Raw genomic sequence first — 72089 nt, 5'->3', positions numbered from 1 at the left:
ATTCTTGGAGGAAACAGTAAACCTGTCACCATCTTTGGTGCAAGGAAATAGATTGCCTCTTGAAGCCAAGGCTGCAGAGATTGTCTCTTTCTCCTGTGTGGCCAGCGTAAAGATGGCACTCTGTAAATAATGAGATTTTAACTTTCAGATTCCTGAATACAAGGTGTATTTTTATTTGATTCCTCTGATGTTTATTTTTGTGGATTTAAAAACTAAACACTGAGAGATGGGGTTTTTCTGGTATATAGCAACCTCAGTCACTGTCTTTATGAATCTTGGCTCCATGCAAAGAATTTGTCTCTATGGAGATACCTCTGAGTCTGTCTCAGTTTAGCTGCTAGAAAATCACTGTTATTACAATTTTTGATTGCAGCAAAGAATTTGCCTTCCTCCACCCCTGGGGATCTCCCATGTGAGTGCTGCCCAGATTGAAGCTAGTTTAGCTCCAGGGATTTGATTCTATGGCAGTGCAAATCTGGGTACGAAAGAGGAAACATATTGAATCAGTTCTTAGCTAGCTCCTGATGACAACAGGGCTCTGAAAGTTGCTGAGTGAATTATGCTCATGCTGTGCAGAGTGGATTTCCATGGGTGGGAGTGATATTGGCTTCTGCTGGGCCCAGTGGGCTTCCAAACATAATGGTCAGCATAATGGCCAGTATTATGCCAGCATTACTCCACTGGTGTAGGTGATGGAAGCAGGAAGTAGGGTCACCAGATTTCAGAGGCAAGATTCGTTTAGAGGAGGTTTGCCTTAAGAGCTTTCCATCTTGCCCAAGGTCACCCAGTGAGTTTCCATGGCTGGACAGTGTTCGGAACCCTAGTCTCCTGGAGTTCTATAGCCCACTACACCACACTGGATCACCAACAACTCACAGCATGTCTGAAATTAAACACAAGAGCCATGCCTTTCTTAGCAAGCATGCATAAAGGTACAATTTTTAAAAAAATCATCCCAAGAACTGTAATCCCAAGGACATGCACTGGGCTTTCCTTAACAGAACCGAGATTCAAACCATGGTCTCCCAGAATCCTGGTCCAACACTCAAATAGGTAGGTTTGCAACAGTGTTTCACTATACACTGTGGGAACTGCTTTAGTCTCCCAGATGTTTTTGATAGTAACTTCCCCAGTCCTTTATCACTAGCAATGCTGGGTGAGACTGAGATGATCTGCAAGCCAAAACATTTGGAAGGCCAAAGGTACCCCTCCAGTCTTCACCTAAACATATGCTGTTCAGGACTTAGTGTTTGATAAGTCTGGTACAGATTGAGCCCTATATGTTGTTTTTACCAAAAATGCCACCATCTGGGGGTACTGGATATTATGAGTGCCAAAAGTAGAAATGAATAGTTTTTGTCGGCTTTCCATTCAGGTTGTTTTCACATTATTTCTCTTTCTGCCAACACATCTGAAAAATAACCCACATTTGTGGGTGTTTAGCAGATTTTAAAATCCAATTTCTGCACTGGATTTGCCTCTGTGTGATAAATTCCATAGAGTGAATGAGAGAGAGGGAAAGGGAGGAAAATATGATGAAGGGCTGTGGTTTCCTTCCACACTGACCCCTGCTGCAATTTTTAGCACAGGAATGATCCCACCAAGATCTTCTGGGTCTCTCTGTGATCTTTGGGCAAATGCTGATTTGGGAATTTATCAGTAGGAGGACAGTAGGAAAGTCCAAAAAGGCAGCTGTGTATGGCTTTGGAGGAGAGGTATTTGAAAAATTAGTGGTAAGCAAGGGATTGAGGTAGGATCCTTGAGTCTGGTCATTTTGTAGTTGAGAAACATTTCTGCTCTCAAGCCTTAAGGAAAGGGTATAGAACATGATCATGAGGAAAATGAGCTCCAGTTCAGTTTTTTTTTTCTCTTTCTCTCTGACACAGATAAAAGAGAGAGAAAGAAGTGGGTACATTTCAGTGTTTTTGCGCATGCACAGCAAGCTCTAAAGGTCTGCTCTTGAATATACTTAAGATTATATTGTCAAGAGAAAAAGAAAGGAGTAAATTTTTAAGAGCCAGGCAGGAGGCAATCTGTTTAGTGTAGATGGCTGCATTAAACTGACTGCAGAGTAGACTGGTAGTCCTTTTTTTCTATGAGTTATTTTCCAACACATAGGATGTCACTCTCTCTTTCTGTGTGCTATATTATTCTGCACCATAACACATTAATGCTTGTTTTTATTTATTTGAGAAGATTTGATCCTGCTTCTCTCTCTCTCTCTCTCTCTCTTTTAAAAAAAGAGTGGCTAAAAACAGCTCCCAAAATCTAAAAGTGTAAAACCAGTTAATCAATAAAACACATTAACAAACTAAAAGCATCAGCGAAAAGAGTAAAAAACCCAAACTGAAGAACTGATAAATGATATCCTGTTTAAACAGGATGTTTAAACAGTTCCAGGCTTGACTCCTAGTTCTGGGGAAATACCAGGATATAAATAAAGTTAGGAATCATCATCATCATCATCACCACCACCACCACCATCATGCAATAGCAGAATCAAATGCTGATTTAAAGAGAAATTTCTTCATTTGCTAGCAAAACCCAGGTAAAGAGTAAGATGAACTAATTTCTTGGGTCAGAGAGTTCATATTGCATGTTGTCAGAGCTTGGAAACATTTGTTTTTGGACTACAAATCCCAGTCATGCTGTGCAATACTGGGCAATCATAGAATCATAGAGTTGGAAGAGACCACAGGGGTCATCCAGTCCAACTCCATTCTGCTATTCAGGATCTCACAATCAAAGCACCCCTGGCAGATGGCCATCCAGCCTCTGCTTAAAGACCTCCAAGGAAGGAGACTCATCATAGAGTTGGAAGAGACCACAGGGGCCATGGTCTTCCTCTCTTTCTACTTCCCTCCACCTTCACCAGCATTACAGAATCATAGAATCATAGAGTCTCTCTCTATTCTCCCATGAAGGAACACACAAGCAAAGCACTCCCAACAGATGGCCATCCAACCTCTGTTTATAAACCTCCAAAGAAGGAGACTCCACCACTCTCTGAGGGAGTGTGTTGCACTGACGAACAGCTCTTACTGTCAGGAAATTCTTCCTAATGTTGAGATGGAATCTCTTTTCCTGTGGTTTTAAACCAATGCTCTGTGTCCCAGACTCTGGAGCTGCAGGAGAAAAAAGCTTGCTCCATCCTCAATATGACTTTCCTTTAAATATTTAGACATGGTTATCATGTCACCTCTTAACCTTCTCTTCTGCAGGCTAAACATATCAAGCTCCCTATGCCAATCCTCATAAGGCATGGCTTCCAGACCTTTCACCATTTTAGTCACCCTTTAAACTGTAATATAGGCCCGAGACAGATGGGTGGGAAGTACCGTCCTTGGGCCAAAATTAGGGTTTGGGAGCATGCAGCAACCGTATGCTCCCAAACCCTAGTATGGAGCGGCACTGCCATCATGGTAGCCTCCAGTCCACACGGAGGCCGCCATGATGATGCAAGCATGGTGCCATGTCCGCACGTCTAGCATGCTGCGCTTGTGACATTAATGCAACACAGTGTGCTAATGGAGGACTGATGGCAGTGCCCACATGCGCCAAAAAGAACCCACTTTTAGCGTGTGGTTGGGCTGCTACAGGCTTCCTCTGGAGGGAAAATGGGCAGCTCCAGACCGCCCTTTTGAGGCAGTCTGTCCAGCCCCATATGCTTCCTAAGCTCTGGCTGTCAAAAAGAAAGCTGTCTTGCACATTTCCTCTGACGACAATGCCTCTGACGACAATGGCACAGGCATGAGGAGCACAGTGACTGATTTTAAAGAGCAAGCAGGTTCACAGGAGAAGATAGTCCTTCAAATAAATATTGGGGGGCTTTAAAGATGACAACCAGCATCTTCAATTGAATGCAGAAACAAAATGGCAGCCTGTGCAGCTGATGGAATAAAGAGCTGCAATATGAATTGATGAGAAAAAAAAGCCTTAACTAAAAATGGAGGCTGAGTTTTACAAGGGAATGAAGCAGGCAGTGTTGCCATCTCCTTCTCCTTCTTCTTCTCCTCTCACCTCCTGTTTCATGTGTTTTGCACAAAAAAGATGGAGCAGGCAGTTATGGTCATCTAAAAATCCTGAAAGAGGAATTTATCCTTAGGTCACACACAGAATTATGCCATTACATCATGTCTATGCATTGTTTAAAAATGAAGAAAATATATTTCTTGCTTTGAAAAAAATGCTTTTCCTGCTATATATATTTACCTGATAGATCAATTTATTAAAACACATGTGATTAACTGATCAAAATCCACGGCAATTGAAATAGAAAATGAGGGCCATTTCTACGAGATACATGTGCGTGTGTGTGGGGGGGAGTGTATACACACACCCATACATTTCTCGTATATATTTTTTGTTTGCTAAAAATAAAAATTAGAAAAAAGCTTCCAGAATCTATCATCTGATAACAATATGTGTGTGTGTGTGCGTGCATGTGACACACACACAAACACACACACACACACACACACACACACACACACACACACACACGTAGAAAAGGGAAGAAAGAAGAGAAAGTGGCCCAAAAAATCCCCACAGAGGTAACATAGTACGGGAAGAATTAGACAGAGAATCTTTTTCTGCTGTCACATTTAGAAGCAATATTTGTGCTTAGGTGTCCCTGAAGATGTAATGGGTTTCGGTGTGTGACATGCATGTAATTTGCCTCCTTACTATTTCTCCAGAGATTCATGGGCTGGCAGAGAAGTAAATAGTCTGTGTATGTGGGAGTCCTTTTTTGATGACAATTTTTTTATTCCCTCATCTCACAGTCTTTCCGTACGATTTACAAAGCAGTGCTTAGTTCTTTAGGAAAAGAGGTACTGGGGTTTTAGATCTGGATGTATGAGGGGACTTTGGCCTGTGCTCAAGGCTGCTTCCTTCCAGACTTGTTTCATGTCTTTCAGAGATTGCTATTATTTCTCTGGCAACTGTCATATAAACTGCATGATCCCAAGATTTGGGGTGCAACTATTGGGGGGGGGGGGACAGAAAAATGAGCTTATTGCCCTCAGATAAGAATTTCACCCACCCCATGAAATTTTCCTTTGGCTTTGAAATTTCTATCATTGCAGAGAGTGACACATTGAAAATTGTTCACACCTCACCTTTTCTGTGCTTGTTTTCCCTTGGTAATTGCCTGTCCCTTTCCATTGGATATCTAAACTGCATTTTTAAAATGCCTAACTGAAGTTTTACATTAATAGAATACTATAAATATTATGACTGAAAGAAAATTTCATTGGGGGAAGAGATTTGGGGAACAATGCTCTCATTTCCTCTTTCCCCCAACAGCAGTACTACTGCTTGGAACCATGATTACTGTGGTGAAGTTCCTTTCCTGAAAAATATATCTAATACTCCTTCTCCATTTTTTACTTAATAAAAAGAACGAAGGAAGGGGAGGGGGGTAAAAGAGAAAAAAACCTGGCAGCATCTTTAAGACTAACCGATTTTAATTTTCGCATCAACTTTCGTGTATATAAATCCCCTTGTTTGGATGCAGTACAGAGTGATAATAAATCGTCAGATATAAAGCATAAAGAGAGCCAGTATGGCATAGTGGTTTGAGTGTTGGACTATGACTCTGGAGATCAGGGTTCAGTTCCCAGCTCAGCCACATAAACCCACTGGGTGACCATGGGCAAGTCACATGCTCTCAGCCTCAGGAGAAGGCAATGACAAACCCCCTCTGAACAAACCTCACCAAGAAAACCCCATTACAGGGTTGCCTTTGGGTTGACACAAATCCAAATAGACTTGAAGGCAGCTGCTTTGAGTCCCTGTACTGGGAGGAAGGTGGGATATAAATAAATAGAATAACAAACACAGAAAGCATAAAGATACAGTTGTGGGAGACAAGATGCCATAGGATCCAGAAAGATGCAAACCATGACCCTTGCCCGAAATTTTCATAGGGCTACATAAGGTGATGTGCTTCTTATGGTAAATTTTGAACAGGCGTAGAAAAAACAGCTCTCCCCTCTTTATATCCATGATGAAGAATTTTAAATATGGACTGTTTTAATATGTGTACATCTTAATTGTCCTTTTAAATTGATGTGTGCTTCAATGCATAAGTTTTAACTGATGTTGTTTGTCTGTTAATTGTTGTTGTCCCCCACCTCAATCCATGGGAGAGGTGGGTAAAAAATAACAACAACAACAACAACATCAGAGCCATAGCAATGATTGCTGAGAACTTATCATTTAATGGATAACCACCATGTCCATTGATAGCTGGAGCAAAAATGATGCACAGGATAGTGCAAAATAGCCAACTCTCTACCCCTCCCTTTCTCTCCTGCATACTCTGCATCCTTTCCTCTCTGTGTATCCTCCCCCCCCACTCATTTTACAGTAGCTTATCCTGCTTTCCAACGCTCCCAGCTGTTTTGGCTTGTCTCAGGCAGGGGAGGCTGGTTGCTTGGATACCAGTCCTTCTGATGAGCAGTTCAATTCCCCCTAGGGATTAGTGCCGCAGCCTCTTCCATCCCTACAGTGCAGTATCACTGCTTGAGTGATGAAGACAGAAGCCAAGCACGGTTTTTCTCCTGAGCACCCATGGGGCTTTACAATTTAATAAGAGCAAAAGAAACTGCAGATTGGCCATGCTCTCCATTTCCGACAAAATCACTACTGATAGCAGGGATCATCGAGAAGAGAGATGGAGAATCTACACATCTCTTTGTTTTGAATGTGGGGAGGGGGAGGATGGGAACCAAGACAAAGCACACTTGGCACATTGTGTCAAACAGTACAATATGTGTGTGTATTACACACACACACACACACACATATGCTTGAACAAATTGCCTCAAAGATGGCTCTTTCTGATGCAACGTTTTAATGTGGGCGTAATTCCAAGAGCTGTCCCATGGAGGGGAAGACTTATATTCTGAATTATCTTGGCATGTGGGGGAATTGGCTGAAAATTCTCCAGGGTAGCAAAAAGAAAGAAACAGCATGGTGTAGTGATTTGCACAATGGACTATGGCTCTGGAGACCAGGGTTTGCATCATTGCTCAGCCATAGAAACCCACTGGGTGAGCTGGCAAGTCATACTCTCTCAGCTTCAGAGTAAGGCAAAGGAAAAACCCCTCTGAACAAGTCTTTCCAAGAAAAACGATGATAGTTTCGTGTTAGGGTAGCCAACAACTTGAAGGCACACAACAACAGCAGCAAAATCAGGCATTGCTGAATAGCTTTGCTGTACTTAATACTATTGTTCTACCATTCTCTTTTCACACATCTTGGTTAACAAATTCAAGATTAACTATGTTGGTTGTGCAGCAAAAATACAACAAAATCCAATGAACACATTATGTATTTTGTAATCCATCTTTATTAGGCCAAGCCAAAGGCTCAGAGTATATCATGCTAGCTTTCAAAACTCACTAGTTAGGAATGAACATAAGCAAGAAAGGGGTAGAATTCACCTATTTAAAGAAAGAATTTACATATATACCCATGTGCACACATTTTCTCTGAGGAATGAAAATGGAAGGGAAAAAGAACAGAGTTAGAGAAAATGAAACATTCAAAATACTGCAGCTGCTTTAGGCTGAATGAAGGCTAACAAAATGTGTGTTCTGGGAATGAAATGCATGAATAATGCAGAACTGGATTTGGACCAAGTAGTTTGTCACACTGCCCATGTCTTCTGCTTGCAGCAGCTTCTCAATATGAAACCAAGGAGAGGTGGTGGAGTGTGTGTGAAAAGTTGAATCTGTCACCTTTGGCAGATGAAACTTGATTAACAATCCAGCCGATATAGTACAGAGCATTACTCTGGTCCTGAGGCAGAGAGATAATTTCTGTGTCAGAATGCTGAGTTATGCCCATATCGCACAATCAAGCTCACGGTTTGATAGGTGAAGCATCAAACTGTGCCTTGCATGTGTGAACCAAACATTAAAGATACAGCTTCAGAGCACCTCCAACATGATACTTTTCAGTGGAGTCAATTCACACATGCAGTGGTTGGTCAGTAAGTGTTGAATAACCCTTGGATGAGAAATCAAGTGGCGTTGGTGCATGCATGAATCATCTCAGAGGGGCATCCATTGATACAATTTAGGGGAGCTGTGACAGCTTTCTCAAACTGTACTGTTTATTTGCATCACCTTGTGGTTCTTTATGAAAGAGGAAAACTACTGAGGGCCAAGATGTTACAAGATGTTAGAGAACCTTGGTCAGATCTTTAGATCACAGTGTTTTTTAGATCTGAGGAGAGAGATGGTTCAGCTCTTTCCCCAAGGCAGGTAGCTCTCTGGGGGTTGGGTGTGGTGTGTGTGTGTGTGTGTGTGTGTGTGTGTGTGTGTGTGTGTGAGGAACTCTGTTTCCCATCAGGGGTTGCACCCTCTCATTGTGACAAATCTTGTGCTGCTTTTGTTTTTGTTTCCATTTCACTACTGCTGTTTCAATTGCTGCAAAATAGTGCTATTTGGGTGATAAAAATGGGAAGAATGTACCTTGTTTACCAAAAGAAATTATACTGCTTATAGTATGATTCTGTGAACTCCCTATGTACCATGTTTCCCACTCAAATCACACTGTTTTTGTTGTGGTGTGGAATCTCATGGGGGCAAAAAGAGACAAGGGACCACATGCAGCTCATTGGCTACATGTTGTCTACCCTTATCCTATGCCATTTTCTCAGTACAAATCATACTTCTTAAATGCCATTTCTTTACTGCAGCTCTCTTCAGCTAGGTGCTGTCTAGATGTTTTGGACTGCATCACCCATCAACCACATATAACATGGTTCCTGGTGGGAGATCATAGGAGATGGTATCCAAATGTTATATTCTGATGGTATCCAAAAAATATTAAAGGGAGTAGTTTCGGAGAGGTTGTTTTAGAAAAAATATATGGCTTTGTCTCCGGTGACTGTGGGCTATTCACTGTGTATCAGTGTAAACTATCTTACATGGTTGTTGTAAGGATAATATATTATGTGACACATAACTTTCCCATGTGCACCATTTATATTAGAGCTTAGTCAACATGGATGCTTCTGAGAGGCACATTCCAGGGAGGGGTGCCTTTGTTCGAATCTAGCTTGTGCAAAAAATGCTGTTGCTTAGAGATTGATTTCCTTCCTGACTTGAAAAAATACAACTGCCATATTCTACATTGGGGATGGACTTGCTTCAGTTTAACTATTTCATTTTTACTCAAATCCCAAGACTTACCACCACAAACAACCATTTTGGAATTAAATGACAGGTGACTCTGAGTCTGAACACTTTCTTAGCCTAGAGATTTGTTTTAAGCACCAGAACTGAACTGGTGAACTCATTCTTCACAGTCCTTTCTAGAACAGTTCTTTCCTCATAATCTCAAGTTTTCTTCATTTCAGAAACCTAATTTAAATGGGAAAAAATCATTTTGTTATTGCTCTTGTTAAACAATTGGAAGTCAGAAACCCATAGCAGGAACTATTCCTGATAAATCCATTCTTTTTGTGTCCAACCAGTTGTATTGCTGGGTGATTCTTTCTGTTGATTTTAAGGGTGTTTTTTCCTTGTCTTATTTTACTCCATTTGTGTACTGGCTACTTGAATTGCTTCTGTAGCTTTTGCCTGAATGATGTTTGCAAGCCCTCCTTTTGTTTTTACTTATTCTTCTCTTTGGAGAACTGATGAGTATTGTGTCTGTCACATGTTTCCGAAACAGGAGCTTAGTAGCTATACAACTCCTATTTAGGCACAGCTGTATAAGAATATCCCAGAGAGCTTCAGAAGGTGTTAGAGGGAGCAAGGCAGCAAAGAGGTTGAATTTGTTTTCCCACCTTCTTTTAGTGTTGTATTATGACAGTGAAAAAAACAATACATAATTTTGTTGATTGGGCTGGCCGAACTTAGAGCATGTATATCAACGTATAATAGAATTTTACAAAAAGGAGGAGCTTCACATAACTAACAAACACCATGTTATAACACTTTTGTAAGGAGGGAAGGAAACAAGGAAATGGGGGAAAGTAAAGCTGGTTGATGATGGATGATAAAATTTTGACTAGGAAGGAAGGAATCTAGGAGAGACTGTTAAACTGAATGGTGCTCAAGAACAGGGAGGAGAGAGAGAGAGAGAGGCTAAAAAAAATCAGAGCTCTCTGCTAGAGGACCCATTTGCAGTAAATCAACCATCTAAATCATTCCATCCATTTGTTTTGTCTGTCTACCCCAATCTGACAGTCAAGGGCAGACTGTAAAAAGTAGAGGCATGAACATGAATGCACTTTTTAACTACAGTGTTAAATGTGGGCAGAGTGGGGAAAAAACAGTGGCACTGCAGCAGAGGCAAAAGCAGAAATACATTTTTTGTCTACTGCTCCTTGGATGGGGAGTACATAATGGCTATGTTCCATCTTGTAAATCTTCAGTCTACCAGAAACACACTAGAACCCAGCTAATAAAGGTGTTAGCCATTGCGGAAAGCAACTGTATACTCCTTTCCCACTTGGCTCAGCCCACATGAACGGAGAAAGAACAATGGGAATGTGAAACCGAACAATGGGAATGTGAAACACTATACTCTGTTTTCTTATTAAAACTTGGAAGTTATTGATCCAGCACAAATGTGACCTGTAGATGGCATGGGATGGTCAGTGGGTTAAAATGTCAGAAAAACTATAATTACTGCTATCTACTGCATAACATGCTGGTCTCTTTTTGCAATGTCCACCAACAGAGCATTTGTTTTTCTCCTATAGTGGAAGGGCGTCAGGTTAATGTTATTTCTTTTGTGGGATATGGCTGATCATTGCAATCTGGGATATGCCTGCTATAACTGCAGATTTCTGCTTTCTCTTTGCCTGCCCTCAAAGACTGTTTGTGACTGTAGATGCAGTGGTTGAGAAGCCTTCCTTCTTGAATTCTAGGTCAGAGGTAGTCAGACTTCAAGCCTGCAGGATCTGCTTTGGGTTTTGCTTGAACACAAAGGTCAGCCAACTATAACCAGACATAAAATGGTGGTTCAGGCAAGAGGGTATTTATCTAATTGTTTAATGTATGACATGATTTGTAAACAGGTATATATCTGTACTTTATTTAAAGTGTATTTCTGGCTCTCTTTTATACAACTCCATATACTTGACCACAGGCTCCCCATACTAGAGTGTTATCTAATGGGAGCACAGTGAAGCTCCCATTAAGTATTAAGGTTTTGGACTTGGTCTATCAATTCCTTCTCATATCACGTAATCATTTCCAATTTCTGTGCATATTTATGAACCAATTTTGACCAAACTTGATATTTAGGCTTAGGCTGACATCCTGAGTATTTTCCTGCATATTGCGAACTGATCAAAGCAAACTGGATTTCCCCCCCAAAATTTCTGCTTTGAGTCCATTTTGCATGAGAATTGGTGTGAAATGAATTTGAAGGCTTGTGGGTATTGTGAGTCTAAATTATGTCTCTTCCAAATCATAAGCAAAATTAGCAGCATCAGTCTGGTCAATGATGGATACATTTAAAGATCCTTATCTATACCTAGATCTATCTAAGGTCCAATACACACTGCAGAAATAATCCACCATGAGACTGCTCTAACTACCCTGGCTCAATGTTAGGGTTTTGGGAACTGTAGTTTTGTGAGACATTTAGCCTTCTCTGTTAGAGAATTCTGGTGCCACAACAACCTAGAATTCCAAGGATTCCCTAGCACTGAGCCAGGGCAGTTAAAGCAGTCTTAAACTGGATTATTTCTGCAGTGTGTTTTGGACCTAAGCCTACTTGTGAGTTACCAGAGAACAAGGATTCTAATACAACAATGAGCCTCCATCAAGGGTTCAAGGGACAGTTCCAGCTCCTCTTGGTTATTTTTGGGTGTACTTTCAACTGACTGGGGACTTTTAGTGGTGCTACAGGGCTGCAAACCTTGAAAACTTTGAAGATTCACATTCACACTGGAGGAACAACTTTCCTTTTGATTAACAACAACAACAATAATAATGATGGCAATAATAATAATAATAATAAAAATTCCTGTTGGGTGCTTCACAGAGGGGGCCAGAGGGATTAGCTCCTGGAAGGCCTAGGGTTCCCCTCACCTTTTGAACACAAAATGAACAGAGACTTGGCCAATTATATGTCGAACAACGAGGATAAAAGATGAGTAATTAACATTAGGCCAGCTATTTGAATGATTTTTTCTTTGAAATTTTGTTTGCATCTGTTATAATATTGGAAATCAGAAACCTTGGGAGATCTACTCCAAATTCTCCTGAGATCCTAGTCTTCCACACGTTAGAAAATCAGATAGGGATTAAAAGTGATCACATGTATATTTACAAGAGCATGTGCCAGAGAAAATATCCCAGCAGCAGAAAATTGCAGGAAGTCAAACAGACACAGAAACTTCTCCTTTTAGATGATTCATATTACCAGGAATTTCACCTTCTCTTTTTTAAATTGGCTGTGATTCTACGTGAATCTTTAATTAAGCATTATCTCTTTGGCATGGAGATAATGTGATAGCAAAACCTTTACTTGCTAAACCTGTGCATGTTAAAAGCAGCAGCACCAATAGAAAGATGACAATCCTGTAAACAGAGAGTCAGAATGGTGTGGTGGTTTGCGTGTTGTACTACAACTCTGGAGACCAGGGTCTGAACCCCTGTTTGACCATGGAAATCTACTGGGTGACTCCCGATCAGCTTCAGGGGAAGGCAAAGACAAAGGCAAATCCACACTGACAAAAAGTCTTGTCAAGAAAACCTCATGACAGGTTACACCATAATTGGAAATGACTTGAAGGCACACAACAACAAATCCTGTACATATGTCCAATGAGATAAAAACATGCAAAACGGTGGAAAGAACTTGCAAGGGGCTTTAGATAAATGGGAATGTACAGTGAAATCAGACAACCATAAGGCAAGATGCACACAACTGAAAAAAGTAATCATTTATTTCAGGGTTGATCTTACCATTAGGCAAAGTGAAGCACTTGCTGTAGGTGGTCAGTGCAGGGAGGTGGCAACAAGTTGGTAGAAGAGAGAACTGTGTGCTTTGGGGTCTGTCTTGCACTAAGTAAGTCTGCTGCGTGTTGCCTTTAGATGCAGTGGAAGATGCTGTTCTATCAGTCGTCCTGAAGGGAGAGTTCAGTGGACATTCCTGTCAGCTATTGTGCTTGGAATGGAAGGGGCACACTCTATTTTTCCTTCCCTTTTTTGTTTCCCCTCGAAAAGCAAGCTCTCTTGAACTAGCCCTGATTCACTGGATTCTGATATGCACAACGGAGAGTGGCAGCACAGCACAGACAATAAATTAATTGGTACTTTCAGTGAATTAATGCATTCATAGAATCAGCAAAGCAGGTGAGAAAGCAAACAAACTCTTTAAATGATTTGTTTTCTGCTATCTCATGTAGGTCTTTCTCTTGAAGGGAAGGGATTATGTCAGTGAGCATTCAAAGCCATGTCAACTGAAAATACATTGAGTTTAGTATGCTCTCTTTGCCAACCTCTCAGTTTCTCTGTTGCCCCACACCTCCTGGCAGTTGCTGCCAACAGAGATGTTTTACATACTGGGCTTGGCATGGTGTACTTTCAGTCCCATTGCCATCTCTTTGCTTGACTGCAGTCTGTGCCAAAGTCGGCTGGTATGAAGGCAGATGAGACAGCTGGTCCTCAGCATGGTCCTTTCCACTTGAGTGCTGGTTGCTTATCCCACCAAATGTATACAACAGCATTCATAGGAGATTATCGCACTGCTGAAAAAAGCATTTTACCACTGCTGAATTCAAGCTTCATTCGGGCTGTACACTGGCTCCTGACTTTGAAAAATGACCACCGAAGCAAGTTCAAGGACCTGCATTGGAACTGAGCTGTACCCAGATGATGGCTTTGGGGAGAAAAGTCATGCAATAACACCAGGGTGCAGCCCGAATGAAGCTTGAATTTGGCAGCACTCAGACGCTCTTTTCAGTAGTGTGATAATCTCCAAAGTCTTTTGTGCTAAAGACTGAAGTTGGGACAGAGAATGCTTTAATGGACTACAATGTTCAGAATCCTGAATCCAACAAGGATAGTTTTTCATGCCTGGTCCTGTCTGAAGACTGAAGCTAGTCCTAGCTTCAGGTAAAATGGATTGGGAGAACAAGAGATTAAATTATCAAGACTTACAAATGCATCCTGGGGCATTAGGTAACCACTGATGAATGAAACTACAGATAAAGGAGGAAAGAAATCCTGCAGGATGTATCTGAGACTCAACTCAACACACTCTGGGAGTATCTTGTTTGGCCAGCACCTAATAATTCTTTCAAATAAATTATTCCCAGGCATTTTTTGGGATAACGTATTAAAAAATCACTGATATGCTAGATCAGCTACTTAGGGGCTCTTCAGACCAGCCATTAAGGCTAGCCTGGGGGCAGGGTTGGGGCATTGCATCCATATGACACACACCACGACTGTGCCCCCCTCCAGGCACTGTGATGCCGCGTACCACTCCACACAGTGTAGAAATGGGAAATACGATGGCATGAACAAGTCTAATTTTAGTATTCTATGATATATATCTTTACACGTCAGCATCTTGTCTACATCCTTCATAGCTGCTTTTCCCAATCCTAGTCGTCTTCTGATATCTTGGCTGCAGTCTCTATTTTAATTAAAGATTGAGCCAAAGTATGGAAACTCTTGAACCATTTAAACATTTTCATCATTTTCTTTAAAGTTATGCATTATTTTTGTTTTCTTAATGATCAACTGTAAACTTCCTTTAACACTTTCTTCTTTGACTTTCTCCAGTAATTGTTCTAGGTCTCTGTGATTTTTTTGTTGGTAGCATTGTGATGTCTGCATCTCTTAAATTGTTGATGTTCCTTCCTCCAATTTTAATGCCTCCTTCTTCCAAGTCTAATCTAATCCTGCTTCATGTATGATATAATCAGCATACAAGTTAAACAAGGTGACAAAATGCAGCCTTATTATCATTATTATGCTTTATTTATATAGCACTGTAGATTTGCACAGCACTGTACATACAAACAATAAAATAGATACGAGTAAACCTACCCATGGTGTACAATCAAATAAATAGTAGCATAATACATATAAAGAATACATAACAATACAGGAAAGGGTTCAATAAAACAGGCAACAAATTAAAAATGTCAAATAGCAAATAATAGTCACGCAATGCCTGGGAACACTTCTCTGAACAGGATGGTCTTCAACTCAGTTTTGAAACTAGTTAAAGAAGTGATGATTCATGTTCGTGGGGGAAGGAGATTCCAGGAGCGAGGGGCAGCAAGTTGAAAGGGATGAATCTGGGATGGGGCAGAGAAAATCCTGAGCTCAGACAGCAGACCTTGACTACCAGAACAGAGGGCCCGAGTGGGAAGGTGAGGAGAAAGAAGGTCTGAGGGGCCAGCCCATGGAGGGCTTTAAAAGTCAACAACAGAAGCTTATATTGAATATGGAAAGGGAGGGGGAGCCAGTGAAGGGATGACAACAAGGGAGAGATATAGTCAGAGTGGTGGGCAGATGTAATAATGTGTGCAGCTGAATGCTGGACAGAAATTAAAGGATGGAGGTGAGAAAGAGGAAGCCCAGCCAGAAGGATGTTACAGAAACCAAATTGTGATACCACTAGGGCATGGATCAGAATCTTGGCAGTAGAGGCAGAGAGATATGGTCAGATTCCTGTATTGGGGATTGTAGTGTACATTGACTTTCCAATTTATGGGCCATTGTTTAGTTTTCCATGTTTGTTGACAGATTGTAGTTTGGAATAGAGTGGATTCTGTTTCTGTTTATATGCCTGGTAATTTATTTTGGCCCGGTGCTCTGAGTGCAGTTTCGATTTCACTTTTTAAAATTGAAAATTTATCTTTATATACTTCTTCTGTGTATTGTTTCCATTGTCTTTTTATTTTTATTTGGTCATGCAGTGTGTTCCCCTGTTGGTAATAAATCATCCCAACTCTTACTTTAAACTCTCTTTTGACTGCTTAGATCTTGTGGAAGAGATCTGTTATTTTTCCTTTTTTGTTTTCTGATCCTATTTCTCTGCATTTATTATAATAGCATTATTATCCCTGTACAGAAGTCCTTGAACAGTTGCATTCGGGGTTCTCGTTGTAATTCTGTCACTTTTAACTTTTGCTTCTTTTCTATACTTGACTGTTTGAAGATTTTCATCTGTCATCCATTGAAACTTCCCTTTCTTTTTGGTTACAGATAGTGTCCTTCTGCATTCTTCCTTGACAATGTCTCTGGCTTCATCCAAAGTAACTCTAGGTTACAAATCCATAACTGCAATACTCACTATCAGACTGTATTTTATGGGCTGTCAGTGAGCCAGTATGGTGCAATGGAGTAGGATTCTGGGAGACGATGGTATAGATCTCCTTCCAGCCGTGGAAATTCATTGGGTGATCTTAGGTAAGTCATAGCCTCAGAGAAAAGCAATGGCAAACTTCCTCTAAACTAGTGGTCCCCAAACTGTGCTCTTTAAGGGATTTGGACTTTAGCTCCCAGAATGCCAGATTATTGGCCAACATGACTGAGGCTTATGGGAACTGAAGTCCAAAATCTCTTAAAGGGCACAGTTTGGGGACCACTGCTCTAAACAAATCTTGCCCATGAAATCCTGTGATAGGTCACCATATATTGGAGTCCATGTGAAATCACATAACAACTGCTAATGGGCTGCCCACCATAGGGAAATGACAAGCAAGAGACAAAGGAGGCAGAATAAATACAGCACACCACTTCATTTGTCATTGAAAATTCTGAAGAGTTTAATCATCTCTCTGCCTATTAATTCTGCTCTTTCTTTTCAGGGGTGGGGTGGGGATGAACTCTAGGAAACGAGAATCCATGCAGATTGAACAATGGGTACCCATCATTTCTAAAGGATTGGCCCTCCCCACAATGCTTTATACACAACCTCAATTGGCCAAATGTCAATATCCAGTTGCTTTGCTTATGCTCTTCGCTTCACATGAAAGCATAATGTGATTTCAGGCGGCTATTGAGATAAAAGCTGGAGGGAAATAGGGAGAAGATACGGTTGGTTTCAAAGGTGCTCCACGTAGCCCCACCACAATCAGGATGGATTTCCCCCCCTGCACTGAACACGTGAGGGATGCTAATCTAATTCTTACTTAATTGCATCCATTAAAAAAACAACTACCCGAAACCTCCAGTCCCAGGGTTGCCATGGTAACTACACATATGAGCCAGCTGTGGTTGCTGTGGAAACCGAAAGAAAAGTGAGAGACAAAGAAATAATCCCATAGGAAAATCGGTTTAGACCAAAAATAAAATAAAATTTAAATGAAAGATCTTGTCCTGACTTTGGAGGCATTACAAAAAGTGGATCAAAATAGATGGAGGGAAACCAGTTTCCAGCCCCAACAACAACAACAATTTTTTTAAAAAAAGCTAAATTTATATCTTCATGTATAGAAATGTAGCAGTGATGAGGGGTAAATTAGATGACAGAGAGAATATTTAAGATTAGCTAATAGGTAACTAGAGTCAGTGTGGTGTAGTTGTTTGAGAATTAGACTATGACATTGGAGACCAGGATTCAATTCCCAGCTCAGATATGGAAATCCTGTGGGTGAGTCACTGTCACCCCCAGAAAACCCTGTGATATGTTTGCCTTAGGGTCACCATAAGTTGGAAACAATTTGAAGGCACACCACAACAACAATAGTTAACAAATACCACTGGGCCCAAGAAGGGCTTTTTAAACAGTTATTCTTACCCACCACATTCTTGGGGTCCAATGGTATCTTGTCTTGCTGAGCCAGGCATTAGACCCAAAATCAATCCATTTAATTGTGCTCTCTGGCAGTCTTTTGTAGTCAGGATGGTCCAGGCTTATATCCCAAAGGAGGGCTTATATCTCAAAGAATGTTACCCATAACCATAACTACAACATAGACTGGAAAGATTCCACCAAAACAGGGCAAGTCAGCAAATCAAAAGAAATGATACAAGCTACACTAGCGTTTAATATGAGGGATTTTTTTATTTATGATGTGTCTTGCAGATGGATCATGGTTCCAGGTGGTAGGTTCTAAAGTAGGTGTTAACCCATATTCAAATGGATTTGGCACAGGTTTTCTGACACTGTCATGCTACCTGACATCTTTGAAGTCTAGCATTCTGGTTCCATTATGGTAATGTGTATATACCAACACGATGTGTTAAATACTGTTAGCTTGTCTATGGCATAAGAATAGTGGGCAAGAACTCACTAAGACATATGAACAGTGTAAACAAAAAGTAGGAAATGAAGGGGGAGTTTTGTACCACCTTTGAGAATAACTGATTTATTTTAAGCATTATCTTTTGTGGATTACAGTGAACTTCCTCAGATGGATTGATGGAGTAGAATATTGAAGTCTCAGGTATAAATGTACAAGTTACACAATGATGAGGGTGTAACTACAAAACCTGTGCATCCATACGTGAGGCTTGAATATCTTAACATTCTTAACTCCATCAGTGCAACTGAGGAAGTGGATTTCTGTCTCCCCCTTTTCTTCCCTATTTTTGTAATAAAATACACTAACATGTCCATCTGATTGTTCCCTCTGTAGACAATAGGCCATGAAAATACAAAAGGTTCAGGAAGTTTGTGAGATTTATGTGTAGAAGTCCATCCATCTCATACATCTAATAAAGCAGGTTCTAGTCTAGAAAATTTGTAGATTTAGCTACAATTTTTTTTAGTGCAGTCCTGTTCTCTGTCCCACTGGTTACTGGAGGAGATTAGGACTTTGCGGTAGTGCCCTTCTGCCACCCTTTGTTGCAGGGAAGAAGGCTTCATTGTGGGCAGAAAGCTAGTGTTTGTGTGGTTCTCCTGGGAATCCAATTGTAAGACCACAAAATGGTGTTTTTCAAGAGAGGTACATTGGGCCCATAGTACCCACCGGGGTTTCATTCCAGAATCCCTCATGGATACCACAATCTGTCCCTTAATATACACTGGTGTAGTAAAATGGTATCTCCTATATAAAATGGCAAAAATCAAGGTTTGTTTGGGATTTATGCATATTTTTTAAATTTCAAGCTGTGAATAGTTGCATCTATGGATATGGGGGCGGACTGACTTTCTGATTGTTCTCAGGCTAGAATGTAAATAAAAGCTGAAATAGTAGCCCATGCTGAGATGCAGTGCACTGGCTTCCAAGCATGTAGGAACACTTGAGGATGGGTTTAGTCTTCATATTACGACACTCCCTGTTTTTTCACACATCCAGACTTTCTTCAGAGTATTTATTTTACTACTTATCTCATATCACCCAATTTCTGTCGCATCTTCGCAAAAGAAAGCACCACCTGTTGATTGCTGGGAATGGGAAAATACATTTCTTTGTTAGTAGTGCTTTTAACCCCCTCCAAGTTGCAGTGACAAATGAGAAATTGATATTGGCCATCAATATTACATTTGTGCTGATGAGCTTGCATAAAACAGTGTAAATCAGCAAGCAACTTCAATCCATTTCATTATGTATCCTCCACCTACACCACACTCCTAGCATTCACAACCTCAGATTTATAAACGAACCTTCTTTCTTTTAGCCTTTTTCTACTCTACATAACAATGAGAAGCGAACAGATTTGGTCTTTGCCAGAATCTATGCAGTATTCACAATTCATACTGAAGTCGGCAGGAGCAAACAAATAAAAGTAAAACGTGGGCTGCAGTGCCCTATTTAAGGGAATTTAATAATAATAAAAAATCCTGCTCAGGTTTACAAATCTACTGGTAGGGGAGTGGGAGGCAGCGGAGGGGAGACCTTTCTTCAGCATCCAGTTCTCTCTTACTACTTAAGAGAAAATCCAGGAGTCAGCCTTCAGGGTATAAATATTTATGCCTTTTGCATATACAGCAGATGTAACATTTCCAATTAACTGTTGATCTTTCCTTTCCTTTTTTTCTCCGTTTCTGCCTGCTGCTGCCTCAGCTCACAATACAAGGCTAAAATATGGATGGCGGTGTTGCCTGATTCGCTGAGCTCAGATGTCTCACACATTTCCACATTCCTCAAGATCAAATCACATGGTTTGAATGTTTATTTATAAGGCTTCAGCTTTCTACTCCCTCTTACTTTTTTTAAAAAAATAAGTAGGGTCTACTTTTTATGCAAAAGTTCTACTTGAAAATATTTTAATGCAAAATAAATGTGTGCTGAGGACCAGGAAACACTAGGAGAGCTAACTTGTTCTTTCTTTTCTTACAAGAGTGAACATAAGCAGCACTGGTGAGGATCAGGTAGGGTTGCCATAAGTCTGGACCTCCAAATCGGGACAAATGTAGGACAAATGTAGGGCAATACTTTCAAATGTAGGACACGTTTTATAAAAATGGAGGACATGCAAAAATATGATTTTTTAAAAAAATGTTAATATAAATGCATGTTTCTTAGGCATGATCAAAATGGAGGACATTTTGGCATTATTCCTAGACAGATGGCAGAAATGTACTTCCCTTTCTGGCCACCCCCCCTCCCCCATTCCAAAACACACACGAAGCACATTTGGGCATTTGCAAACTGACTCAAACAGCTAGCTCTTTGCATGCTAATAATAATAATAATAATAATAATGTTAGGTCCCTTTGCAAACTGACTCACACAGCTAGCTCTTTGCATGCTAATAATAATAATATTGATAATCATGGAAGGTCCCTTTGCAAACTGATTCACACTCACACAGCTAGGCCTTTGGATGATGATGATGATGATGATGATGATGATGATGATAAACGTGGAAGGTCCCTTTGCAAACTGATTCACACTCACACAGCTAGCCAAAAACGTCCCCCCCCGGCCCAGAGGCCTACTTTTGGTCCTCTCCTCTCCCTTTGGCTGCTGCTGCTGCGGCTGCCGCTTTTGTTGCTGCGGTGGGGGCTGCCCGGTGCCCTCCTTCGCCCGCCGCCTCAGTCCTTCGCCGCCCGCCGGCCCAGGAAGTAAACAGAGGAGAGCTCCTCCTCTTTAACCTGGGCGGCCAATGGGGGCAGAGAGCTGGAACAGCCCCGCCCCCTGCCAGCAGTCATAGACTCCTGAAGCAGGGGGCGGGCTGTTCCGCTATTGGCCAGCCAATAGTAGGTGCTCCTCCAGCGCACCCAGAAAAATTAAATACTGTGAATGTGGGCGCGCTGGAGCACCTACTGAACCGCGGTGGCGGCGGCGGCCAGAGGAGCAGCCACAGGCAGGCCACTACACAGTGACAGCTGCATTGGTGCGGCCAAAGACGCCGCCATAGCGGCGCAATAAAAAAGCTTGGGGGCGGGGGCAAACCCGGGGGCAGGGGCAAGCCATACCGTGACCGTGCAGACGGTCCAAAAGTGGGAAATTCCCGCCCCCCGCTGGGTTATAGCAACCCTAGGATCAGGGTGGAGCCCAAGACATTTGCTGCCTAAGGCAAAAACAATGACCATTTGCACCATGCCAAAGAAAGAGAAAATTCTTCTTCTGCGTCATCATCATTATCAGCAGCAGCAGCAGCAACCAAAAAAGGGGACACAGATTTACACACAACTACATTTGCTGATTCAGATAGATAGACATATATACATTTAGGAAAACATGTTGTTGTATGCCTTCAAACCATTGATGACTTACAGTGATGTTATCACACAATTTTCTTGGCAAGATTTATACTGAAGACGTTTGCCATTCATTTCTTCTAAGGCTGAGAGAATGTGACTTGGCCAGGGTCACCTAGTGGGTTTTTATGGCTGAACAGGGATTTAAACTATTGACTTGCAGAAAAAGTATTGTAATTTAAATGGGAATACAGTACTTTTCATCAGAGTGGAGAAACAGTGACCTGGTGACCTGTGGTCTCCTTGGTCTAATATTCAGGAACACAAGGGCAGCTTCAAAACCCTTTGGTGCTATACAGACTGGCACTTTGGGCTGGCGTCAGGGTGGAGTCGGGGTGTAGTGTCCTCACGACAAACGCCCTGACTCCATCCCCCAGACGCTGTGTCCATGCGACACAGGTGCTCTTCCGGCGCTGTGCCCATGCAATACAGTGCCAAAGGAGTGCTGCATAGACGCATCCCTACGGCTATCACACCTTTTCCAGGGCGCAAAAAGGAGCCACTTTTTGCAGCTCCTTTTTGCACCTGGAAAGGCCAGATCAGGATGATGGTGTGAGGTTGCCATGTATGTACAGCCCCTAACTCTCTTTTCTGATGTTCTTTTTACCTCGGAATGATTTTTGAACTGAGGGCACTTTCAAACAGACAACTGTTCAAAATGTGGGTTGTTGTTTGTACAGTAGGATTGCTCTCCATCCACCCTCCCCCTCCTGCCCACCTCACCACCTCACATCCCAGACCAGCTGCCTGGCACACTGTTGCCATTTTGCTCTCCCTTCCCTCCCACTGCCCTGCCCTGCGCTTCCTTCTGGGGAAGTGGAGGAGTCCATAGCTGCCACTACTGCCACCACAGCTAGTGCCTCCCTTTCCCAGCCTGGCCAGCCACCCTGTCAGAACCAGAAGGGGGCATTGGGCAGCGGAGCATACCACCCGTAAATAATAGGTGCAGTGGAAGGATGGAACTGTCAGCCTGGCCAGCAGAGGGGAGCAGTGTGTGTGAGGGAGAGCCTTGAGACTATCAATGTGTCACCTGGTGTGGTCCAAATTCCTCACACACCCTGGTGGCACCACTGTCCTAGTGGGCAGGGCACAATTCTGGTCCCTCCTCTACTTTCCCACCCACTGGGTTAACTGTGTGCAAACTACTTTTGCATTTTGAATTCAGTTTGTAGAAACTAAGAACAAAGGGGGAATGTTGGAGAAAGGACATTTTAAAAGCAACTGAAATAGAGGAACAATAGAGGATTAATTGGGACTGTCCCTGCTAAACTGGACAGTTGGAGGGTATGCTTCCTTTTTGAACTATCAATATAAGAAGACCTTGGAGAAATTGGTTTTTTGATGAGAGTTTTGACCACTTCCCCCCCAACATGGTGGCCATAGGGGCTGGAGATTCTGGAAGTTGTAGTCCAAGCTGTAGTACCTTTCCAAGGTCTGAATGCAAGGACCTGTTTTCAAAATTGTAAGTAAGAATCTATAGCCTGGGAATCCTTCCCTCCTCATTTTGTTCTTTAATTTTGAAAAATTCATCTGAATATAATCAAAGTGCTTTTTCCTTAACACTGCAGGCCATTATACAGTACCTACTACTTTTTTTAGAAAAGCCACCCTACTTTCCTTTCTCTTTGCAACCTAGCAAGCATTCCTCTCTTTAATGAAACAGGCCATATGAGGTGCAGATTACTGTCCATACACTTCACCTTCTGAAGTCTCTCAAAGTCAGCTCTCACACATGCTGTTTCTATGGAAACAGCAGAACAGCTTTAAACATGTCCATATTGCACTATTGTTAAGACTCTTCTGCACAGATCCAGACCTACCCTTTGGCTCTCCTATGTATTGTGATAACTTTGGACCTTATTGCATGGCCAAAAAAACCATACAGTTGCTTATGGGATGCAGTCAGGAATTATTGCATGGAAAATGCTGCCAGTATGGCTGGGTGAATGCATCCCTGCTGCATCCCAGCTCCCAATTGCACCCAGTCAGCCAATTTGCAAACACAGGAATCTCCGGAGTTTGCAAATCAGCTGGCTGAGCATGGCTGTGAGCCGGGATGCAGACACCCAGAGGCATCGGTGGCATTTTCCATGCTAAAACTCCCGACTGCATCCTCTAAGTGACTGTATCCCGGAAGGGGTAAGTTGCGCTTTTTTGGCCATGCGATAAGGTCCTATTATTCGGCATTTTCTTTTCACACATTTCTTCTCTACTAGTGATCATGAACCTTTCACACTAAACAATTCTAGCATTATGATTCCACCTGAATTGCCATGACAACATCTGACGGGATCCTGATATCTGCAGTTTAGGAGGAATATGTAGAATTCTCAGCCAGAGCACTTTAGTGGCTCACCAACTACAAATCCCAAGATTACATAGGATGCATCCCTGGAAGTTAAAATGGAGTCATAATGCTATAACTGTAAACGGGTCCCACCTCTTTTCTGTCTTTTCCTCCTTACTGTAGTGGGGTACAGCCTGGTGCTTCAAGACCAAAACCCATCATGCTATGCATTAAAAACTAGCACATACCTCCCAATTAACCCCGTTTGACAGGGGCTGTCCTGATTAATCTTCTGCCACTTCATTTTTTCAGCTGCTTTTAAAACCCCACTTTCTCTCTCTTCCTCCCACTTCCTCTCTTCATCCTCCATTTACTTCTTTTGCTGCAAATTGTGTTCAGTGTGCAGAAGTAGCTTTCACTCCATTAACTCTGCAGAGGGAGAAGACAGAATCTTGTCCTTCCCTATAGGCTCAAGCAAGAGCAAACTGCTGCAGCTTTTCATGGCTCACCTGCTCTTCCTCATTAATAACTTTTGTCATCTTGATGACACTTTGATGTTACTTGGTGACACGTATCCTGCTTTTACTTGTGAAAAGTTGGAGAGTATGCCAACATGATATCAGTGTGGGCTTTAGAATACAAGTGTGCTGGAGAACTCTGAAATAAACCTCTCTAGTTACTTTGAGGCCAGGGCTGGCAGAGTGAGTTAACCACCTCAGGTAACATATCTGAGGTATCATGAAAGGGAAGCTGAATTTTATTTATACTGAATTTTTACTGGTATAGAGGGAACAACAGACATTTGTAGAATATTCTCCCTGATGTGCACAAATAACCTGGATGCCTTTAGATGCTGTATATTTTGCCTTGCGTTGGTGGATGGATAGAAAAGCATATTTTGCTTCTTTGCCTTAAGCAGCAAATTACTTTCTCTGTTCATTATCATGAATATAAATACCGTATGTCTTACAAGCACAGCATGTGCATAGAAGTCTCTCTGTGTTCAATGTGGCTTACTCCCAAATAAGTGTGCACAGAATACATTGCAGGCTCAACAACAGCTCTCCTAATCACTTAGAACACCCATCTCTTGTGTACTTCACAGCACTCAGACTATTAAGACTGACATTCTATTCACAATTTTGGAGGAGATTCTCAAATTCAATAGGATTTACTTGCAAAGGATTGTGTCATATGGTTGGAATTATGCAGCCCTCCACATGATGTTGAACTACAGCTCCCAGCATTTCTTATAATTGGTTATGCTGGCTAAGATTACTGGGAGTTGCAACTGAATAACATTTAGAGTATTGCAAGATTCCCATTCTTGGGTTAAACAGTGCTAGTAGAATAAACTGATTTAGAAAAGATAGAACTATGAGATGTGGTGATGACCATGAATAGATTATTATATAACTATTTATATTTTATGATTATTTATTATTTTAATAACACCAGCCATAGACATGTTGTTTTACAAGGAATGAGAGCTCAGGTCCTTACCTATAGTGGCTTAAAAATTAGAAAACAGATCTGTGGAACCTGATGACAGAGGAAAGGATATGGAAGCCAAGGTGGATGATGAAAAATATGTTGTTATTGGTGTTATACATACTTAGGGTTTGTTAACAATAGGGCTGCAGGTTGAAGATGAAAGAATTTGTAATCCTGTACATTTGGACTGTATCAGGTTGAGGAAAGCTGCAGTACTGTATAGGTAGCAGGTGTTTGTATAACATTGCTAAAAATAAGATGAAGTAATGTAAGAGTGCTCTGTTGATGCTACGAACTGTAAAATTGATTCTAAACATCATATATATATATATATATATATATTGACTATATAATGTAATAATCTCTTAAACTATTTACAGTCTTCCCTCCATTCTTGCAGTTTTAGAAACTGCATCTCTTGCTTATGTGCGAGGGATGAATGGAGGGGGGAAATAATGGGGAATGTGCTTAAGGCGCATGTGCGTGCGCTCCCGCAACAATGCACCAAGCCCAATGGGGCTTGAATATATGTGAAACTCCATTTTCGTGGGCGGGGGGGGGGGGGGGGCTGTACTGGATCCTCAGTGAAAACAAAGGGTCGACTGTAATTTAAACATTGCATTCATAAACTATTTAAAATGGTGTTGAAAAATTTGACAAACTGAGAATGATGAAGGAATTTTAGTGAAAAATGTTTTGGTATGTGTAAACTTATCAGACGTCATTTCCAGCCTGATCCAGGAACAGGATGGGGTCAGAATGGAACGATGCCACTGGGAGTCTCCAAGCCATTCCCAAGCCTTTCCCCAGCTGTGCTATGGCTGCTGAATTTGTAGAATGGAAGCTTTCATTTCTTCAACATTGGCCGCCAAAGCATGGCTGGGGAATGGCTTAGGAATGGCTTGGGGACTCCAGCGGCATCGACGCAAAATCCATGTGATAACACCTGTTCCATCCCATCCGATTCCGATCCCAATCTGTGCCCGGATCAGGCTGGAAATGATATCTGATATGCTTAGTGTTTAAATATAAATAAAGAGATTCAAACCTCTATAGGTAAAAAAAAATTAGACACTTACAAGAACAGCAGGAAGCAGATAATCTGCTCAGGAAAAAATGTTGTTTTCTACAAGTCACAGTAAAAGCTAAGGCTTCTGCAGTGAGTACAGTCTGGGTTGTATGAAAACTAGTAGTTAGGTGTCAGGTGGGGGATACATCTGTTGTAGTAAAGTCAATACTGCCCGTGTTTCTAATGGTGACATCAGCAGCTGGTGATTTTACCCTTGAGGCTATTTTTGCTGTGCAGTGAAGATGATAGTCATCACATGCTCTTTCCAGTCCCAGAGGACATTTTGTGATGGCATTGCACCATTAAACCTGGATGGTTTTTTTTCTTCCTGTCTCAATTGCAAACCAGCTTATAAAGTAGACTTGGAGACTCTGCAGCTTTCTCTTGATGGTAAGTAAGCCAAAACAGGTGTTCTGTGATACCTGAAATGTATAAATGTCCACCAAGAAGCAGAGTAGCAACTGGGCTCACTGGCTTCTTCTTCTTCTTTTTTTTTTTAAAGAAGAGAGATGAGAACAATAAACAAGAAGCAAACCCTAAATGTTTTCTTTACCTCCAGGAGGTGGCATCTATAGGGGTGGGCGGGGTGCAGTGGTGCGACCCACACTGGGTGACACCCCAAACCTGGGGTGGCATCCAGTCAGGCCTCCCTACCCCCATGCCATCCTGTCCTTTTCCTCATGAGAAGCAAGACAAGGCAGCATTGAGGGAGGCTGTGCATGCAACCCCAGAAGTCCCCCCACTGGGCGCGGGGACGTCACTGCCTGTAGGTGGGCAAATTGTGGTTCTTCAGATGTTGCTGGAGTATAACTACAGTTGGTCCTCCACATTTGCAGCTTTGCCTTTGCAGCTTTGATTATTCACAAATTTGATTGATATATTCTCTCTTGGAATCTCTAGGTTCTGCTACAAATTTACCATAGAGTCATGCTTGAGGACCTAGAGAAAATGATTCTCTAAGCATTTGGAGGTCATCCAGTGCAATTCTATGGTTAGCTTTTGCTGGATGTTGACCATAGAGTTGTGTTGAAGGACTTAGAGATTCCTAAAGAGGTGTTCTCTCAGGTTTAAAAAAGTGGTTGTTTCATTGATGCTTTCCCCCCCACTTTCACAGGGGTCCTGTGCCCCTAACCCCAGCGACTATGCAGGGCCCACTATATTTTAAGATGTAGCAGGCATAGCTGATGACATAATCTCCAGCCATCCCAATTTGGTAGGGACAGTCCCAATTAATTCCTTGTTCTCCCACTTTTTCAGCTACTTTTAAAAGGTCCCCATTTGTCTCCCCTTCTCCCACTTTCCCCCTTTGTTCTCACCTTACTTCAGTTGCAGCAAACTGATTTCAAAGTGCAAAAGAGTTGGTGCTCAATTAATGCGGCAATGGGGAGAGAAGAAGAGGTGGCAGAATCTTGCCCTTTCCAGTAGGCTCAGGGAAAGGTACACTACTGCAGCCTCTCCTAGCTTATGTTTTATTCCTTATTAATGTCTGCCAGCTTGACCACACACTGGTATTGCTTGGCCACATGTTTCCCATTTTTCATCCAGGAAATGTTTGTGGGTATGTTTTACACAAGCCTGCTGCCTACCCTCATGTGCTGTTCACTTGTAGGGCCTAACATAGACAATATCTGCACTCAAGAATGAATGCAGTTTGCCACCACTTTAACTGCCAAAGCTCAATGCTTTGGACTTCTGGGATTTGTAGTGTTGTGAGATATTTAGCCTTCTCTTACAGAGAGTTCTGATGCCATAACAAACATAGCATGGGGTTTTCTTGGCAAGGTTTGTTCAGAGGAGGTTTGCCATTGCTTTCCCATGAGGCTGAGAACCTCATGACTTGTCCATGTTCACCCAGTGGATTTCATGGATGAGCGGGGAAATCACTACACCATGCTGGCTTTATCTATATAGCACCCAAAAGTTTTTCCAGATGTAGAAGTACACAGACTAATGGAGAAATTCAGTGTTATCTCCCTAAGAAAGGGGCCTGTGGCTTCAAATAGGACAGAAACAACTGGATCCCACAAGAAGTTACTTTATTGCTGCTATGGAGTTTAAATTTCACTGTTCTTTGTCTTGGTCCCCCCATGGCCAAGAAGGGAACTGGCCTCTGCTTCCACTAGGATCCTTTCAAACCAAATGAACTACAACAGAAACAACATCTGATACATGATGTAGGTCCGTGATGTGATAGCTTTTCTTCTCCTGTATGACTTTTTAAATATCTTTTGTCTGATGAAGAAGCCAGTGGAACCTCAAAAGCTTGCATGGTATATTTTGTGCAGTTAACCAATAAAGCTGTCCCTCTTTTGTGAACAACAGCTTTTAATTACATAACTACTGTCTCACTTGGATAACCTACTTCATGACAGAATATTAAATTTTCTTCTGATTTTTAAAAGGTATCATGTTAAACAGTTTAGTGAAATAGTGATGGGCCATGATCCATTAAGTCCAAAACCTGATATTAAAAAAGGATTTCTGCATTTCTGCAATGTTATCTTTCGCTATTTTTTCCCTTTTGCTGCTCAACTTTTATTGTCAGTTTTCCGGTTATAGCTATCTATCAGAGCCTATCCAGCCAATGTCAGGGAAATAATCCTTATGGATTTTTTCAGGATCTTCCTATTTTGGCTCTAGCTACTCCAATAATGACTGAGATTAGATCTTTCTGTGGCAATTCTATGTTTTCCCCAATATTACCTAAGATTCTGAGAAACCTGTATTTTGCCTTATTTAATGTAATCAATTTTGGATTTTATCCCACAACTTCATAAACTTAGAGCAAAAAACCCACATGTGTTCCAAGGTGCCTACACCTCCTGCAGCATCTCTGTGAAAGTGCATTATTAATTTTGGGTAGTTTAAAGTGTGTTAAATGCCACCACTGAACTGTTTTAATTAGTAAATCTTTCGAAGGAGCCAAAATTGATTTTTAGTATGGAGTACTCCAGACCATAAGACAAAGCAAGATAGCTGCCTGAGGCAGCATATCCTAGGAGGTAGCAGCAAGATGTTGAGGCTGTGCACCAGATGGGCCTGCCCTTCACCTCAACCTTCACGCAGTGGAAGACTCTGTCCCATCACCAGCACAAAGAAATATTTAGTTGTCAATCCCGTTGGCTTCTGTAAGAGAAATGAAAGGGACAGGAGCATTATCTTAGTCTCTGCCTTAGGCAACAAAATATTTTTAGTCACTTCTGGAAATGGAGTGGGAGAGATGAGGAATACCAAAAGGAAATGTGCAAATACTGTATGCGCTCCTCCTTTCCCCACATAAAACCTTGATTTGGTCTATATCTCTTGATTCAACTGTTGTTTTTACGGCCAAACTACATGTTGCATTGTTAATTCATTTCTTAACTTTTCTTAGGCCTGGGCATATTTCCTTCAATACCACCCATTATCCTGAATTGGTAGAGGCAGTCCCAATTAATCCTCTGTTGACTGACTTTTTCAGCTGCTTTAAAAATGTTGCAGTTTCTCTCTCCTCCTCTCACTTTCCTTCTTTGTTCTCAGCATACTTTAGTACAAAAGTATTTTGCATTCAGTTGACAGAGCAATGGGAAGAAGAGAGGAGGATCTGGAGTCTTGTTCTTCCCAGTAGGTTTAGGCAAAAACAAACTGCTGCAGCCTCTCCTACCTTAAATGTTCTTCCTTATTAATTACAAATTGAGTCTCTCTTATTTAAAATGCTTGGGACCAGAAGTGTTTTGGATTTTAGATTTCCCCTCCAGATTCTGGAATATTTGCATTTATGTAATGAGATATCTTGGAGATGGGACCCTTGTCTAAACACAAAATCATTTCATGTTTCATGTACTTATACCCTGAAGGTGATTTTAAACAATTTTAAAAATAATTTTGTGTATGAAACAAAGTTTGAGTACACTGACATTGTGGCATCATGATGTAGCTCAAAACACTTTGGATTATGTTTCATTTCAAACTTCAGATTTTCAGATAAGGGATACTCAACACTGTATTGCCATCTTGACCAGACTGTAATGTTGCTTGCCCTCATATGTCCTATCTTTCATCTGTGAAATGATGGCGAGCAAGAAAAAGCAGGCATCTGTGTTCTCATTATCCATTCTCCTTTATTTCTATGAGAACAGTTCAGAGGTTGCAATCAGCAATACCAGCCTTATCAGCAGCCAAACTGATGTGACTGCCTCAGGTAGTTGCATGAGGTGGCAAGAGATTCCTCTCAAGATATCACTGACTGTTCTTCTCTATAGTAGGGTAGAGGCATACTATTTTTCCTAAGCTTACTAATGTAGCCTGCACCCTCCATTATGGAGAAAAGTACATTTTCTCTATGTTGAAACAAGATTCAGCTGTCATCCAGCTGGCTTCTGTACTTGGAATGAAGAAAGAGCATCTTTTGTCCTTTGCCTTAAAACACCTTGGGCCAGATTTTGCAATAAGAATAGAAGGATTCCTGAGGTACAGGGCAAACTCATCCACCGCTTTTCTGACCTAGAGGCTAGCAAGGTCTAGAGTTGAAGCACTGAGATGGGGTTTGCTCTCCCACTCAGCAAGATCCAAGGGAAACATTAATTTCATTAAGTGAAAACTCATAGCCTGCAATTTTGCAATGCCTGAAGTAAGAGAAACACCTGGTCCCCAGTAACCCAAAAGTCAGGGACAGGGGTCACATTGTCATCATAGACTGTCAGAACTGGCAGCACCTTCTTCTTCACCCATAGAAAGCTGTGAAAACCATTCTGCTCCAGGGAAGAAAGTTGATGTTTGATAATAGAGGACTTTGCTAGCAATTAATAAAAGGAAAAGAGAAAGTGAGAAAAGTGAAAACAAAGAAGAGAAAAAACCTTTCAAAAATGAAAAGAGTTAAGGAATGTTTGAAATGTCTTGGCGATGAAATCAAAGAAGGAAAGAAGGAAATGGATGACTACAACTTTGGAAACTCAGAAATGGGATTTTTTTTGTTGCTAACTGCCCTCAAATTTGCCCCAACTCATGGTGATCCTGTGGATGAGACATCCCCAAGCCCCCTATCTTCCACTGCTCTGCTTAGGTCTTGCAGATCCAGACCCATGACATCTCTGATTGAGTCTATCCATCTGGCATCTGGTCTTCCTCTCTTTCTGCTTTCCTCTACCTTTCCTAGCATTATTGTCTTTTCTAATGAGTCGTGCCTTATCATGACGTGGCCAAAGTATGACAGCTTTAGTTTCATCATCTTGGCTTTCAAGGGGAGTTCTGGTTCAGTCTGTTCAAGGACTCTTTTATTTGTCTTTTTGGCTGTCCACACTATCCTCAGCACTCTTCTCCAGCACCACATTTCAAATGAGTAGATTGTTTTTCTGTCAGATCTCTTCACTGTCCAGAACTCACATCCATACATGGTGATGGGGAATATAATGGCTTGGATAGCTCTAAACTTGTGGGTTCAGTTATATATCTTTACACTTTAGGATCTTACCTAGTTCTTTCATGGCTGCCCTTCCCGCTCCTAGTTTTCTTTCGGTTTCTTGACTTAAGGTCCAAAACACACTGCATAAATAATCCAGTTTGAGACTGCTTTAACTGCCCTGGCTCAATGCTAAGGAATTCTGGGAACTGTAGTTTTGTAAGACGTTTAGCCTTTTCTGTCAGAGAGTTCTGGTACCAGCATCAATTACAGTTCCCAGGATTCTGTAGCACTGAGCCAGTGCAGTTAAAGCAGTCTCAAATGGGATTATTTTTGCAGTGTGTTTTGGACTTGAAGTCTCCATTTTGGTAAATGTGTGATCCAAGTATGGGAACACCTTTACTATCATATATACTCGACTATAAGTCAAGAAATTTATGCCCCAAAATTGACCCTAAAATCTTGGGTCGACTTATATATGGGTCAGTAACTAGTACTGCTTAGAAAGGTCCTAAAACAAGCAAGCCTGAGGCCCCACTCTTGGGGCACGTATTATCCTGTTTGTGTGTGTGTGTGTGTGTATGTGAAAGAGGTTCCTAGTTTGATTTTCAAACTTCTTCTTTCCATGGAGGAAATTCCCCATTTAACACCACTTCCTTCTCTCCCCAGTCCGATTTGCAAGCCTCCTCTTCCCATGGAAAAAATTCACCTCATTTAACACCACTTGCTTCCCTTCTCAATCCGATGTTAAAACCTCTCCTCCAGCACCTGGGAATCAGTGTTAGGTGGTCAGGAGGTGTCCAGAGAAGGAGAAAGAGGGATGGAACATCCTTTGTTATAGCCCCCTAAATTTTACCCTCAACTTATTCACAGTTTTTGACTCCTTCTCTTGACTTATACATGAGATCGACTTGTACACGATTATGCATGGTATTTCAATTTCTTCATTGTCTAGGCTGAATTTAGATAGCTCCTCCATGGTCATTATTTTTGATACTTTATTGAAAGTCTATTTGACATTTCCACTTCCAGACCCAGCCGTCAAACTTTCATGAGCCCGGTGGATAGAACTCCTCCACTGTCCACTATTGGCTCCCTAGCCTGGTATTCCATAGCTACTTACTTACTTATTCAGTTTGTATCCTGCCTCTCGCCCATCAAAGGATCCAAGGCGGTTTACAAAATTTAAACAAAAAATTGGCAAAACAGTACACTATGAAAGGTTTTTTTGGAAATATTTAAACAACAATAGTATTAGAAAAGATAATGATGAACAGTTAAAATATGGTTAAAACATAATTTAAAAGGAAGAAGATAAAAATACATCACATCACTAGCAACACTATTCTTCCACACAAAGTAAAAATTGTCAGGAATTGTATATGCTTTTGTCCTGCCATAATATAGTGATAGTATGTTTCAAGAATGTTTTAGAAGCTGAGGGGGGAGTGATGGGGGATGAGTAATGGTGAGAAAGAGGTGGGGATTTTTCCTGTGCGGGCTTTTGGCTGGGGGAGGAGTAGACAAGCATTGGGGATCTAGCTATTGCTCCAACTGCCTGCCTGAAAGAAGAAAAGCCTTCCCTTCAGCCACCATCTTGGGGGGAGAGAGGCAGGCTAGCTCCAACTGCCTGCCTGAAGAAGAAAAGCCCTCCCTTCAGCCACCATCTTGGGGGGAGAGAGGCAGGCTAGCTCCAACTGCCTGCCTGAAAGAAGAAAAAGCCCTCCTTCTGACCACCATCTTGAGGGGGAGAGAGGCCTGGCCTGAAAGACTAAGAGCCCTCCTTCCGACCACCATCTTGAGGGGGAGAGAGACCTGTTATGTTTTATTTTGACTTTGTATTGTACTTCCTGTTGTACACCGCTTTGATCTAACTTGGAAAAGCGGTATATAAATAAACATTATTATTATTATTATTATTATTATTATTATTATTATTATTATTATTATAACTGTGAATTCAGTGTAGGTGCTGAGATAAGCCAGAAAAGGAGTCAAACATAGCCAAGGTCATTTGAGAGAGAGTCTGGCTGTAACAACCCGGAAAAGAGGCAGTGTAAGGAATAGGAGAAGAAGTGTGTTTAGTAATTATTACAAATAAGATTGAAGCCCATCTGATGTTTGAACTATGTGCAGTTTATTTATGTCACTGTAACATTTGCTGGTCAGTTCAGACAATGAAAGTCACCAGACTGGACCTGTAGTTTCTTAATAAAGTCTTTTGAGTTTCTGCTACTGTCTGAATTTATCAATTTGGGAATCTTGATGAAAATAAATAAAACACATAAGTTATGAGAGATTGTGATCTTACTTATTGGGTTTCCCTTTCTAAGGCGGATTCAAACCTTGATCTACCAGAGCACTAATCCATCACATAAAAACCACCACACCATGGTGGCTCTCAATCTCTGCAGTAAGACAAATGGAAATATCAATTGGCTGTTAAGATATTTTCTCACATTCTTTTACAACGTGATGCCACAGTCCATCTGAGTACGTCTCACAATATATGTGTGCATTAATGTACCTCATTATTTCTTATCTTCCTTGGGTTACATTATAATGTTTTTTCATCCTCTTCCTTCCCTAGATTGATGTGCAGTGCCAGGACAATTTTACAGAAAGAATTGCTTGGTGCTGGCAGTGGTAAGTACTGGAGTACTGGAAACAAGAGTATTGGAAACAAATGAATTTTGTACTATCTGGCCACTTATAGGTGGCCATATGGGATGAATATGATAGAGCATTAAGGAACATGGGCTAGAAGTGTCAGCCCCAAAATATCACCAGACCATCACTCCAGGATCTTTAAAAGGAATTCTATCAATCAGAAACTACTTAGACATCTTTCCCCTCTAGACCTTTTCACTCTCCTATCATCAAGTGTCAGGAAAGAATGCATTTTTGCAAAACAGATTCAGACAGTATTGTGTGCCCTTCTTGTATGTGTCTAATAATGCACATATATTTAAGTGACATATGCCAAGGACATTTAGCCTAGAGCAGAGCTGGGGAGCCATTTCAGCCTAGAGCTGAACTGTCCTTGAGGCAGGCAATCAGGAGTAGCATGCTAGCAGTGAATGGAGCTATTGCCCCAAGTGGGTGAAGCCACAATTGGCATGTCACTCACATTCTTTCTCTCTCCACTTCCCCATTCAAACAGACTGATGGTTGATGTATCCCCTTCACATAGACATGTCCTGCACCCTTGCCACCCAACCCATGTAGTTGAATTGCAGCTTCCAACATTCCCCAACATTGCTGGTGTTGTCTAGGGCTGCTAGGACTTACAGTCTGAAGGAATACATGATTTCCACCCCTAACATAGACACAAATACAACACACACACACACAGCTCCCTCTGTGCCCCCCATACACCACCACTGCTGTCACCACCACATTCACACCATACAGAACCCACTCACTCCTTTCCTTCTCCTATGCACAAATCAAGATGATTCATGAGATGATTCATGTAGATTAGCAGAGCAGAGTGAACAGTCATCCCCATCATGCCACTGAGCTGTAGAAAATTCCTGATCTTTGCTCACACCATCATGGTGTACTGGGATGAAGAAAAGGAGCTCTCCACAACTTAGCTGACAGCAGAGGAGTCCCAGTCTTGATTTCCCATGCACTATGATGATGAGGATAAAGAGCAGAACCTCATCAGGGAGGTCCCAATTGATTAATCAGCTTTTGTATCTTCAGTCATTGATCAGAGATAAGAAAAGGGCTTCCCAGCTCAGGCTCAGTATGGTGACCTGGATGCAGATAACATGATATGAATAAACCTTCTTTGGAATCAGTGTGCAGAGAAGACAGGAAAGAAAGATTAGACACTGAGTGAGAAAGACACCAGTACTGAGGTACCAAGATTGCCTATTTCCTTTGATAATGACTGTTATCTGGGAGTTTATTTTGCAGTAGGACTGGCAGAGTTATAAGGGCAGTTTCTTAACAGTTAGGGATCATTAAGTATTTTGACATACAAAGTATTATTATATTGTTATTACATTACAACTTTCCCCCAGGCTCAAGATGGCTTACAAAGTATAAAAGAGATACAGCTTTAAAATATATATCATACCAAATCTGGAAGACATGGTTTTGTAAATATTATCTATGTGAAATATATTGCCAACTGCACTTTTGTGGGAATTGCAGTGCTTTCTCTCTTGCACAAAACCATGCACACATGAATGGCTAAAAATGTATGTAGTTGAAAAATATGTAGCAAACAGGAAATGAGCACAGAAATTCATAGATTGAATATGTGTAAAAAAGAAAGGTACTTAAAGTGAAAAATTGTGCATAAATTCATTTGCATTAGGAAAAAAGTCTCACAACGTGCTATGAGCTAAAGGTAGTACAACAATGCAGGCGGCATTTAAAGAAAAGCAACAAAATTGAGAGAATGTAACATTTTTACATGCTAAGTGTAAAAGTAAATAAAAATTCTGCATGCATCCCAGGATAAAACAGGTATCCAGCACACATTTTCCTTTTCAGCTTATGTCCTTCAGGAAAAAAAAATCAGCTCACAGAAGAAGGCACAATGTGGGGAAAGTGCATATCTGGAGGGCTTTCTGTAAAAATGGAACCCAGCATCCTCCTTGCCATTTCTGCTTTGGCTATGATACGGATGCTGGCTCAATACACAGGCTTTGGCAAGCTTTGTGTGGTTCACTCCTATTTTAGAGATCTGTAATTTTACAAATGCACATAATGGCTTATGTTCCATGGTGGCTGTTCTGACAATTCCTTCCTTTCAGATGCTTGGGTTTGCAAAGATAGCACATTATTAATTGTGGGAATGCATGCAAATCTTATAAATATAATTCATTCTGTAACAGTCCTTGTGAGCCCTCCCCTGTGTAGGTGGCTGTTGTGCCTAGATTAACCTTCCTTCATCCTAGGAATGTTAACAGGAAAAAATCTCCCTATATCCAAGTTCATCCATTCACTAGACAGCCGCTGTGCCTGATATTTCACTTGAGTTTTTACTGTTTGGTGAAGACTGTATTTATCCTGGATTAATCACATCCATTGTTCATACAATAAAACATCTTTGCCTTCAAGTCACCGTATTCTCCTATGACTATGGTATTGTCCTGGAGAATGAGGGTTTTCCTAGGTCAAGCAGATTGTTTTGAAGCCTATGTATACTCAATATAATGGGAGATTCTTGTCATAAAGATGACTTGATGCCATTACTTGCTTAGCATAGGTTTTTATCCACATACCAGTGCTGCCCAAAACAAATTAAACATGCAAACCAGATAGATTTCTACATTCTGCTGGACTAATATTACTGGAGAATGTTTTCCAACAGAAAGAATGAAGTTACCCATTTTTTGCAGCTCTCAAGTCAGCTCTCAAATTTTAGATTTCATTGACGCTGTGGGATTGACATTGAATGTCTCCTCAACAGAAATTCAGCTTCAGGACAGAGAACTTTTTCAGGTTTGGGGTATGCTATTTGAGTATAAGTATATTTAGCATGACACAAACTAAGGGAAAGCTATTTTAATTCCAACACTCACTTGCTACTAATTCTACTAGCTTAAATGGCAAACCAGGCAATTTAAGGGGTCGGTATAAATGTAGTGCAGTACAAATGAGGAACTGACACACAAACTTTTGTGCAATGCTGTGTTGTGTTATTGTTTTGCAGGGCTGCTTCACAGAATTTTGGCTTGGCCAAAACTCAGTGCATGTGAACATGTGATCTAAATTTTAAAAAGGAAATCTCTGTACTGAACACAGAAATGCAAATAATTAGAATACAGAACCACAGTCCTGTTGATACACCCATTTAAGATAATAAAGGCTTTCTTTGAGGTGAAATTCCTGAGGGAGCAGTCAACCAAGTAATGAAAAGGGACTTATACCATTTTGGGGGACACGTTCTCACATGCCTGCCAACCTCTTGGTTTCTCTACAAGCATATTACATAAACTGACACTGTTGGAAAGCACTGAAATTTGAGGTGATATGAACATTTTATTGATGGTGTTAAGACAGCTTATTCATACAAGCAGGTCATCACTGGATGTTGCAGTCATCCAGTAATAAACATGTATGTGCTGGAGATAAATGGCGAAAGAGAACCATTTTGAAATTGAAATGCACCCTATACCCACTGTATATTTTAATTCACTTAATAGCTGTAGCAAAGCTTTCCATATCAGTTCTAAATATCTTTTCCTAGAAGAACATTCTGTAGCATTTGGTGACTGACTCCCAAGTAGGTAGACAGGACTGAAGCCTTCGCCCTCCCTTTCCTTGATTTAATACTTTTTAATTTTTGACTTCAGCAAGGATATATGCAGCACTCAGCTGTACTTTTCAGATGCAAAATGGGCCTATCTTATTTCTTCCTTTCTTAAAAAACAAACTAACAAAAGGAGAAGAAAATCAGGAGCTTGTCAGCACTAAGGTAGAACCTATTAATCCCAGGGAGCTGCCATTTACAAATTGCTATCCTGCAGTGCCTATTATAGGATAGTGCTTCATCCTTGGAACTCATTGCTTTCCTCATCTTATGAGGACCTACCCTCTCAATCTGTCCCTGTTCTTTCTTTTTCTTTCTGTCCTTCTGCATTCCAGCACCCAATTCCTTACAAGCGGTAGTTTGTCAGGAGTAACGTAGCTACAATAACAGCCTTTTGCACAACTCCATGATATCCCTCATCACTGATCTATCCTTACTCATTCCATACTTTGTGATGAACTAAAGCAAGGGAGGGGGGAAATGAAAATGAAAATGGGAGAGTTTCTATTTTGCTTCCATTTTGATGATATCAATTGTGTTCTATGGAGCATAGTGACTTGAGAGGTCTGGTTCTGCTCAAAACAGGAAGGGTCCCTTTTCCTGCATTGTGAGTAGGATTTCTGGAGCTCAATGGCTGGTATTTCTATGGCAGCCCCAGAACACTCAGTAGTGACTATGTGCATAATAAGAGACATACACATGCAAATCACTCCTGCATTCCCAGGCTCACACAGTATATATACACCCAACTTTTTCCAGGCAAAGCATTCTCTGAAGATGCCAGCCACAGATGCTTGTGAAATGTCAGGAAGAACATTTTCTAGAACATGGCCACATAGCCTGAAAAACCCACAAAAAAAGAGGATAGGAAGTTTAACAAGAACAGCAGCAATCATAGCATAACCATTCACAAACTGTGCACGTCAGGGCAGTGGTGTCGCTGAGGCTGGTACAGGGTGTGTGTGACCTGTCTTCCCCTCCCCCGGCTGCCCAGACTGCATGCCTTGCTTGCAGCCATGCTAAACCCTGAAGGCATGCTTCCCCTTGGAAAGTTCCCCAGAGTTTTGTGCAGATGCAGCCATGCTGGACAAGTCCTTCCCAGCAGCCACTGCTACTGAGGGGACAGTGCAATAGGCTCTGGAGGGCCTATTTAGGGTCCAGTGCAGCTGCTGGGTAGTCATGCCAGCCCCTCCAGGTGTACCACCTCACCAGATGGCGCACTCTCTGGGGCTTCACCCATTGTAGTCCACATTCCCAGCACCCCCCTAGTGATACCTTTGTATAACAGAAGTTGGCAACCTGTGGCCAGAGAGTCGCAAGTGGCCCCATGCCAAATTTCATGCAGCCCTCAGCTTAGTAACAATACAAAAATCTTCTGCAAGTGATCAGTTCAGATTAGCTATGTTCAACTATTGTAAGTTGTCTTGAGTGCAAAACCTAGGAAAGTGGGATATACAGAAGGAGGAGGAGGAAGAGGAGGATTGACTGGCATTCCTGGTGAGAACTAGATTTACACATTCAAAACTATTTAGTATTCAAGTTTATGATTGTGCCACTGATTGTCCCATGACTGCAAGTGCTTCCCCCAAAACCTATTTTAACAGCCAGCAGCTTCTCCAAGCAATGAATGCCTGTTCTGCTGGTGATCAAGGTAAAGCAGGAAAATGCTTCCAGTCTCCCCTACTAACAGTTTATGATGTGACAGAAGTAGGACCATGTCAGCACTGCTCATTGCACTGGATATTGCTGGCACAAAGGGGGTGGTGGAAATGTCATCCTGACTCAGCCTGAATCCAGAGAAAACCTTGTGATAGGTTCTCCCGGTCCTGGGAAGGAGGTTTGTCCACCTGTCCTGAATGGGGTCACGCTCCCCGTGAAGGACTCAGTTCACAGTTTGGGGGTGCTTCTTGACTCGTCGCTTCACCTGACTCCTCAGGTGGATGCCAGTTAGAAGCACCTGTTATCAGCTTCAGCTGATACGCCAGCTGCGTCCCTACCTCGACCGGGGGGACCTTGAAACAGTGGTGCACGCACTGGTAACCTCTCGACTTGATTTCTGTAATGCGCTCTACATGGGGCAACCCTTGTACCAAGCTCGGAAGCTGCAGTTGGTTCAAAATATGGCCGTTAGGCTGGTCACTGGTAGCTCCAGGGCCAGCCACATAACACCGATATTGAAAGATCTGCATTGGCTGCCAATCCACTTCCGGGCCCAATACAAGGTGTTGGTTGTTACCTATAAAGCCCTAAATGGCTTGGGCCCAGAGTACTTGGAGGACCGCCTCTCCCCATACAATCCGCCCCGCACACTCAGGTCAGGTGGGAAAAATCTTCTGAGCGTTCCCAAGACAAGATTTGTACTAACGGCGCAAAGGGCATTTTCTGTTGCGGCCCCGCAATCTTGGAACGCTCTCCCTGAGGAGCTCCGCTTATCCCCCTCCCTGGAGTCGTTCAAGAAGAACTTGAAGACTCATTTATTTTGTCAAGCCTTCCCTCACATGTCCTGGTTGTTTTCCCCCTGTGTACCATGCATTGTATTGTATTTTTAGATTGATTATTAATTTTTAACTGATTTTATGATGGATTTTAATGATGTATTGTTGTGCTTGGTTTTATTTGGGGTATTTTTTATTGTTAAATTTGTTTTCTTTTTAATCTGTATTGTATTGTATTTGTATTGTTTGTAAACCGCCGTGATCGTGGGAACGGCGGCATAGAAATAAAATTTCAATCAATCAATCAATCAATCCTGCTGTAACCTGATTGCCAGCAGAATAGACCTCTATTGGTTGGTGGTTTGGGCTGTTAAGGTATGTTTGGGGGGCAGGAAGGGTCAGGGGATGATATGTAGTTATGTATTTGTAACTATGAATTTGATGTAAGATATCATCATCATCATCATCATCATCATCATCATCATCATCATCCAGCTCTCTGGCAAAAGCTAGCTGTCCTTTGGCAGCTCATGGAGAGAGGGGGAGCGATCCTACTTATTTTTAACCATGTGCCCGTCTACTGCTGGTTTCAGTCCTACCCACTGATGGCATGTAGTCCCAACCAGGTTATTGCTGAGGATATGCAGTCTTCAACAGAAAAACAAAATATGGAACAATGGATACAAGCTACAGGAAAAGAGATTCCACCTAAACATTAGGAATAAGAGCTGACAATAAGAGCTGTTTGAGGATGGAACATACTTCCTTGGAGAATGGAATCTCCTTCTTTGGAGGTCTTTAAACAAAAGCTGGATGGCCATCTGCCAAGGGGTGCTTTGATTGCGAGTTCCTGCATGGCAGGTTTGACTGGATGGTCCTTGGGGTCTCTTCTAACTCTTCTATGATTCTGTAAGGTTCTCTACAATGTCGGTTGCCTCCCAGAAAAATGCGGTGTCAAATCTGCCTGAGAAAAAAAGGGGGGGGGGGATGGATTAAAAAAGAGCGATTCAGGCAAACGCATCAACGAGAAATGAGCAAACCTCTAGGGAAGGTTAAGGGCTAGGGACACATCTCTTTCTCAACTTCCATCGAGCAAATAAATAAATAAAAATATATGGGAGGGAGCCAATTACTCTCTCTCTCCAGCAAGATATTGATTGAGCTGCTGCTGCTGCGTATCGAATCTCAGGCCACGTCCGCCCTGCTTGTGGCTTTTTGATTCTCTGGCTCTGGAGCCGCACGTGGATGGCAGCCAGATGAGGCGTCGCAGGCCTATCGATCAATCTGCTCCCTCAGTCCCATCTCCATGGCAACCGCTCGCAGCCACTGCCACCGCAGTGCTGTTTACCTGGCCCCATTTATTCTCCTCAGCAGTCTTCCTCCATCACCCCCCCTGCCCTAGTTACCATTACCTTGGCATGATATTGGCAAAAGCACTCTGCAGATGTGAAAGATGAGCCTTCATAGCTCAGGCTGTGTGTGTATGTGTGGGAGGCCTGTGCTCTTTCCATTTCTTATTGTGTGAGTACCTACTGTATCCTTGTGCATGTTAAGCATGGATCTGAGATCCCTTGCCAACACAGCCAGGCCAGTGCATATATACACTCAAGGCAATCGGTTGAGGCTTTGCTTAAGCAAAACATATTCAGGGGTAGCCATGTTGGTCATACATACAATATACGAGAAAATCCAAAAGCTGTAAAAGAACAATACAGTTAAAGGCCAGCCAAAAGGCAGAAAATGCACCATGAAAGCTTTTGAATCTTTACTGGCTTCTTCAGCAAACAGAGGTGCTAAAAATCATGCAGGGGAGGGAAAAAAGTGAAGATGCCTGCATTGAAACCCCTCAGTACTATCTTAGCTGACAACAGGGCAACACCTGAGACAGAATGTAGGCCTGTGATTCTAATATCTCTTATATGGTTTTTTGGGGCTATGTGGCCATGTTCTCTTATATGATTTTCAGGCCATGTTCTCTTATATGATTTTCAGGCCATGTTCTCTTATATGATTTTTAACATCTTTGCCTGATGAAGGTTTTAATTTGAAATGTGGTATAAAAGGAGAGTTCTAAAGTTACCCAGGATTGTACATACACACCCCCACATTTCTGTGTTTGTTCTGTGTCACCCTTGGACCTCCCAGTCTGAGCAACTCCAGCTTTCCACAGTCTTCTCATCAAAAAGGTAATTATAATCCCATTGCAACCCCCTAAAACTCCACTATCCCCTTTCCATATTTCCATTTTGCTTAGCTCTGTTTGTAGTGCTTGTTTGAAGCACTATCTTTGTGTGTGTGTGTGATTGCACTCTGCATTTTTCTAAATTAAACTCTCTTAATTCACCAAAAGCCTGGAATCCTCCCCAGTTAACACTGGTATACACTGGTGCAAAAGGTCCAAAGGTTACCCAAGCCTCTTGCAAAAGATAATTTCCACAACATTTGAAGTAACATTGACCGCCTCCAGTCCCACCCCCCTGTTCTTTGGGTAACTGCATGTAGGAACTACGGGGCAGCAATCACAAGCCGGGTTCTGGAAGGAAATACACAATCAGGAATTCTATCAAGATTTTGGTAAAAAGCTAAAGAACCAGGAGAAAGTATCAGTAATACTGCCTATTAATTGAAATATTCCTGTTCCTCTATAAATGTTGCCCTGCTGCCCTGGTGTCTGCTCTAGTCATGTTTTTTTTTGTTTTGTTTTGGGCTTTATTACATTGTACCCATTAAACAGGGAGAGGTCAGCTAACCCTCCTCCCAGCTAGCCTATAATTAGCCATGAAGCATCTTGGTACTTTGGAGTGAATAATATTTGAATTGTAGTGCCGTACACCAATGTGCCTAGAGCAATATGTGATTATGTTCACCTTTGTAGGAGGTGCCTCTGTCTAATCTGAGGTTGCATCCTGAATGTGAACCTGAGCTATCATGCAAAAGGTGAGTTGTTCCAGTTGACTATGGCTCCTCTGGCAGTCTGTGAATTCCCAGCAATTGTGACTGGTTCATGACATGGCACTTGGGAAGGAAAAGGCCCATTATGTGTTTGATAAACTCATAGAGTTGTAAGTGACCACAAAAGCCATAGAGGCCAACACTGCCCATGCAAGAATACACAATCAAAGCACCCTCAACAGATGACCACTCAGCTTCTGTTCAAAAATCTCCAAAGAAGGAGACTACTAAACTCTGAGGCAGTGTATTCTACTTTCAGACAGCTTTTACTCTCCATAAGTTCTTCATAGTGTTTAGGTGAAATCTCCCTTCTGTAGTTTGAATCCACACTGCTCCATGTCCTAGTTTTGGGAGCAGCAGATACCTGTGCACTACTGTGGTTAGGAAGTGCTCTGAGATGTTTACAGTGTGGGTTTGAGTTCCAGGAGCTCACAACTTTTTGCCTGTTGTGTGGCTGGCTTTTTTTCTGGCTCTGTCTCACTCTCACTCTTACATGTGCCCCCTTACTGTGGCCTGAACACATATCTTCTGCTTCCCAACCCTGTATGAAGAGCCACTGGAAGGTACTGCTGCCAGTATGATTCTTTAGATCCCCTTGTTGTTTTTCCTCTTTGGCAAAAGGGTCCTTTCCCTCTTATGCGGGACTGGAACACTAGGAACACTATGAGAGGAGCAATTATAACTGTGTGTGTGATGTTTGCAGGGTGTTTGCTCTGGGAATCTGGTGGATGTTGGGTTGCATGAACTCTCCTTCCTTGCCTACATGTGTTGGGCTCTGATGCTACACTAAAATGGTGCTAGTGAGTACTGCAATTGGGATTCAGACTAGATGAATGCCTGGGCACTGGCAGTATCAGTTGATTTTCTTCCTGCGCAAATTACATGAGGAGATGGGAAGTGAAATTTGATCCCAATCTGAAATTGATGAATTCCATCCCTGCTTTGTATTCTCTCTCTCTTTCCTTCTTTGTGCAAGTGGCATATAGCTATCATTGACTGATGCTCTCTAACCATGTTTTCATCAGGTGCAAATAGGATATGGTGGCTATTTTATTGATAGAGCAGTATAAATCCATTCCTTCTTCTAGCACACAGTTTTGGCAGTCCTCCTCAACCTAGTGCCTTCTAAATGTATTGGACAATAATCCCCATATTCCCCAGCCAGCTTGCTGGCCATACTGTCCGGGAGTGATTGGTGTGGAGGGCACAGGGTCAAGGAAGACTGGATTACTCTGCTATTTCTTTGATGTGCCAGTAGAATGCTCTCTTCAGAGGAAAGCCTTTCTAGAGTCTCATAAATAATGCACTTCTTGTCAGAGGAACACGCAGCTGGTAAAATCCAGCCTGCTCCTCTTTTGAAACTGTCTACACCATTTTGCAGAACAGTGTACCATTCCACAGCATGAGAAGTGTTGCTTTCTTTGGATTATAAAATAAGAAAAAAAGCCCTCTCCCCAGTCCATCTTCCATGGTCCAGGTCTCGGAGGGAGAGAAGACCCGCTGGACTTATTCCCCTTCCTCACTGCCATTTCCTTCTCCTTTTATGTCATGCCTTTTTAGATTGTAAGCTGGAGGGCAGGGAATTGCTAATTAACTATCTCTAAATTGCCCTGAGAGCCTTTTGGGCTGAAGAGTGGGGTATAAATACAGTAAGTAAGTAAGTAAGTAAGTAAGTAAGTAAGTAAGTAAATAAAAGCTCCCAGAATCCCTTATCTTGCATAGTCAGTAGCCTCAGTTGCCTGGGGTTCTGCCAAAACAGAAAGGGGGGGGGGAAGTAACTTTGCCAAGCTCTATTGTTTACACCATTCATAGCCAGTGTGCAGAATTGACTGTGCCACTTGCTATTAATGTTCATGAAGGGTGGATTACAGGGTATTTCCTTCCAGGGTTTTTGACATCATTTTCAATGCCCTGTTCTTTTAAGACTATTAAATAAAGGACAACTAGATAATGCTGGTGGCTCAGATGTCAGTGGTATAGTGCTATGGGTTTTAGTCTGAATTTTAAAGGACCTATCCAAGGCACCAAACCTTCTCCTCCAAATAGATCATTTCCTTATTCCTGTAACCTTGGATAGCTCCTTCAAAATTCAGACAAAAAAACAGGGCAGATTCACTACCCAACTGACATCTGAGTCACCAGACTACATTGAATGAGAGGTGCAGATGTTGGAAATGAGCTATTTTAACAGTGAATGCTTAGCGTAGCTCTCATTTTCATATTTCAGGGAGGGAAAATGCAAAATACATTTGAAACATTGTTTGGGAAAATGGCCTCCAGCCTCTGCAAGCAGTTGGCTCTGCTGCAGAATTTTGCTGCACTGCACATACATGTACACCCGCCTGCTTTCCTCGCCTATGTTTAGTGGGAAGATATGTTTTATTATGAATTCTTTTGCAGATGGTGTTAGGTTCTGGAATATATTTGAGCTGACTGCCAGGGGAGCCGCACCCACCGCCTTTCAGTGTTGTGGGCTATTTGTGTGACTGTGTGTGTGGAGGGTGTGCATTTGGAGGCGGGAAGGAGAGTGCGGGTTCCTGCTGGGCTCCCCAGACAGGGAAATGTGCGTCTCTCCTCACACAACTGCAGGCTGCAATTTCCGGCAGACATTTGAGGTCCCGGACATCTGCATAATGTGCCCTGGTCTCCTAGCAACTGGGAACAGCTGTCTGACATTTCCAAGATTAAACTGTAACTATACACGGACATTGCCAAGGAGCCAGGGGACAGCTAGGCTTTTCCTGGCTCTTTCCAAGCCCATTTATGCTTTATTCATTTCCCGCCCAGAGGAAGGAGTTTTCTGAGACTGGGAGGTGAGGCCTCCATGGCTGCAGCTAAGAAAACAGATTGTGCACATGCATATACGAGCAGCCTTATCTCAAACAAGTCTCCTGAGCAAATCCTCTCTCCCTTGCTGGATCCCCAGAGTTAGGATTTCCAGAGTGAAAATTGGCAATTGCTTCTGTACCTTTTATGGTTGTATAGACGAGGGAATTTCAGCAGGTGCTGCTTGTTACCTGGTTACATGTCAAGCAACATCTGATGTAATTTCCTCATCTACACAAAGGTACATGAGCCCTCTCCAGGTATTAATCTCGCAACCCGACTTATAGTAGAAATGGCTCCTGTTCTGATTTTGGATTCCCACTAGCCTTTCCAATTTGAAGTGACAGAACGAAATGGTAGACCTCCTTCTTCCCTCCTGATTATAAATGTGGAGCTAAAAAAATGTTATTTTTTGAACAATAGCTCTCTGCATCCCGTAGCCACTGCCTACGCTGGTTGTGGGATTCTGGGAGCTGTATCCAAAAAAGGTAATGTTCCTGGGATCTCTACAAGAATTTGTGGCTACCTAGAAAGATACTGTAGAAGACAGCAAAAGACATGCTGAGACTCTAAACATCTTCAGGCTCCAGTCCTGTATACAGTTTCCTGAGAGGAAAGCCATTTAGACACAGTGGTGCTTTCTTCTAGAGTAAACACGCATAAGATTGAGATGTTAGCTGCTAGTAATGAACCAGTGTGGGTGAATTTATCTTGTTCTGAAAAGGGTACTTGACTTTATATCACAAACAGCCTGTACTAAGAGCCCTTCCACGCTACACAGTTACAGCAGTATGATTTCACTTTAACTGCTTTGGTTCCATCCTATGGAATCCTGGGATTTCAGTTTAAGGTTGTTGTTCTTGCATATCTTCAAGTCATTTCTGACACATGGTGACTCTAAGGTGAACCTATTATGGGTTTTTCTTGGCACCATTTGTTCAGAGGGGGTTTGCCTTTGCCTTCCTCTGAGGATGAGAGAGTATGACTTGCCCAAGGCCACCCAGTGTGTTCCTATAGCTAAGGTTAATTCAAACTCTGGTCTCCTAGTATCTTACTCCAATCTAGTCAAATCACTACACCACACTAGGTTAGGGAGGGGTGTTTATAACACTCAGGCAGAAAACTCTAGTGTCTCTGACCAAAGAACAAACCCTAGGATTCCATAGGACTGAACCAGGAATCAAGTGGAATCAGAGTGCTATAACTGCACTGTAATAGTCATTCAAGAAAGTCATTTTATAAAGATGGGAAGCCATTTTTTAAAATCACTCTCACCTTTCACTGTATGCTTATGAATGAATTGTAGATTCTTACTTCTGGGTACAAAATCAAGTGTAATGTGTAATAATGTTCCCCACTTCCACAAAAACTTGTGTTTTGTATGTAAATAAAATGTCCCACCTACTACAGCTGGTATCTAACAATTCCACAGTCATACGACAAAATGGTGTAAAAGCAAAACCTCTCAGGATGGTATTGATGAGACCAACCCAACCTGTTCCACTAGTCGGTAATTTAAGCCAGGCAGAAAAATGAGACCACAAAGCCAAAGGCCACAGTTGTAGACTTTATTTTAAGCCAAATAAACAAACCCTCTAGTGATGCAATGCTGTGTCCCCAGCCCACCCTGACAGCAATGTGTTGTTTTGCTTTCCACAGGCCAGCAGCAACATGCCGTGTCTCTGTCCCATGCTGATGTTGACTGACCTTTGCTGTTATTTTATAATCCTTTAAAGCAAGTAATTTTATTTTAAAGTTTTACTTTTAATTATTCTGGGCTTTTTTTAAAGCAAACAAGATGGGAAGGAAAACATGTTTTTTGGCTACAATGGTCACAATCTTTCTTTCTTTCTCTCTTTCTTTCGTTTGCTCATTCGTTCCCCCCCCCCCCGGCCGCCTTTGGCTGCTCTTTAATGCCAATGCCAGCAGGATCCAGGAATGTATCTGCTGGTGCCAGCAAGAAATCACTGACCCAAACAAGGGAAGTCAGGAGAACTTGGACTTGCCAAGGATCAGCAAGCAGCCAGAGGGAACCAGGCTGCTGCTGAGTCATCACAGCTTCAGCTGTTGCTGAAAGCCTTTCCAGGGGAGGCCATTCCTGCTGCTGTTGCTAAGATTCCTGGGAGCTGACTGCTCCTTCTATAGTCATGCAAAACACACATGTGAGTCAGAGGAGAAAGAAAATACCAGCTGGATTTGGCCTGGTGTAGCAAGAAAACAGTGTGTCTGCTCTGGTTAGCCAGTCTCCCTTCCTGTAATTTCCTCCCCTGAGTCCCTTGCATATACTACTGAATCTGGCTTGCAACATAAGTCTCTCCTTCAAAAGGGAAGGTTTGGGTTGAACTCAGGAGCAGAGTTCAGATTCCATTGCCGTAATGGGATTTAAGGGATAATAACTTTCCCAAGCCCACTTCATGGGTGGCCTTGGGTAAGTCATGAGTGTCAGGGAAGGCAATTAAATTTCCAAAGTTCTGAAAAGTTTGAAAAGTCAGTGTGAGGGCAGTGGTGGCTGGTCCTGCAAGAGCAGAAAACCTGTTTTGCTGGATCCAAGAAATCATTTTCACTGGGAAGAATCCTCTGTGTTAGTGTGTGTTGTATATACCTTCTCAGAAAGAGAGCATACTTGAACTAATTCATGTTGTTCTAGTTAACCACCCTCAAGTTGATCTTGATTCATGGCGACCCTGTGAATGAAACATCTCCAAAACTCCCTATCCTCCACTATTCTTCTAAGTTCTTGCAGATTCATATCCGTGATCTCCTTGAGTCCAGCCACCTAGCATGTGGAGTTCCTTTCTTTCTACTTCCCTCCACCTGGGGGCCCGTACAGACAGACCAAAATAAAGCTGCCTTGGGGCACTTTGGAGGTATGCTATTTAAATGGCACACACATCTCAAGAGGCCAGAAGCTGTGCCAAAGCTGCACTCTGGTCCTTAGGACTGGAACATAGCTTTGGTGTGGCTTCTGGCCTCTTAGGACGCATGCATCACTGAAACAGCAGACCTCCAAAGTGACTTGAAGCAGCTTTATTTTGGCCTGTCTGTATGGGCCCTGAATTGTCTTTTCTAATCATTCATGCCTTATCATGATGTGGCCAAAGTACAACAGCCTCAGTTTAGTCATCTTTGCCTCCAGGGAAATTTCAGGCTTGATCTCTTCAAGGACCCATTTATTTGCTCTTGTGGGTCTTCTTATTTGTTCTTTTAAACTCATACAATTAAAAAAAAAACCTCTTTGAGGGAAAGTCACCAGTTTGGGCTATTATATTATCAAGTAAGAGGAATGAGAAACTTCATTTTGACAACATGTTCCTCTGCTCCTTTGATAACCATGTCTTCTTGTTTCTACTATGAATTTATTTAGCTTCAGTTTTCGTGTACTCTGTTTTGGTATGCCTTTGTCACATCAACTGTTATTTGGACAGTGTTCAGAATGAAATTGGATACACCGATTTGATGCTGCAGGAAATTGCCTGCTGAGGGTGTGGAATGGTAGTGGAATGCTAATAACAAGGAACATGGAGTAACCCTGAGGAGATAGACACACACATTTTTATCTCAAATGGCTAGTGAGATCTGGTCACTGTGCTCCAGTTATCAAATTAGGTGTGGGAAACTTGACTGAGAGAGAGGAGACTCATTTTCTCAGATGAGGTTAGCTGGTTTTGTTTGCTTTGGTTAACAAATGTTACAATTGCCTTCCTCAGCAGAACTGGAGCTTACTGAATATACTGATTGTAAATTGACTTCATGTATAAGTTGAAGGACGTTTTAGGACCAAAATTAAGGATTTTGGTATGACCTGTGGATAGGTCAAGAGTACAACCTAGTGGCATGTAACAAAGAGTGTAATGGATGAACCAAAGGAAAACAGTGCCAAAAAACTCACAAAATCCTGGCAGGCATAACTGTTGGTGCTCACCCTAAGGCTGGATGGATCAGAGAATAAAGGGGGTTGGTCCTTCTTTTAGGTGATCCAAGGATAGATTAAGCTCTCATCTTTCACCAGGAGATGGTTCCTTTTTTGAAAAGAGTTAGAGTACTTAGACTGGCCTGTGGATAAGTCAACCCAGGTTTTCTGAGTCAAGTTTTTGACCAAAATTTCTACACTTATACATGAGTATATACAATAATTTTCCTTCCTCAAGCAAACTGGGAACAACTTCTACAAGATTATTTCTCCTGCTCTTATAAGGCCTGTAGGCATATATACACCTTGATCTATTAGGTTCCCTACCTCCACTATCCTGTTGTACCTTTGGTTAGAGTCTGATTTGTTTTTTTTTTTTTTTTTTTACTTTTGAAGTAAGAAACTGAGAATTTTTGTAGAAACGTTGTCCTGTTCTTTCAAAATGGCCTATCATTTTTGTTGTGTGCCTTCAAGTCATTTTAAACATATGGAGATCCTAAGGCAACCCTATCATGGTGTTTTCTGAGGCTGAGAGTGTGTGACTTGCCCAGGGTCACCTAGTGGGTTTTCATGGTTGAGTGGCGATTCAAACCCTGGCCTCTGGAGTTGTAGTCCAGTGCTCAAAGCCCTATGCTGGCTTCAGTATAACCTATACATGCTATAATTGCTCAGCATTCCATTTCTTTATTACCCAGGATACTGTTTTTTAAAAAAATCAACAACAGAAAACTCCCCCCCCCCCGCCCCCGCTTTGGCAGCAAAAAGCTTCAGTCTGTGACTTGGTGATTTTCAAAAGCCCAGACACATTATTGAGGAAGCACTAGCATGACTTAACATTGTTCCCAGAGGCATTTAGGAGTGAGAATGAGGGTGAGAGAAATGAAATTAAAAACAAAAGAAAACAAAATAAAAAAGCAAAGAAATCTCTGGCCTAAGTACCTTTTGGTGGTGATGTGCACTTACAAACTTATGGGAACCCTATGATAAATCTATCATTGGATTTTCTTGGCAAGATTGTCATTGCCTTTTTCTGAAACTAAGGGAGTGTGACTTCCTCAAGGTCACCCAGTGGGTTTCCATGCCCAATCGGGTATTTGAATGCTGGTCTCATCTCTTCATTTAACCTTTACATTACCCACCTTCTTTTAATCAGTTCTCCATCTGAAGTTTCATCACAGCTTGGAAAAGTTGGCTGTTTTTGGTCTATTAACTCCCAGGCTGGCTAGAGGAGTCTGTGAGTTGTATACCAAAAAGAAGTAATGTTTTCCAAGCTTCAGTTCACCACTGTGAAGTCGAAGGCTTTCATGATGAGCATCCATAGTTTTTTGTGGGTTTTTCAGGCTATGTGGCCATGTTCTAGAAACATGGCTATGTGGCCATGTTCTCAGTTCACCACCATCACATGTAGCAACTTTGCCTTCTCGGGCTTCTATAGATTTACTTTACCAAGCTCACTGTCATTGCAATGTAGAAGAGGGGGTTAAAATGAAACTTGAAACATGATTCTTGTACCTAGAAGTGGCACGATGAGAACAGAGGCACAAATTTCCTCTTCCCAAGAGAATAAATTCTTTTGAGCTTTACTGGTTGTTTGGGTCAGTATGATGTGGAGTTGGACAATACTGCCTCATTTTCTCCTTAAGATGTAAATCATGTGCTAAATGAGAAAGTGTAAAACAATTTCTATTTACTGTGAGAGGGCAAGATTTTTTCCCCTCAGAGTCAGAGGGAATGTATGCATTTGTAACACTGAGTTTCTGTATTTCTGTTAATGTACAAAATTAAAAACTACAATAATTGCCACCTTGTTCCATAAGCTATTAAAAGGTAGATGCCTTGGATAGGTTATTTGCAACTTTGTGAAGTATCAGCTCATCAGCCTGCTGTGTGCTGGTGGTTAGCTTCCCCAAAAGGCAAAGACATTAGACACATTTTTGTGCACAAAACACATTTTTTTAAAAAAAGCATTTGGTGTCTCACTTTCACAACAGAGGGGCCTGAGAATCCTTGACAGGATTTCTCATCAACAGAGATACTGCCAAAATTTCCATATTTTTCAACATCTTTTTCAGGGAGTTCCTTATCTGGCCCAAGTGGGCACACAGTTCTTTCTTGCCTTTCTTCCCAGTTGCCCTGCTCTTCTTGTTTAAGAAGCTTATCTGTCCCCACTTGACATTTGTTCGCTTTCCTTTTCACTTGCCTCTCCCGTCAATGGAAGAAAATTAAAGTAGATCGTGTGGCATCCCCTTAACTATTGTCCTCTAAACCCCAGCCTGGGTCTGTGGTGGCAGAAAAATATTTCCATCAACATAGACCTACATAGATCTTTACATTTTTCCATATCTAATTTAGATCATTAGAGCCTTGGGGCGTAAGACTCATCTTCTTACATGCCTTTACAAAACCATGCACATCAATTGCTACATAAATAAATCAACAGCCTAATTAATAATAAAATTAATCATCCCAGTTCTTAATCTCTTTGTTTGTCTTCTTTGATTTCCCTGAAGGGCACAGCATTTGGAATCAAGTGCTACACAATAATGTTTTTCCTAGACCAAATTCATTTTAACAATTTATCTACTTACTCTTCATACAGAATGGACTTACCAAAATTGTTTGGAGGGCAGAGAGTCTGGATCTTCCCTGTAACTAAAAATATATGTTATTTTTGAGGTGCACATTCTTGATAGCAGTAACCATACTGTAAACTTCGTGAGTTGTGTGCCTTCAATTCTTTCCCATCTTAAAGTAAATATGTCATGGGGTTTTCTTGGCAGACTTGCTCAGAGTGGGCTTGCCTTTGACTTCCTCTGAGACTGAGAGAGTGTGACTGCCCAAGGTTACCCAATGGGTTTCCACGGTTGAGTGGGGATTCAAACCCTGATCTCTGCAGTCATAGTCCAACACCCAAACTACTTCAGCATACTGGCTCTCACCACAACTTTGTCTTAAAGAAAAAGCATGAGGTGACAAAAATTTCCCAGGAAAACTTCCATTTCCCTTTCCTGCTAAAAACATTTCATAGAACACCTTAACTGGAATTTGTTCTTCTAGCTCATCTGTGGCAAGACTGGGGGAAGTTTTCTTTTTCTCTTGAAATAGGCATTCCTTGAAGGTGAGCAAGTCCAAAACAGAAGTACTTTCCTTTTTCTCCCTTTCTGCAATCCCATCTCATAGGCCCCATTCCCACTAGGCAAAAAAGCGGCTTATATTGCTGTGATTCTGAGTCAGATTTTTTTTCCGAGTCGTATTTGAATCTGGTCCCTTGTTCCCATTACGAAAGGGGGCAAACGGACTTGGGGTTTTTTGACCCATGTTCTCGTTCCCATTGAAATTTTCTCGATTGTAATTTGAAGCGGACTTTTTTGCTCCCAGTTCTCATTGCCCTTCTGGAACCTCTTTTTTTTAAAGCAGCTCTCAATCAAGTGCCTTGATGTCACAGCCAATCAATTGCTTAGGCACTTTTCCCCTCTGGGAAAGGAGAAAAGGAGCCTCTATTCCCCCCAAATCCCTTTGCCTCCCCAGCTCTCCTGTGTCTTCCCATACTCCCTCTGGGAAAGGGAAAAAAGAGCCTCCATCCCCCCCAGTTCCTTTGCCTCCCCCATTGCTCCCTGGGCTGTTTGGGGGCGATCGAGCAGGCATGTAAAAAAAAAGAAAAAATAATAGTTTAAAATGGTGTTCAATGGATCTCCTCACACGTCAATCTATGAATGTGGAGCAAGGGGGAGGTTGCAGGGGGCGTAATGTGTTTACTGTGTTTGGAGGTCAGTGTAGCAATTTGCTATGTTTGGGCACCTGACAGAGTGCCTAAGCAATCGAAAGCTTAATTTTTTAAAAAAATAAATGTGTCTACACATGCGATCGCCTGCTTCCCACTCCACCGGGGGAAAGGCTATGTGAATGGGAGAAAATGGCACCGGTAATGGAGGAAAGAGAACAAGCAGGTGACACCCCCAGGCCAGCCCCTTCAGCACTGCTCCTCCCATCCCCAAGTTCCCAAAGCAGACACCCTTGTCGTTCCCATTCATTTGCCCCGAATAGGACTCGGGAGTCACAGAAAAAACCTCTAATAGTGTGCACCCTTTTTAAACTGGTTTATCCACCACTGATTTGGGTTTTCCAAGGAAAAATCAAATACATGGGGATCAGATCTGAATTCCAATGGGAACGAAATTGGCGCAATGAGGATCGAATGCGCGCTCAAATGGGAACGTTGCACCCATAATTCGATTCTTGATCCACCTTATAAGCCAATGGGAATGGGGCCCTACCCTCTTTGCAACCCCCTCCCTCCCTCTCAAACTGCACCACCCTTTCCTCTTTCTCCTGTCCCTCTATCCTTTCCACCCCAAAGGCGGCTGTGGGATGAACAGGTCACTCTTCCCAGATCGCTCTGAATGGACTAGACCAGTGGTTCCCATCCTGTGGGTCGGGACCCCTTTGGGGGTCGAATGACCCTTTCAAGGGGGTCGGCTAAGACCACTGAAAAACACCTATTTAATTACAGTTATGAAGTAGCAACAAAAATAATTTAATAGGTTTGGGTCACCACAACATGAGGAACTGTATTAAAGGGTCACAGCATTAGGAACGTTGGGAACCACTGGACTAGATGTTACTGCTGCTTTATGGAATCTCCAGAATCTATATTGTTCTCAGCTTTGCATCACGACTCTTTTTAGGTGCATCCTTTGTGATAAGCTTTTCCAGTGCCTTGGCAGATGTTATAAAATAAATGGTCAATGATCTGTCACAATTTTCATTTCTGAGCAAATGCAAACACATACTAAGTATGAAATAGTTTAAGCACTGTTGAAACTGTTTTGTAACAGAACTATTTTGTAATTTTGTAATATCAACAATCAAGGACTTCTAGGCCATTGGAAGACTTTGTCCTACTTCACAACAACATCTTATTTGAGCCTTCAGTTCTGTGTGTTTTTCTCTCTCCTTAATTTCTCTTACAGTCCTTGGCTGCAGCTCCTAGCTGTCAAATATCAGTAAATCAAGGACTCCACTGTTGCGAAAATTTCCCCTTGCCTGTCTTGGTCAGGCGGCTTCATGGAAGCTTTTGGTTTTTGCTGAAGGTCAGTGAATGCAGTGAGACTGTGACAAATTACCTACATTTTGGTATCACTTAACCTTTTCCCTAAAGGTTCTGGTAAGTTGGCATCCTTCTGCCTAGTCTTAGAAAACATACTCCTTGTACATTGTTTTTGAGTATGTATTTCAAATTATGTATGTACTGTTTTGTAGCAATAGTCTTACCAGCTGGAATTGGCCATCTCCTTTATAATTCAAATGCAGGAGAATTAACAAGGTGGACCTAGACCTCAAGTAATTCTTTGATCTGCTACTTAGAACACTGAACTTGAGAAATGAAGGCTATCACACTAACAAGTTTTCATTGTGAGTTCATTAGTTTTACTGAACTCTACTTCTCAAAAATCTTAAAGGGTTGTGAGTCTTCCCGTGAACATTTAACTGAGGGACAACCAACTTACTTACTTACAGTACTTCTTTCTTTCTTTCTTTCTTTCTTTCTTTCTTTCTTTCTTCTTCCTCTCTCTATCTCCCTCTTTCTCTCTTCATCCCCCCTCCATCCCCCACATTACCATTCCCTCTCTAAGGAGCTCTACATTTCAAATCCAAAGTTACACAAATAGGTAGCAGGTAACTATCTGAGTTGTATGTGTACGTGCCTTCAAGTTGCCTGTTAGTTTAAGATGACCCCATGCATTTCATAAGGCAGTGGTGGTGAACCTATGGCATGCACACTGTTGCTCCAGCACAGAGTTTGCCAGAGTTCATTACTAGAAAGCCAGAGGGACGCAGGACCAAGCTGCTCCCCTGTCCCTCTCCATGCACACCTGAGGACATTTCTCACATCACCCACACTTCTGCCCAGCAGCCCAAAGGAAGCACTTAGGGTAAGGCAGGTTTTCACTGTGGGTTCATTAGTTTTACTGAACTCTTGTTCTCAAAATTTTTAAAGAGTTGTGAGTCTGGTCAGGCCCCGCCCGGAATACTGTGTCCAGTCTGGGCACCACAATTTAAAAAGGATGTTGAGAAACTGGAGTGTGTCCAAAGGAGGGCAACTAAAATGGTGAAGGGTCTGGAAAGCATGCCATATGAGGAACGACTTAGGAAGCTAGAGATGTTTAGCCTGGAGAAGAGAAGGTTAAAAGGTGATATGATAGCCCTGTTTAAATACTTGAAGGGATGGCACATTGGGGAGGGAGCTAGCTTATTTTCCGCTGCTCCAGAGACTAGAACCCAGAGCAATGGATGCAAGCTCCAGGAAAAGAGATTCCACCTCAACATTAAGAGGAACTTCCTGACAGTAAGGGCTGTTTGACAGTGCAACAAACATCCTCAGAGTGTAGTGGAGCTTCCTTCCTTAAAGTTCTTTAAACAGAGGCTGGATGGCCATCTGTCGGGGATGATTTGATTGAGATTTCCTGCATGGCAGGGGGTTGGACTGAATGGCCCTTGTGGTCTCTTCCAACTCTATGATTCTATGAGTCTATGGTAAGATACCTCTTAGCAGAAATACTGTTAAAGGTCGAGTCCAACACATTGCAAGTGATGTTAGTTAGCCAGCAGCTCACCACTGACTTACAAAAGGCAACCTGTTACTCCATGTGCTTGGATGAAAGCACAGATAGGATGATATCACACAAATGAAATTGGAAGTATAATCCAGTGTCATCCTGAACGCAATCATGTGTATTCACGTTATTGCATGAAAGGTTATCCAGTGTCATCCTGAATGCAATCACGCATCAATCCACACTTAAATAAATTCGGTGAACGAGGGAATTCACATGCTACTTCAACACTGTGTTGTTAGGTGTGATATGCATGTCTGCTGTGGCCCTTGTATTCCCTGCATCAATTCCCATGATCCTCCATTTTGTTTGGCTTCCGGGGCTCCTAGGTCTTCCCTGGCAGCTGGGAGGAAAAACAGCTGTTTTTGACAGGAAAGGGGGGGGGGAGAGGAAGGCTCTCCATTAGATGTCCTGCAAGCTCCCTCTCTTCTCAAAACAGGGGGCTTGGGGCTTGCCCTGCTCCTGGCCCCATGTGCCCCTCACGGACCTTTTTGCCTCGTCCCCTCCCTCCCTTCCTTCCTCCAGGGCCAGGGGGGCTTCAAAAAAATATTAAAATCCCTCCTTTTTTAAACAGCCCCATGTTCTCCTTCCTTCATTCCTCCTACTTGAGGGGGGATGATGGAGTGGGGCAGCCTAGGGAATGGGGGTCTGTTTTCCTCCCCTCAGGGTCATCGCTGTGGACTCACAACAAACTCTAACTCCCAGAATTCATAGCCTTGAGCCACAAAGAGTTAAAGTGGTGCATCATTGGGTTATTTCTCCAGTGTGGATGTAGCCTTAGTCGCCAGCTCTGGTTCCTGCCCAGCTTCCCCTCCCCTTCCCCCTCCTCTGACTCATGGCAAGGAGGCAGCGCCACTGCCTTCAATGGGGCTCCCAATGGGCCAGGTGAGAACCAGAGAGGACCCAGGCCCCCCACAACCTGGCTGCAGCCAAGCTCTCCCAAATGGGAGGACTCCTTCTCTCCCCCCATTCCCCCCATAGCTGGAGACTTAAAGGCACAGACACAGTCTCTCTCTCTCTCTCGCACACACACACAACTATCTAGAGACCCCCACCCCACTTTTTGGGTTTTCTTGGCAGGTTTATTCAGGTGGGGTTTTCCATTGCCATTTTCTGAGGAGGCTGAGAGAATGTGACTTGCACCAGGTCACCTAGTGGGATTCCATCCCTGTCTTCTAGAGTCATAGTTCAACACTCAAATCAAGTACAAGGTTGCTTTGGACTGATTTTGAGTTGATGAATTGCCTAAATAACATGAAATAAAGGGTAAAGAATGACTAAATAATGTGAATTGCTTAAATAATGTGAAATAAGGGGTAATGAATGAACAAGTAATGTGAATTGCATAATAACATGAAATAAAGGGTAATGAATGAACAAATAACGTGAAACAAAACAATGGGAACCAGAGGCAAGCCCCGCTGGAAGTGTAAAAAGGTCACGATCCGATTCTGCCCTCACTGCGCATGTGCAGGGATGCTAATTCGAACTCTAGACTAGGAAGGGTACGTACTCATATGATAATTTCTTTTGCATTTGCACTACTTTGGCTTTGGGGTGGGCGCTGTGTTCTTCTGTGCGTTTGACAACCATTCGCGTAATAGCATTCATTATCAAATTGGCCCTACTTCCTTTTTTTTTCAAAATTGGGAGGCATTCCTCCCCTGTGATATCATCCATATAAATAATCATGCAAGGTCAGCTGTAATTTTGCGTTATGTGACATCATGAGAGAACAGCTGGTGAAATTGGTGTCTTTGCCTGAACAAACCCAAGGGATAGATATCAACAATGCTGTGATGGAGGCGTTTTTGTCACAAGACATAAGACCAAAAAATGTAGGTTCAATTACTAGTGATGGGGCACCTTCTATGGTGGGGGCAACATCTGGTTTCATACAGTTCTTTGTTAAAGAAACAAAACATCAAGTAATTCACTTCCATTATATTATATATCCAGAAGCTCTTTGTGCCAGAGAAAGCAGCAATAAATTTGACGATGTCCTAAAAACTGTCACAAAAATGATGAATTACACCATGGCTTGTGGTCTAAATTTTTGACAGTTTCACGCACTTCTTGAGGAGGTTCAGACACAGTGTAATTGTTTACTTATGTACAATAATGTCCAGAGCAGAAGACAAGTCCTGGAGAGATCTGTAGCCTGCTTGGATGAAATTAGGCTGTTTATGAATGAAAAAAGGCAGGAATATCCACAGGTCACTGATGGTCTGGTTTACCAACCTCATGTGTGTGTGTGTGTGTGTGTTTTACAGATTTTGCACTACACTTCAATGTACTGAACAAACAACTACAAGGTACAGGGAAAACAGCAGAAAGGATGTTTTATAGTATGAAAACATTTGAGAGAAAACTGAAGGTTTTTAAAAGAGATCTTGAAAGTGGGCAGCTGAAATATTTTCCAAGTCTGCAGACAATCCTACAAGCCATTAGAAAATGTACAAAGAATTTTCTAGCACTGTATCAGCTGCAAAGGTGAATTTTAGTAACAGGTTTTTATAGTTCCATAAGGTGGAGACAATCCTTACTTTTTCTGTTTTCTTACTTCTCCAAATAAAGCCAAATTCAAAGAACTTGATCTCTCCTCCTTACACTGGTTAGATTTAGTAAACCTGGAAATGGAGCTATAGGAATGTCAAGAAAGCTGTATCTGGAAAAATAAATTCTATAACCTGTGTGAAACACTTGAGAGGATAGAAGGATAGAAGCCAGCACAGATAGTTCTAAAAATAAAATCCTTATAGTGTGGAATTCTCTACCAAATAATTTTAAGTCATGAAAGCACTTGGGATTGCTTTCCTTACTTTGTTTGGATCATTCTATGCTTGAGAGCATCTGTTTTCAGCTTTGCATTACATCAAATGTGACACCAGAAACAGACTAATAGATGACCTGAGTGCTGCATGTGTTGCTCTCAAAGTTGCAAAGTATGAGCCAAGGTTAGACAAATTATCAGCATGCATACAACAGCAAAAAACACACTAATTGTTCAAAAGCATGCCAAATGCAAACTTTTACCTCTTAATAAAAAGTTGTTTATATAATTGAAAATTCTGTTATTGTGTTTTTCTTTTAAGACAAAAGATGTTAACGTATGAGTTGTTTTTTCTAAACTAAAACCTCATTTAAATTGCCATGCTGACACTTTGTGATAAATAAGTAGGTTTTAGGTTGCAGTTTGGGCACTCGGTCTCTAAAAGGTTCACCATCATTGTCACAGGATTTTCTGAGGCAAGGAATACTCAGAGGTGTTTTTGCCAGTTCCTTCCTATGAAATACAGCCTACAGCACCTGGTCTTAATTACTGATCTCCCATCCTAGTACTAACCAGGGTTTATCCTGCTTAGCTTTCAAGATCAGACTATGGAGTATATCACACGGGGCTTTTTGGAGCTCAGATCCGGGGTGACTCCTGGTTTAGGTATGCGAATTCACGTTGTAACGTGAATGTTTTATCACACCTGGTTGCCCTTCTGTTGCCCTTCTGAACTGAGGGGGAATCGAATCTATGGCAAGTCACGTGATGCGGATTCATGCAAAGCGGAGTGAGAGCAAATTGTGTTACCACACCAGTGCATACCATGAGGATTCAACAATCCAAATTGTGACCCTTGCACATACTCAGTGGGGGGTCTGGATGCTGTCCTCCTTCCCTGCCCTCTCCTTAGCTGTCATCCTTCATCAGACTGAAGGAGCAGTCAGGGGATGATGGGATATGTCGCAGGGGGTCACTGGGGCCAGGATTTGGATGCAGGAGAAGGCAGTGGATGATGGGATAGGTCACAGGGGGTCACAGGGGCCAGGGTTTGGATGCAGGAGAAGGCAGGTGATGATGGGATAGGTTGCAGGGGTCATTGGAGCCAGGATTCAGATGCAGGAGAAGGCAGGGGATGATGGAATAGGTGGCAGGGCGTCACTGGGGCCAGGATTTGGATGCAGGAGAAGGCAGGGGATGATGGGATAGATCACAGGGGGTCACTGGAGCCAGGATTCGGATGCAGGAGAAGACAGGGGATTTTGGGATAGGTTGCAGAGTGGCAGAGAGGATGAGATGGCATGAAGGAGGAGGAGGGGGATGGAGGAGCAGGACACAGGGGGCCAAGGGGGGGGCGACATCGGAGTGATCTTCCACACCATCCCAGTTCGAAGTGAAATTGAAGTGAGCTTGAAAGCGAATTCTGTGAATTCACTTTTTTCTGATTTTACCAAAATGAGGGGTCACTTTGGAATCACTGCAGAAGCGCCACAGAAGGAGCACCCATAGAAAGGAATCTCATCTGATAACACATTCACGTTATAATGTGCATTCGTATTGTGGACCCGCAGTCACCCCGGATCTGAGTTCCAAAAAGCCCCGTGTGATATACTCCAGGATCTGGTTTTACTATGTGCATGACTGTGGCCTTCCAATGCTCCCCCCCCCCCCACACACACACACAATACCTAGCTTTACAACATTTGGTTGAGTTGTTTTAAAAGGTAATTTCTTACTGACTTTATTGGTTAGATCTGGAATTCTCGCTATGTGATTATGGCCTTCCTCCCTCCCCCCATTTGGCCCCACTGAAAAAAATCATAGCTTTTTGTTTTATTGATTTGAGAGGGAATTTCCTCATATGAAACACTGACTACGCAGCTACAAGTTACTATTTCTGTACTTAACCTGTTTAGAAAAGTTTGTTAAGTTCTGTGTTTCTGGACTTTGCAGCAAGATCTGTAAGAATATTTTATATTTATACTAACACTACAGTGGATTACTATTATAAGCCTATGGATGAAGTCACTGTGGAGATTTCATATTTCTGCTTGTATCTCTAGCTAGAAGGAGGAGGAGGAGGAGGAGGAGGAGGAGGAGGAGGAGGTAACCTGAGAGGAGTAATATAAATCTGGAGAGGGCGGGGACAAGGGGAAAACACTAGGTGCTGCCACCTGTCCCCTTGCTGTACCATTGATGCTTTAATTTCCAGCAAATATATATTTTTATTATTTCTAGAACCTGGTTGAAGAGGAGAGTCTTTGACAAAAGGATTCAGAAACTCCCCAAGACGATGGAAAGACTAGACTGTATCAGGAGATTCATCTTTTTTGGTGACATTCTATCAGTAATCATTTAAGGGGAATGCTTGTTAAGGAATGGGGTCTGCAGGAGGGAAAATTGTGAACAGGTCTACAACAGAGACTTTGTAGTCAAAGAAAAAGACTTTTCTTTCCTGGGAGGTAAGAAAAAGAATGAAACGAGAACAACCAAATAATTAGGGAAAGTAATTTAAACACTGGGTACCCATTTCCAATGTGCCAAACACTCACAATCACCACTGGCATTGCTCTTGGCCATGTAACATAAAGATCACCGTGGTACAGAAGCAGGAATCATTCATTATTCGCTGACTACAGTAATTTCGATCCGAATCAAGTATGAGACAATGCTGCTTCTAGTTAAACAAATACAGATTAATAGCTTTGTGTCTGTCTCCAAAAATTCTAAAGGTCAAATCTGCTGATACACATTTTATGATCTTGTAAGACGAGCACAACTCTATTTCATTCAGCTTGGCCAGAGGATGGGGCAGGCAAGTACTATGGTGACCAGGTCACAGTCTTCGCCACTATAATGGAATGCGTTATACTTTTATTTCAATATTAGTTATTGTTGCCACGTGTGCATCTATGGACATAAATTAGAATATCTGTTATTATTGTGTGCCTTTAAGTCATTTCTGACTTATGATGATCCTAAGGGGAATTTATCATAGGGTTTTCTTGTCCAGATTTGTTCAGAGGGTGTATGCCACTGCCTTCCTCTGAGTCTGAGAGACTGTGACTTCAGATGGTTTCCATGGTTGAGTGGGGATTTGCACCCTAGTCTCCCAGAGTTCTAGATTAACATCCAAACAGCATGCTGGCTCCCATAATTAGCATTAACATATTTGTGTTTTTTTATTGTTATTAATCATTGCCTACCTTTTGGGCAATGTGTAAGAGGCTACTCAATCAATCCAGGGGGATCAGACCAGCTGGGATCTGATGCCTTAGTACAATAACTATCCTAAACTTTGGCTCCTGTGCTTGAGCAACTTGCAGTCATACCATCTACTTCTGGGTGCCTGATTATTGTCATGCTCCCACACCATACTGGTTCATTTTGGCCCTTAGGACTCATATGTCATTTTTGATGACTCCTGCCTTTGCCAAACAGATGTAGCCAGATCTCTTGTTTATGGAATTGCTATGCTGTATGTTCTAGAACCACCAAGATCTGATAAGCAGATCCAGGCAAAAAATAATGGCAAAGATAACATGTAGAATTAAGTGAAAGGTTGCCTGCTTGATTAGAGATCCAGAATTCAGTGTATAGTTCTTACAACTACTGGTTCAAACACTCCACTCCTCCCCTAAGCTTCCACCAGTCTATTTTCATAACATGGGAAAGCTATTTTTGGACTACATTTCTGTGAATTCCTTGCCATACTGACTGGGGATTCTGGGAGTTGCAGACCAAAAAAGTAATGTTTCCAAATTTTGTTGGTTTTAGAGTGAGAGAACCTCCTTGTGACTCCACTGGTCCCAGATATAACCTCACAGGTGCTTTGTTGGGGGGGGGGGGGGGAGGATAACCACAAGCTCTTTGGAGAAGGCACACATACATATGAAATCAATAAAGAACACATAGGGGCTATGCAGATGGGCAACATGCAGCTGCCCCTTTTCACCCCAATCAGTACCATGGCAACTGTATGCAGCAGCACCAATCTGGTCCCTGGAGGGAGCAAAAAGAAGCTGTGAAAAACAGTTTCTTCTTACTCCTTGGAAGGGGTGTCATAGGCACACCGGGACGCCATGTCCCTCACTCCACCTTTATGCAATTCTTCTCTTTGTCTCATTCATCAGCAAGCATCTCTGTATCTGTGCTAAATGTACAGTCATCCTGTTGCAACTTTCTCATGTAAATAAGATGCTACAGATGCACTGGCCCTTAGTCAGCATGTACTGTGCAGCCATGCATTGCATTTACCTCTGGCAAGAAAGTCCTTTTGCACTATAGCAGAATGCTATAAGGCACCATGAGTTACAGAACTCACTATTTTCATTTTGTTAAAAGAAAAAAGAGGGGTGTGGGAGCTTGAAAGCAGGGAAGAATTACCAAACATTTTAAAGGCATCTTGTTTTAGGAAAGATGTTGGAAACATCTCATCAAACGGAGAAGCTGTCCTAATCCCTTGGTGTAGTTAATTTACACAACCACTACACATAACACATGCAATTAAAACAACAACATGCTTATTTCTGGCAATTAAATTCTTGCCCAAATAAAAATGTCTAACATTGCTTCACAAAGATGCTCAAAGTTAGCATTCTGGCAGGCACATAAAGGAAACAAATTTGAGGGGTGAGGAAGCAGACACAAAGAGGAATGTGCCATTCAGCACATGAAGGCTGCTGTTAGGAGGCTTGTGTGACCCACTCTCTCAGAGTCATTGTGAATTTTATTCTCTAAAATTATTCTCTAAAGTTGGAAATTCCTTGTGTGGTGCTGGAATCTCAAAAAAAAGCTGCCAAGGATGACATCATGACCATGAGAAACTGTATAATGCCATTCCAAGTGTGGGTTTAATCCTATATTCTTTTGCTCACTGTTGAACTCAGTAGACGTACAGATGTTGTACTGATATGCCTTAGGTTATCTGAATGGCAAAATCATAAATCAACCCCAGAGATAACCCACAAAAATTCTCAAAAGGAAAACCAATAAAACAAACCAAAGCACACTGTAGTAGTATGCAATAACATCTATATATGAGTTTATAGCAATAGGACATACCTAAGGGTTACTGCATAATCCCACAGTATGTTTTACAGACTAGATCCAGGATTGTTTTGTTAAAATCATTATTCAGATATGATGAGGCATTCTAAAAGTTCATGGATTTTAATCAGGGAGAGTAATAGAGCAGTGGTGAAACTGTCCTACTGAAATCAATGACACAATATGCTTCCGTTTGGCTGGATTATAGTGTTTGCTTATTACAAGAATTTTGACTTGGCATTTCTAGGCTGCTGGGCTCCTGTAGGGGCTAAACAATTAGATACGAAATCATGCAATTACAATAAACTTATCAAACTATTATTCCTGATTTTTTTTAAAAAAAAATAATAATGTTCAGTTAAAACATTATGTCTGGAAACATAATTTTACTCAGCTCAAGAGCAGCAAATACCTCCCTTAAACATTGCTCTGAAACAGAACTGCACAGTCATAGAAGCTGTGGGGCTGTAACTGTGTCCCACTTCTAACCTGGCCCCCAAGGACTGTCCTTCCCATTTCCAGTGCACCCAGATATGATTGGAAGGCCATGGTTAAAGTGATGTGCAGGCTAAAACTAGATGCAAGGAAATGTACCTCATTCTAGCAAGAATTCGCACAACAGTGACATCACTAGGGTTGGCGTCACACGATGCAGTAACTCATGCTGTCATCCCCCCCATTAACCTTCTCCAATACCACACCACACAGAATCCTTAGTAATGTTTTTTTTGTACTAATTTACTTATAAATTGTAATTCCCATTTGTCACTGAATGTAATAGTAATAGTTGTGACATAAAGAACTAGCAAAATTAAATTTATACCTTTAAATTATGATATCATACACACAGAATAAATGTGTTTACATATACATAGTTTCATGTGGGTAAAGCGAAAACTTGGTAAAATTTGATGTTTTAAAAGAATTTTTCTAAAAATTAAAATTTGAAAATTTAATTTAAAAACACCATGGGATATCTCCTTTCTTCTTCGTGGTCTCTGCGAATCATACAAATGGGTTTCACTGCGCCTGCGCAGTGCTGTTCGGAACCTTCTGGAATCACTGGGCAAAGTTTACTTTGCAACATATAGAAACTTTTTGGCGGTAACTCCGCCCACCCGTTATAAGGCCCCTGCCTTCCCGCTCTTTCCCCAGTTCCTTTTTTCCGCCGTGTTGGCTGCTGTTTGGAACTTTGCTCTTGCTAGCTCGTTTTTGGATCACTGGTTTTCTTCTGACTCGGACTGTTTTTGGACTTTGGCTTTTCTCCTTCCCCCGTGTTACTGGACTTTGGACCGTTCACTTCGATTTGGATCTCGCTTTGGCTTGTCGACCTCGGTGAAGATGTCTCCCCTTTCAAGAAGTGTGACGTCTGTGGGGGAAAGGTTCCTGTGCAGGATCCACATTCGTCTTGCCTGCTGTGCCTTGGCCGGGACCATGACCCCAGGGCTTGCAGCCTCTGTAAGTCTATGTCCTCCCAAGCCCGGAAGAACCGGGAATCCCGGCTGACGTCCGCGATAGCCCAGGGCAGGATTCGGGAAGGGGATTCCCGTCCCGCTTCAGCCCCTTCGGCCCCTGCGGTGGCTCCTCCTGTCCCGGCCCGGGATGGCCCGGCCAGCGCTCCTCCCTCTACCTCGCTGGTGCTGGATTCGGGGGTCTCTGACGCCGCACCCCCGGTGGCCCGTGGCTCCACTAAGCCCAGTGCCACTTCCAAACCTGCTAAACACCTGCATAAATCAGGGTCAGTGGGTTCTGTTGCCGCCTCGACTCCGACTCATGAGGAGGGAGCCCCCTCCGAAGCCTCGGTGGCATCCCAGCGGGCGGTCTCTGACCATAAGTCCAATAAGGCGGCTCCATCGGCATCTTCCAGCTCCAAGAGAGCCAAGGAGAAGTCCGGATCATCTGACCGTTCCAAGCCCTCCAGGTCCGATGACTCCGGTTCGAAAAGGGCCACCGCCGAACCCGATGACTCGGGCTCGAAGAAGTCCGCCTCCGTTAAGAAGGATGGGACTGGGCCTGCGGGCAGGATCTCGGAGTCACCAATCCTCTTCTTTCCTCCGGATGCACCTCGTCGGTCTAAGTCGGGCAAGAAGAGACAGGCATCGGCCCCGGTCGCGACATCCACGGCTACCAAGAAGGCCAAGTTACCAAGTGGCCATTCAGGCTCCCAGTCGGGGTCTCCTTCCAAGAGGCCGGTCGCATCCAAGGAGGCTGATGGGTCCCGGAAGACTCACCATCGGGACCGTTCTCGTCCTAGCTCCCCGCCGGTGGTTGCTTCCCTCTCTACACCATCTGTTGAGGGTCGCTCTTCTCTGGGGATCATGGCCAGGGTGCTACCGTTGAACCGACAGTTGCGGGAGTGCCATCCTTGGTTCCGGGTCCGTCGGCTTCGACAACAGTTCCCTTTCTTCTGTCGGATGACGAGGATCCTTGTGATCTCCTGGTGAGGTCCCCTTCACCTGCCTTGCATTCTCCGGCCCGGGCCCTGGATGATGCGGCGTACTTCTATGACTCTGAGACTGACCAGTTCTACTTGCCAGTACCTAGAGAGGTTGCTATGGCCAAGCCCACTTCTGCTCGGGACCGTGTTCGTGACCAGGACCGTGCTCGTGGTCAGGATCGCTATCGACCCGAGGAACGTACCGACCGCCCAGGTCCGTCTACGGCACTTTCTTTACCGCCTGCGACTCGTCCGGCTGAGCACCCCAGGTCCACTGTTGCAGTTGACCTGCTCTCTTCAGACTCTGAACCAGACCCCATCGGTTCCGATGGCGCCTCGGGTGACGAGGGGCTTCCTCGGGATTTCCCTCAATACCTTCACCACCCGGAGGTGGCTTCCCCGACCGATGATGTGCGGTCATTTGCGGAGCATGTTATCAAAATGTCCAGGGCCCTGGACATTGAACTCTCCTATCCTGAGGAAGAGGCCAAGGATCCTGTTGAGTGCCGTGTCTGTGGTTGGGTCCACGCGACACCCTCCATTCCGTTCCTGCCTTCACTGGAGACTCTGGTCAAGCGTTCCTGGGATGCCCCTTCTTCACTCCTTGGCCCGCCGCGCAAGATAGAGTCCCTCTATAGGGTCTCGGCTCCAAACTCGCCCTGGTTGACTTCGCACCCTCGCCAGAACTCGGCTATCGTGGAGGGCGCCCAGCAGGCCTCGACTCAGCGTCAGGCTGCCTCGCCGATGGACAAGGAGGCCAAAAAGATCGATGCTTTGGCAAGGAAGGTGTATGCGGCGGCTGCGTTAGCGGTGAAGGCAACCAATTACACTGCGTGTATGGGCGCCTATGTCCAGACCTTGATGGAGGGCATCTCCTTGATTGTGCCGGACGTCCCGGATGGGGTGCAGCGAACCCTGACCGAGATCAGGGACGAGGCCCATTCCATTGGCGCCTGGCTCATCACGGCGTCCAGGAATGTGGTGGAGTGTTCGGGCAGGGCCATGGCAGCATCCATTGCTCTGAGGAGGCACGCCTGGCTCTGTGGTTCAGACCTCAACTCCAGTGTCAGAGCCACCATTGAGGACATGCCTATTGTTGACTTGGGCCTATTTCATGCCGAGACGGACGATAGACTTAATCGGAAGTTTAGGATGAAGGCGGCGGCGAGGAAGCATGGCATGTCCGCTCCCGTTCCATCCCCTTTCCGCAAGCGGTTTCTCCCTTGGCAACAGCAACAAGGTCAGTTTCATAGGTCCCCCTACCAGGACCGTCAGTTTCACCAGCAGGGCTCCCAGCGCCAAAGGTACCCGTCCCAGTCCTCTTCTTCTTCTGGCCGCCGTAATCAGCCTCCCCGGTACCATAAGAACCGTCGGCAGGATCCCAATCAAGGCAAGAAGAGGGCATGAAAACTCCCTGTGTACTTCGCCTCTCCTCCTTGTTTTTTGGACATTCTTAGGCCTTTTGCCAACGTATGGGCCTCTATTTCTTCCGACTCCTGGGTGTTAAACATCGTCTGTAGGGGCTATACCCTCGAGTTCGAAGAGCTCCCGCGCACCGGAGCTTTCAATTCCACTATCCCCTCGGACACCCTTCTCGACAAAGTGCGCACCTTGCTAGACAAGGGGGCAATCTCCCCCTTATCGCCCGATCAATGCTCCAGGGCTTTTTTCTCCAGGTACTTTACGGTACCGAAGGCTGATGGGGGCATCAGACCTATCTTGGACTTGAGGGAGTTGAACCTTTTCCTTGAATACCGCCGGTTCTGGATGGTAACCTTGGCTTCTATTCTGCCGCTTCTCCACCAGGGCATGTGGTTCACGACGGTCGACCTGAAGGACGCCTACTTCCACATCGGAATTCGGGAGTCCCACCGGAGATTCCTCGCCTTCACCGTCGGCTCCACCGCTTACCACTACAACATGCTCCCCTTTGGCCTTGCCACGGCCCCGAGGGTCTTCACGAAGTGCATGGCATCAGTGGTGGCATACCTTCATCAGAAGGGCTACAGAGTCTTCCCTTACCTGGACGACTGGTTGTTTGTCGCCAACTCGCAGCAGGAGCTCCGAGAGGCAGTCTCATTCGCCTTGCACCTTTTGGACTCCCTCGGACTGGTCATCAACGAGGAGAAGTCCCACTTCACCCCGACCAGACAGGCCAAGTTCATTGGAGCCATCCTCAACTCTGAAAGATGCTCCGCCTTTCTCCCTCGGGACCGTTTCCAGGCGTTGGTGGCATCGCTGAGGCCTTGCATCTCTCACAGAAGGGTGAGGGCCAGGGACGTCCAAGTGGCTCTGGGCCACATGGTGTCTACGACATTCGTGACACTGTGGGCAAGTCTTCGCCTCCGACCACTGCAGTCCTGGTTCTTCTCAGTCTTCTCTCCGATAGAGGACCCTCCGTCCAAGTGGCACAAGGTACCGAGACCGGTGGCCGCTTCACTGAGATGGTGGCTGGACGGCCGCAACGTCTGCATCGGGATGCCCTTCCATCAACCTCAGCCTCAATTGACTTTGACAACCAATGCTTCCCTGGAGGGCTGGGGCGCCCACCTGCTCAACCTTGTTGTCAAGGACAAGTGGTCGGCCCAGGACAGGCTTCTCCACATCAATGCTTTGGAGATGCTCGCAGTCGAAAAGGCTTTGAGGGCATTCAAATCCGCTGTTGCAGGCAAGGTAGTCCTCCTGAGGACGGACAACACCACCGTGATGTATTACATCAACAAACAGGGAGGCACCAGATCCAAGACCCTGCTCGAGATGACACTTCGCGTTTGGGACTGGTGCATCCAGAGACAGGTGCTCCTCCAGGCGATTCACCTTCCAGGAGAGGACAACGAGTTGGCGGACCACCTAAGCAGATCTCCTTTGGTGTGCCACGAGTGGAGGCTCCACCCGGAGACGGTCAGTGACCTGTTCAATCGGTGGGGAACCCCCCAAGTCGACCTCTTCGCGACCGTATGGAACAGCCACTGTCCCCAGCTCTGCTCCAGGAGGCGAATGGACGGATCCCTCGGAGACGCGTTCGCCTACCCTTGGTCGGGAGAGCTGCTCTACGCCTTCCCTCCCTTCCCTCTCATCATCAGGGTGGTGTCCAAGATGACAACGGACCAATTGGATGCGATCCTGATCTTGCCGTGGTGGCTGAGACAGCCCTGGTTCGCATCCCTCCTCCACCTCTCCAAGAGATGTTTCCTCCGCCTCAACTTCAGTCCGGACCTGCTGTCGATCCAGGACAGCCGGATTCTGCACCCGGACATCGAGAGCCTTCCGCTGGTGGCCTGGAGAATCCAGCCCTAGCCTCACTGCCGGACGCGGTGAGGACGGTGATCCTGGCTGCGCAAAAGTCATCCACCCAGCGGTCCTATGCCCTGAAGTGGAGGAGGTTTAGCCTCTTCCTTGATCGAAAGGGCTTGTCTCCTGCTCAAGTTTCCACTCCAGTGGTGCTGGAGTTTTTGATGGCGCTGTTGGATGAGGGGTTGTGCCTCACATCCATCAAGTGCTACCTCTCTGCCATTTGTTCCAGGTACCAATTTGAGGATAGGGCTTCCTTCTTTAGGGACCCCTTGGTGAAGGGGTTCCTGAAGGGATGTGCCAACCTGCACCCTCCTGTGTCGGTACCGACCCCGGCTTGGAGCTTGGAGGCGGTGCTGGCTGCGCTCCAATCCAAGCCCTTTGAACCGATGGCCACAGTGGACTTGAGACTACTGACTTGGAAAACCGCTTTTCTTGTGGCCATCACTTCTGCCCGCCGTCCGGGCGAACTCTGTGCCTTGCGGAGGGACCAGCCCTTCCTGAGGTTTCACAAGGACAAGGTGGTCCTTCGGACAGACATTACTTTCTTGCCTAAGGTTGTGTCTGCTTTCCACATGTGCCAGGACATGGTGTTGCCTACCCTTGCTTCCAATCCAACTTCGGATGCGAAGCGAAGCCTGCACTCTCTTGATGTCAGGAGAGCGCTGGCGTTTTACCTGGACAGAACTGTTGCCTCCAGTCGGTCCGAGAGACTTTTCCAATGCTACTCGGAACTGAAGTCTGAGCCCGTGTCTGCTCAGAGGTTTTCCAAATGGGTGGCTGGTACCATCCACCTCTGCTGTGAACTGTTGGGCAAACCTCTCCCTGGCAGGGTTCGGTCCCACTCCACAAGAGCAATGTCAGCATCCTCTGCATTCCTGTCGGGTATTCCCTTGGAGGATGTCTGCAAGGCTGCTGTCTGGTCCCAGCCATTGACTTTTATAAAGCATTATAGGCTGGACACCAGAGCCCTCCGAGACGCAGCTTTCGGGAGGGCTGTGTTGGTTTCAGGGTTGCATTGATTGCACTACTGATGGTTTGTGTTGTCAGCATTCATGTACATAATGCCACTGTTTTACATTCTGTTGAATGTTGATTTGCACAAGTTCAATGGGACTGGTCTTGCATGACCTTTTATTCCCTTCTCAGGTTTTGCAATGTTATTACTGTGTTGAGTTTTGTGCATGAACAAAAGACTGACTCTTTTTATGGTTCAAGGTGTTTATTGCTGCAATAAATATACCCTTGGTTTACCATAGCTTTGGTTTCAGGACACTCCCTCCGCCGCTTACATAAGTTTGTCAGTCTAAACCCATTTGTATGATTCGCAGAGACGATGAAGAAGAAGGACAGGTTGCTTACCTGTAACAGTATTTCTTCAAGTGGTCATCTGCGAATACATACAAATCCTACCTGTCCATCCCCTCAGTGTCCTGCTCTTATTGGCTTTTCCATCGCCTGCTTGGCGGAAAAATTGCGGAACTGGGGAAAGAGCGGGAAGGCAGGGGCCTTATAACGGGTGGGCGGAGTTACCGCCAAAAAGTTTCCATATGTTGCAAAGTAAACTTTGCCCAGTGATTCCAGAAGGTTCCGAACCGCACTGCGCAGGCGCAGTGAAACCCATTTGTATGTATTCACAGATGACCACTCGAAGAAATACTGTTACAGGTAAGCAACCTGTCCTTCTCCTCCTACTGA

The 72089-nt window shown here is 43.2% G+C and overlaps 1 long non-coding RNA gene across 1 annotated transcript; it reads left to right on the top strand.

The window, feature by feature from the left end:
• Positions 1-26772: 26772 nt before the first annotated feature.
• Positions 26773-62253, top strand: LOC149314984 (uncharacterized). The gene is made up of 3 exons (XR_016281149.1): positions 26773-26840; positions 34418-34473; positions 61853-62253. It is a non-coding gene; the product is annotated as an uncharacterized LOC149314984 (long non-coding RNA).
• Positions 62254-72089: the final 9836 nt, after the last annotated feature.

This window comes from Sceloporus occidentalis, unplaced genomic scaffold (assembly GCF_023333645.1).
Source record: "Sceloporus occidentalis isolate IW3139 unplaced genomic scaffold, rSceOcc1.0.p SCAF_4, whole genome shotgun sequence".
Lineage (NCBI taxonomy): Eukaryota > Metazoa > Chordata > Lepidosauria > Squamata > Phrynosomatidae > Sceloporus > Sceloporus occidentalis.
This window is presented reverse-complemented; position numbering and strand designations above follow the sequence as displayed.